The sequence below is a fragment of the Dasypus novemcinctus genome, chromosome 8 (assembly GCF_030445035.2).
Source record: "Dasypus novemcinctus isolate mDasNov1 chromosome 8, mDasNov1.1.hap2, whole genome shotgun sequence".
In the NCBI taxonomy this organism is placed as follows: Eukaryota; Metazoa; Chordata; class Mammalia; order Cingulata; family Dasypodidae; genus Dasypus; species Dasypus novemcinctus.
In genome coordinates this window covers 33,790,879-33,862,967 of record NC_080680.1, presented here as the reverse complement: position 1 = coordinate 33,862,967, position 72,089 = coordinate 33,790,879, and the positions used below count along the sequence as shown (strand labels likewise).

Sequence of the window (72,089 nt, the reverse complement as noted above, 5' to 3'; positions counted from 1 at the left end):
GGAAAGGCAAGTTTCCAGCATGAGGAGAAGAGTCTAGAAAGGAATGATGGTAAATTCTTCCCCTGAGGTAAGGAAAGATTTAAAAGTAGGGGGCAAAGAAATAGACAAACCTAAGAATCAAGTGGATAAAAGGAAGAGGAACAGAACAAGACTATGAAGAGGAGAAATTAAAAGAGAGTGGAGGAGTCATGTGAGTTAAAGGGAGTCTCTTTTGATGTGGAATTTCTTCACTCTTCCTTCCTCTTCCTGTGTTTCTCAAAGTTGAGTGTTGTAGTGAGTGGAATGGTGGCCCCAAAAGATTTTTACCCCAGAACCAGTGAGTGTGACAGTATTTGGAAAAGGGGTCTTTGTAGCTGAAATTGACTTAAGGATCTTGAGGTGAGGTCATCCTGGATTACCAAGTGGGTCCTAAATCCAGTGACAAGTGTTCTCAATGAGACAGAAAAGGAGAAGACAGATGCACAGAGAGGAAGGCATGTGAAGATGGAGCAGAGGTGAGAGTGGTGCTGTCACAAGGAATGCCCCGGTCTCGGAAGCTGGAGGAGGCAAGTGGAGGGAGCCTGGCCCTGCAACACCTTGATTTCCAACTTCTGGCCCCTAGAGCTGTGAGTGAATAAATTTCTGTTGTTTGGAGACACCTGGTTTGTGGTAATTTGTTACGACAGCCCTACGAAGGTAATACAAGTGTATAGCAAAATCAACTGGTGGGGCGTCAAAAACACAGATTGCTGGAGCTCAGTCCCAGAGTATCTGATTCAGTAGGTCTGATTCTGGGGCAGAGTTTGCAGTTCCCAGGAGCTGCTGGTGCTGCTGATCTGGGAACCACACTCTTCTAGACCTGTGGTTTTCAACACTGGTTTTACATTTGAATCACCTGGGATGCCTTAAAACAATAACATCAACAACAAAACCCCAGCAATTCTGATTTTTAATTGGTTCTAGTGGGGAATGGCGGTCACATTTTTAAAAAACTCTTCAGGTAATTACAATTTACAGCTGTCAATGAATTACTACGTTAGACCTACCGTATACTTTAAAATTCTTCCCAAATAATGTGCAATACGGAAAAGGACATTTCTGTTAGAATATTAAACCAATGGCATTGAATACTTAATAAAAAGTTAGCAATAAATATCGCTTTATTTTTAAGAGTTAAGAATGACAATCAATTTTATAATGATTTTCTTGTAAAGATTTAAGAGGATCTTGCATTTATAGTTTGTAGTTATAGGTCATTCTCAGAGGATGCTGGTCAAAAGATGTGATTCTATTTGTGGCCAGCATATTCTACTGACAAATGGTTTGGTACAATTCTCCTCTGCAATAAGTTCTGAGTAATATCCCTCAAATGATGTTATGTGGGACTCAGTGGTGTTACAAATACACATTTTATAGAGTGGGACTTAGAGCTAAAGCACCTGAGGTACAAAAGACTTTATTGTGAGGCAGAAGCAGCCCATACAGGGTGTATTAATTTGCTAAGGGCTGCCAAGGTAATATACTAGAAATGGGTTGGCTTTTACAACGGGGGTTTATTAACTTACATGCTTGAATTTCCAAGGTTGAGAAAAATGTCCAAATCATGGTATCAGGTAAAGCCTTCTCCCCGAAGACAGACTCCTGGCACATGTCAGGGCCCAGGGGCAACCTCTGCTGTCTCTCCCCTAGCCTCCTGCTCTCGTTGCTTTCAGCTTCTGGCTTCCTCCAGCTTTCTCTCTGCTCCTGAAGCTTTCTCTCTCCCAGGTTCCATTGATTTCAGCTTCTGGCTTTTGGGACTTTCTCTCTCAGCTTTTGGAGGTTTCTCTCTGTCTCTGTGGCCCCCTCTCTCCGTATTCATTCCATTTGTAAAGGACTCCAGTAAGAGGACTAAGACCCATCCTGGGACACACTCTACAAATGATCTAGTCAAAAGGAAATTCTCACCTACAATAGGCTTACAGCTGCAGGAATAGATTAGCTTAAGAATGCAATTTTCTGGGCTCCCTAAAAGACTCAAACTACCACACAGGGGTTAGAGACAAAGTTTTTGCATAGCAGACTTGGAATGGAATCCTAGCACTGCCAATATTACCCGTCTACACTGTGACAAGTTACTTACACCTTGAAAGCATTCATTTCATCTTTAAAATGGGTCCTCATGCTTAAAAGATATTTCTTAGTTTTCATTTTATAATATATTCTACTGATTTTCTACTAGAGAAGTTGAGGTTTTATCACTCTTGTACCTTATCACCACCAGTGTTCCCCCATTATGCTAGTAGAGTTATATCATGCTTTTTTTGTGAAATCAATACTGTTCATATTATTATTATTATTAAAGATTTATTATTTATTTATTTCTCTCTGCCTTCCTCCCCAGTTGTCTGCTCTCTGTGTCCATTCACTGTGTGGTCTTCTGTGACCACTTCTATCCTTATCAGCGGCACTGGGAATCTGTGTTTCTTTTTGTTGCGTCATCTTGCTGTGTCAGCTCTCCATGTATTTGGTGCCATCCTTGGGCAGGCTGCACTTTTTTTCGTGCTGGGCGGCTCTCCTTACGGCGTGCACTCCTTGCACATGAGGCTCCCCTACGTGAGGGACACTCCTGTGTGGCATGACACTCCTTGCATGCATCAGCACTGCACATGGGCCAGTTCCACACATGTCAAGGAGGCCTGGGTTTTGAACCATAGACCTCCCATGTGGTAGGCAGATGCCCTATCCATTGGACCAAATCCGCTTCCCTCATATTATTTTGATTACATAAATATCATTCAAAGCATTATATATATGTTGTCATGTAATGTGTCACATAAAAGTGTATCATAAAGTATAATGTGGTTACATTTACTTTCTTTTTAAATTTTCTGTTTTTCCTGGAGTTAATTATTATTATTTTAAAGAATTTATTATTTATTTATTTATTTCTCTCCCTCCCTCCCCCCCGCCCCCCCCGCCTTGGTTGTCTGTTCTCTGTGTCTATTCGCTGCTGTCTTCTTTGTCCGCTTCTGTTGTCGTCAGTGGCACCGTGTGTGCGGTGCTATTCCTGGGCAGGCTGCACTTTCTTTCACGCTGGGCGGCTCTCCTTACGGGGCGCACTCCTTGCACGTGGGGCTTCCCTATGCGGGGGACACTCCTGCATGGGACAGCACTCCTTGTGCGCATCAGCACTGCGCATGGGCCAGATCCACACAGGTCAAGGAAGCCCGGGGTTTTAACCATGGGCCTCCCATGTGGTAGACGGACGCACTAACCACTGGGCCAAGTCCGCTTCCCTTATTTTTTCATATACTTGATTTTCTTTGTGCCTTTCATTAATTCTTCCCCAAACACTCTGACAGAATTGTAAATGTCTTTTTAGAATAGCTGTACACTTCAGATAATCTATCAGCCCCCCCCCCCCCCCCCCCCGTCAAAATCTAAATCAGAGGATCTCTAGGCTGTTGCACAGCTGCCATCCAGGAACCACAATGCTCTCGATGTATATATATATACAGGGGGAGGGGGGGCTTTCTATTCTAAAAATGTCTTCATTTTATCTTTTGATTGACATTGTAAGTGGGAAAGAATTCTAAGTTGGAAATAAGTTTTCCTCAGAATATTGATGACATTTTCCTCCCCCTTTCTCACTTTTTACTCTTCAGAAGTCTGATGACATTCATTTCCTGAATCTTTGTATGTGACTTCTTTTTTCTATTTAAACTTTTAGCATTTTCTCTTTATCCCTGTGGTGCTGGAATTTTATGATGATTTGCCTTGGTATTTTTGGATACGTAAGGGACTTTCAAACAATAGATTTATTTTTTGCCATTCTGGGAAATTGTCTTCTGTTATATCTTTGATAAGTTCCTCTTCACTATTTTTTCTGTTCTCTTTTTCTGGAATTCCTATTATGCAGATGATGAAACTCCTTAGTAGATCCTATAATATTCTTGTCTTTTCTCTACTCCTTTCTATCATTTTAGAAAAACTTACGGGAGTTTTTTAAAATGTGAAAGTCCTTGCCTTCTTTGAAACTTTTCTTTTTAATTTGATTATGATATTTTAAATTTCCATGAGCTTTTCTTGTCTCTTGAAAGTTTTTTTTTTAATAGTGTCTTGTTCTGTTTTTATGAACATTGTACCTTCTCTTACTTTTTTGAAGTTGTTTATTAGTGTTTTAAAAAGCCATTTTGGCTAATGTTCCCTGTATTGTCGGTGTTTCCTATGAATGTCTTTGTTCTGTTTTTTCTGCCCCACTGAGATGACTCCCTTGTCTGTCTACTTATTGTTTCTTCTTTTTGTCTGCTCCTTGTGTCCATTCATTGTCTGCTCATTGTGTCCGCTCTTCTTCTTAAGGAGGCACCGGGACCTCCCATGTGGAGGTGTGCACCCAACTACTTGAGCCCCATCTTTTGAGGCATGCCAGTGATTTTCCTATTGTCACTAAGCTGAATACCACCTCTTCCACACTTGGTTCTGTACTGCTGGGGCTAGGAGCCCACAAACTACATTTACCAGACTTCTTTGCCAACTGGCTTCCTCTTGTGGCTCTGTCAATAAGAAGCATTTGTGAGAGATCAGAAGTGGGAGGAAATGATAAACTTTGACTTCCACAGCAGTGGACAATTGCTGGACATTGCTGTTGCTTGCACTGTGGCTGTGGGTGTTGGCAGCTGCAGACTCCAGGGGTTCATTCAGCAAGAGAGGCACCTCTTTGACATTTCCACTTCTCCTATGTCTGGGGAGATTTTCTCTGCCCTGGACTGCATCCTTTTAAAGAGAACTAGGGAAAGTGAAATGGTCATTGATTTACTGTTTATGAAGGTTACATCCAAATACATCTCTTCTTCAAGGAAATCAACTTGAGAGACAGTAAATAGGAAATCAATTCTCCTTACCAATTCTAGACTCTGCTGATAGAATTTATATAAACCTTGCTCTATTTATCCTTCTTGAGCAAGATGGATAAATTACACTAATATGTTTTTTTTTGTTGTTGTTGTTGTTGTTTTGCCTGAATTTCTGGAGAGAGGAGCTAAGAGAACTTGTTGGGTTTGAAACAGATTGGTAGCATCTGAAGAAAATTGGTTTATAAAACAGTGTTCTGCTTGGCCAGGACTTATGCTTCAGGTAAATGTCACATCTGAATTGGAAATATAAATTTGTGGCCATTAATTTCTCAGTATTTGAAAACACATCCAGTCTTACTTTTCTAGTCATATTAGAGTATACCTTTCAAAGGCCATGGAATCATACTTCAATTATATTTGCCACCCAGTTCCTTTCTGCTTCTGATTGCAAACTGTTGCCCAGGTAACACGGATGTATGTGTAGGTTTGTGCATGTGTGCAAAACATGATTAGTTCTAATCAATGTGGCCATATGGCTCACCAGAGTTTTTCCATATTAATTACCTCTATAAGCCAATAAAGACATGAGAGTAGATGCAGAAAAATTAGAGCCAGGCCTCATTTTAAAAAAATACAACACAGATTCACCCCTTATTTGGTTAACCAAGGCAAGTTGGAAAATGGTTAAAGAGGCACAGGAGTGCAGTCATTTAAAAGAGATTCCCAATTCATGCCATGAGGACAAAGTAACTGGGACAAGAACTACATTTTGTTTTCTTGCTGTATGTCTCTGACAGGCATATTATTTAACAAACCGTCAGTTAGTTACTCTGGAGTAAGAACTGCATTCACTGGACTTGGGGGATGAACACAAACTTCTTTGTGTGTGTCTGTGTTTGAATAGAATCTATGTATAGCAAATCTAGTGTGATGCAGGTCTTGACAGTTTGGTGTGCAGAAAAAAATTTTAACTTGTGAATCAGACTTTAGTTCTAGTTATAGGTGAAAAAAAAAAACTAATACTTTCACATGAATAACCTCCTCAGAGACTTAGCTACAAGATTGTTCTGAAAGATTTCAGATTTCTGAAAGAAAAAAAATCACACTGAATTCCCAATAGTTGAGGATTGCCTAAATAAAAGATAGTACATTTACATAATGGAATTTATACAGCCATTTAAAATATTTCTATAGAGTCATGTTAACTGAAATGAGAAGATGGTTTTCATATATAGACTTACTTCATACAATGAATATTCATTTAACGATTTTTTGTTACTATGACTAGCACATACCACTTTTCAGATGGCTCCTTTTAAAAATAATTTAAAACTTTTTTACCCAAGATATACTAAATAAAATAGGTGATAAGAAAAATAGGTTTAGGCTAATGTGTACTCACCACAACACAATAGTTTCTAATCACAATATGTAATGTGAAACAGATTTGAACTGGACGTCATGTTTGGTGATTCCAAAATGCTTTGCTTTGTGTATGTTTATTAATCAAGAGGGATGATGATATGGCATCTCTGTGTACCCTTACCACATGCTACTAAAGACTGTCAGATTTAGTCTTTATTGTGCCCTAATGGTGATTTTCAGTGCTATCACTTTATTTCTAAATCAATTTGAGTGCAAAATAATAGCCATGAATCCCTGAAAATTTGAAAAATTGATAAAGAAAATGGTGCAGAGAGAATGCACCTTTCAAAGGAATGTCTTGTTCACATCTTTCCCCAACTATCACCCACTATCAACATTCTTCTTCCTCCTTTTTTTGACTACATGACATATTTATTATATTTCATTTACTGAACAAACCATATTCATATACTTTTAAATATTATCTATTGCTTATATAAGTTTGCTTTCCTTTTTCAGATGAACAATATGAAAGTTGTTTGGGTAGGGATGAAAAACCTCATAACTTTTCTCTTTAAAATTAATGGACTGTTTCCCTAACTCATTCTATGAGGCCAACATCACCCTCATACCAAACCAAAAAAAGATACCACAAAAAAAGAAATCTACAGGCAAATATCCCTTATGAATATAGATGCAAAAAACCTTAACAAAGTACTAGTGAAAGGAATCCAACAGCACATCAAAAGAATTATAAACCATCATCAAGTCCCAGTTATGCAAGGATGGTTCAACATAAGAAAATCAATAAATGTAAAATACCAAATTAACAGAATAAAGGAAAAAAAAACACTTGATCATCTCAATTGATTTGAAAAAATCCAGCACCACTTCTTGATAAAAATCATACAGAAAACTAGGGATAGAAAGAAAGCTCCCCAATATAATAAAGGGCATATATGAAAACTGTGAGAACAGCTAACATCTTACTCAATGGCGAGAAACTGAAAGCTCTCTCTAAGATCAGGAACAAGATCAGGGTGCCCACTGTTATTCATCATTGTACTGGAAGTTCTAGCTAGAGGAATTAGGCAAGAGGCATCCAAATTGAAAAGGAAGAAGTAGAATGTTTCCTAACTGAAGATGACATGATCCTATATGCAGAAAATAAAAAAAGCCACAGGAATGCTGCTGGAACTAATAAACAATTTCAACAAAGTGGTGGGATACAATTTCAACATGCAAAAATCAGTAGTGTTTCTATATACTAGCAATGAACAACCTGAAGAAGAAATCAAGAAAAAAATTCCATTTTCAGAGGCAACTAAAAGAATCAAATCAAATATCTAGGAATAAATCTCACTAAGGATGTAAGGGCTTGCACACAGGAAACTACAAAACATTGCTTAAAGAAGACCTAAATAAATGGAAAATTAAATATCATTAAGATTTAAACTCTACCCCAAACAATTTACAGATTCAATGTAATCTCAAAACAAAACAAAAGAAAACAGTGACCTTCTTTGTAGAAATGGAAAAGCCGATCATCAAGTTTATATGGAAGGGTAAAGGATCCTGAAAGCCAAAACCATCTTGAAAAAGAAGAATCAAGTTGGAGGACTTCATACTTCCTCATCCTAGACCTTATTACAAAGTCACAGTAATCAAAACAGCATGGTACTTTATATATCCAGAATATATAAAGTAATATAGATAAAGAATATACTAAAAAATCCTACAACTCAACAATGAAAAGACAAACAACCCAGTGAAAGAATGGATGAAAGACTTGAATAGACCTTTCTCCAATGAAGATATGCAAATGGCGAAAAAGCACATGAAAATATGCTCAACATCATTAGCCATTAGGGAAGTGTAAGTCAAAACCATAAGATACCATTTCACATCCACTAGGATGGGTACTGTTAAAAAATGGAGGAAGTGGATGTGGCTCAGGCAAATGAGCTCCCACCTACCACATGGGAGATTCTGGGTTCGGTTCTTGGTATCTCCTAAAGAAGATGAGCAAGTCAGTGAGCTGATGCAATGGGCTGGTGTGGCGAGCTGATGCAACAAGATGATGCAACAAAGAGACACAAGGAGGAAAACACAATGAGAGACAAACAGGGAGCAGAGGTGGCTCAAGCGATTAGGCCTCTTCACCCACATAGGAGGCCTGGGGTTTGGTCCCTGGTGCCTCCTAAAAAAAAAAGGAAGATGAGCACAAACAATAGACACATCAAGAGCAAAGCAACAAGGGGGTGGGGAGAAATTAAAAAAAAAAAAAGATTACAAGTGTGGGAGATGATTTAGAGACAAAGGAACACTCATTCATTGTTCATGGGAATGTAAAATGGTGCAGGGGCTGTTGGAGACAGTTTGGTGGTTCCTCAGAATGCTCAGTATAAAAAGACCATATGACTTGGCAATCCCACTTCTAGTCATATAGCCAAAAGAATTGAAAGCATGGACTGAACAGATACCTGCATACTGACATTCATAGCAGTATCAATTACAATTGTCAAAAGATGGAAACAAACCAAATGTCCATAAACCAATGAATGGATAAAAGAAATGTGGTATATATGTACAACGGAATATTATTAAGCCCTAAAAGGAATGAAGTTCTGATAAATGTGGCACCTTGGATGAACCTTGAACATGTCATGTTCAGTGAAATAAGTCAGACACAAAAAGACAAAAGGACAAATATTGTGTGATCTCTCTGATATGAAATAATTAGAATAAGTAAATTCAGAGAGTTAAAAAACTAGAATACAGGTTACCAGAGGCCAGGGTGGGGATGAGGGATGGGGAGTCGGCAGTTAATGCTTAAATTTACAGAGTTTCTGTTTGGGTTGATTGAAAAGTTCTGGTAATGGGTGGGTGATAGTAGCACAACATTGTAGCACAACATAATGAACCGCACTGAATTATATATGTGAATGTGGTTAAAAGGGGAAATTTTAGGTTGTATATATGTTATTAGAATAAAAACGTAAAAACAACAAAAACACAGGGCATACAACACAATGAAACCTATTGATTACATGCTAGATATAGTTAATAGTACAATTATAAAAATGTTCTTGACAAATGTACCACATTAATGCAAGGTGGTATATGGAATCTGTGTATTTTCTGCAGGATTTTTCTGTAAACCTATAACTTCTCCAAAAAAAAAAAGGATGTCTATTAACAGATGAGTGGATAAATTAGATGTGGTATATCCACACAATGGAATATTATTTAGCTCTAAAAAGGAATGAAGTTCTGATATATGCTACAACAAGGATGAACTCAGAAAATGTTATGCTGAGTGAAATAAACCAGATGTAAAAGGAAAAAATGATTCCACTTTATGGAATTTCTAGAATAAGCAAATTCACAGGGACAGAAAATGGAGTAGAAGTTATCTGGGCTGGGACAGAGGGAATGGGAGTTTTGGCTTACTGGCATAGAGTTTCTGTTTGGGGTGATGAAAAAATTTTGATAAAAGAAAATGGATGGGGAAGTGACTATGGCTCAATCAGTTGGGTTTCTGTCTACCATGTAGGAGACCCTGGGTTTGTGTCCTGGGGCCTCCTTGTGAAGGCAGGCTCACCTGCACGCCGCCGCAGAGAGCCAACCCAGAGTGCCACCCAGCCTGCAAGATGATGCAACAAAAAGGAGACAAGTAAAAACACAGAAGAGGGAAACGGACTTGGCCCAGTGGTTAGGGCGTCCGTCTACCACATGGGAGGCCCGCGGTTCAAACCCCGGGCCTCCTTGACCCGTGTGGAGCCGGCCCATGCGCAGTGCTGATGCGTGCAAGGAGTGCCCTGTCACCCCCGCGTAGGGGAGCCCCACACGCAAGGAGCGCGCCCCGTAAGGAGAGCTGCCCAGCGTGAAAGAAAGTGCAGCCTGCCCAGGAATGGCATCGCCTACACTTCCCGTGCTGCTGACGACAACAGAAGTGGACAAAGAAACAAGACGCAGCAAATAGACACAGAGAACAGACAACCGGGGGAGGGGGGGGGGTAGTTAAATTTAAAAAAAACAAAAAACAAAACAAACAACACAGAAGAGGGTGCAGCGAATGGACACAGAGCAAACAACAAAGCAAGGTGCAAGGAGGGGATAAATAAAATAAATACAGACACACAGAAGAACGCACAGCGAATGGACACAGAGAGCAGATATCAAGCAAGGTGCAAGGGGGGAGGGGATAAAAATAAAAAAAGATAATGGATGGTGTTGATATAGAACCACCCTGTAATTAGTACCACTGAATTTTTAAAAATTAGTGGAAAAAATTAGCGGAAATATTTTTAGTTACCGTTTCTCATTTAGCAAGGTTTTCTGGAATTAAATAATGTTGCTAACCAAGGGATAGGTCAATTATTAAATGAAATAAAGTAGGTTGCCACCTGCAGGTATCAAAATGTAGGAATAGTAGATATATAAATAGATCATGAATTGAAAAGTTATATCCAAAATTGTTGGCACTGGTTTATGTTTGTTGGAATGATGGGTAATTTAAATTTTCTTTTTGTTTTTTTCCCCCCTTTTTCTTTCTTTTATTTGCTTCAGTGACAAGATAATATTTTAAGATATACTAACATTTTTCCTCTGTAGGTTTTGTATCTCATGGATCTTTTCCCAGTCCATTGCAGTCCATTTTTGACTTATATTTTAGAAGCCAAGGACTGGCAAAGGCAAATGGTTTGGAAGATATGAGCAGTTAGAGCCTATTTCTCCTGCATGAAGACTGGATTATTGTTTGCTTGGATTTGGGAGGGGCAGAAAGGAATAGAGGGGAAGGGACAAGGTGGCAGGTCTGGAGGGAGGAAGGAAGTCTTCCAGTCCATTTGGGGATTTGAAAGCAGGAAAGGACATCCTGCTGAGGCACTACAACTCACAGGCAAACAGAGAAAGCAAAATAGCCCTGACAACAGATCAGTGAAAAGTTCTGGGTCATAATAGTTCATTGTGGATCAATATTGTTTATTTGATGGTGATAATAAAATACAGAATGCACTTTATTATCTCCAAATAGCAGTAATGACAACCAATATTACAGTTCACAGACATAACTTCCCTGGAATTTGCCTGGTTTCTGAAAGTGTTTATTGTTGCTTTCAAACCACTGTACAAATAAACAAAAGTAACAGTTTTGAAAGCTTAGAGAGTCATGAGGCTTCATTTCTATTAAAACCTAATCTGGACAAAATATACTAATCTAGTTTCACATGAGGTTGAAATAAGACTTCATTTCTAACCTGCCAAAGAGCCTAATTTAAAAAATAGCACTGCACGAATAAAGTATCTCTTTATTCCTTCTAGTAATGAATTCTGTCTTGCTATTTTACATCTATTTTTTTAAAATTACAACTCAGAAGTGAAAAAATGTGCAAATATGCCTCACCTTATTGCTTGTTTTTTTTTTTTAACTTCCAGTTCTCCCGGCGTTTGTTCTGCTAATCCAGTCCTTAACCCTTTGCGCCCCGCCTGCTGCCCCGGCCCTTCCACCCAGAGCGCTCTTTCCAAGGTCATCTCTAACCAGCTCGCTGCCACACCAGTGCATCACTTCTCTGTCCGTTTCTAACTGGATCTCCCATCGAAACCTGACACTGCTAATACTTTATCCTTTCTTCAAGTCATGTATGACATGCCACCATCTCCTATGAAGGGATTCCTCATCCCTCCAACATACTATAATGTTTCCCTCATAGGAACTTCCATTTAGTCCTGTGACCTTGAGCCTACTAGAGCTTATGTATTTTAATCATCATTTGCATAATTATTATTTCATTATTTTTAAAATCCTATCCATCTTTCTAGACTGTAAGATCTCCAAGGGAAATGTATTCTAGTTTTCCTTTTTTTTCCCCTTAAGGCCTTAGTATAGTGTCTTTTACATACAGATATAGGACCTCTTTTTGGTAGAATTTGGAATTATTTTATGTGATGTGTAAAAGTAGTATCATGAAGAAGTTCTAGAACCAATGTGGAAATGATGGGAAGAGATGTTTCTGGTTTCTGTATTTCTCCAAGCCTTTGATTCCTTCTCTGTTAAAATGGGGATGATAATGGTACAAATCTCGAAGTTGTCATGTGTATTAAATGAGCTCACGCTTACTTAGCACAAAGTCTGTCATGTAGCAAGTGATCAGCCAGTGGGAGTAGTTATTATTTCATTACCAAGCTCTATAGTAAGAACTTTCTAATAGAGTTCTCTAAAGATGGAAAAGGTGGCCACACAGCACTTCCTTTTCTTACTGGGGTGTTTGTTCAGCCTTTCATTCAACTTATATTTATGGAGCCTTACCAAGTGCAGGTCTGTGTAAGAGACTGGAAATCCAATATTTAGGAAACAATGCCAGCTATGACTCCTGCCTTCATAGTACCAGAGCCTAGAGTGGGAGATGGATATTTACCCAGCAGTGACTCAAGGAGAGGTAAGTGACCCTGTGAAAGCCTGATTTAGGGAGCCTGGAAAGGGGTCAAGGAAGGGGATCAAGGAAGGCTTCACTGAAATTCCAATGTGGGCTGGCCAGTCACTGGGAGGAGGTACTTCAGGGTATGGGTTGACCAGGGCTGGGATGACAGTGAGCTGAGGATGAATCATTAGGCTCAAAAAGACTCCATAATGAAGATAAATAGTATTTTAATGCAATCTTAAAAAAAAAAATCAGAATTATTGTAAAAATATCCTTATGAACAAATATCACAATTTTAAACACAGACTGTGCCATGCCTGTCTGAGCCATATTGGAGCCTGAGGTCGAAAGGAAAATCAAATACTGATCCATAGGCACAGCTCTGAGAATGACTTTAAAGTCTCTCCCTAACTCAAGCTATTCTGGAAAATGATGTACGCTCACATGGAAACTTCTAATTCTAAACAGCAGAGGGCAGTGATAGATAAGTAAACTATATGAGGCTTTTGCTTTTATTCAAGTCTCCAGATTCCCTTAAAGGTCTTTGCACTGCAAAGATGATGGGCTGTGGAAACTTTATACAACTCCAGTGTTGGAGAACCAGTGAATTCTACATTATATTAAGCTTTTAAAAATGATTATATCACTGCAGATTTGATTTGAAATGCCATACAGCCAAATCCAGAATTTACAAGCCTTGTGGTCCAGAGCGTTTTGTAACTTTTTTGACCAATTTTTGGAAGCAGCAGTTAATGTTTGCCTATTTTTCTCTTCATTCTTACCTTTCCTTCTTTCAATTTTAGAATTAGAGCTTTGAAGGGAAAGTTGGAGTGAGAAGGAAAGACTTACTCATTTTCCATATGAGGAAACTAATGTAAGAGAGGTTGGTTTAGCTATTAATTCTTTTGTTCATTCATTCTTTCATTAATTGAAGGCTTTCATAAGTGTTTATTATCTTCCAAGTGAACAAGTATCATGGTCACCTCATGGATGCCAACATTAAAATACATCACAGTGCTCATCTTTGATAAACAACTGCTTTAGAGAAGGAAACATGGCAGGAATAGATGAACAAGTACGGTAAGTGCATGTAAGGGATTGTATGCCAAGGGCCCTGGGAACTTGGTTGAGGAGAAACTACCATGTCTTCCTCTGACCAGTTTACAATTATGACTACTTTTAGGGTCCATGTTATGAGATTAAGTGCTTTGTTTTGTTTTTGAATTAATTTATTAAAGTATATCACTCATACATAAACATACATAAAAAAATAAGTGTAATAGTTGTGAACTTACAGAACAACATATATAACATCATACAGGACTCTCAAAACTCACCCTACCACCAATAACTTGCATTGTTGTTAAACCTTTTAAACTAATGATTAAAGAGCATTGTCAAAATATTACTATTAACCGAAGTATTTTCCCCCAACCCACCGTATTGGTATTATCTTTATATCTTTTATATATGAAGATACATAAACAATTAAGTGTATAGTAACTTGTGAAGCAAACTTGTGAACTTGTGAAGCAAACATGAATAACATCATGCAGGGTCCCATACATCAACCCTCTACCAACACCTTGCATTTATGTTAGACATTTGTTACAAATTATGAAAGAATATTGTCAAAATATTACTACTAATTGTAGTCTGCGGCGGCTTGCTCGGTTGGTGGCGGTGGGGTCTGGCTGCAGACGAGGGGTCGGTCCAGCTTTGGACGAGGGGTCGGTCCGGCAGCAGACGAGGGGTCGGTCTCACAGGGGTTGCGCGGTTCGGCTGACGGGGTCGCCCGGCGAAGCCGGCGACGAAGGGGTCGCCCGGAGAAGCAGGCGACGAACTGGGGACAAGGGAGGCCAGGCCCTTGTCGGGGGCTCTCAGGACTGGAGGGCGCACGGCAGAAGAACTACCGTGGAGACGAGGTAAACACGCAGGTCCAATTTTATTGAGGAAGTGGCTACAGTTTTATAGGGGCTGGGGAAGGCTGATTGGTCGAAGCTTATGCCATGTTCTGATTGGTTGCCGCAAGCAGTTACTGGGGAGAAAGGTCAGTGGGAGGTACTGGAAGGGGGAGGGGTGGTGATTAGGGATTGGCTGTTGCTGTTGCTGGGGGAAGTGGCAGGGTTTAGGGATTGGTGGCTGCTGTTGCTGGGGTAGAGGGCAGACTTGAGTTTCCCGCCTTGTGCCTGGCTGTTGCTGCTGTGGGGGGGGGGGGGGAAGGGCAGACTGGAATTTTCCGCCCTGCGCCTGCGCAGGGAGAAAGAAGAAGAAGGATGTTGCCTCATAAGGCATCGTGTGGCGCTATCCGGGAGGAGGGGCGGCCGCGGAAGCATGGCTGCCGAGAAGGGGAGACCCGAGGGCACTCTGCGCCCACGCCGAGCTCCCTTCAGGGGTGGCGGTGAGTCCGACCAGCCACCCTATTATGGGGGCAGCGGCTTGGAATTAGGCCTACCGCGGCTGCTCCCCTGCCAGGCCAGCAAACCACACTTCAGCCCGAGGGGTGGCCGCAGTAGTCCTTATCTTATATTTGGTGTGTTTTTTCCCCAAACTACCCTATTATTATTTTTTAAATATATATTTCTATGACAGAAGTTGTAAACTTATAAAACAGTCATGCACATGTGCAGAATTCCCAAACAACACCCCTCTATCAACACACCACACTGTGGTGGAACATTTGTTACAGGTAGGACAATATCATCTGATTGTTACCAGGTTCATAGTGTACATTTGGCCCACATTTTCCATACTGCCTCATTACCAACATAGTACACCTTTGCTGTCATTTAATTCCCTGAGAATTTGTTCAATTTTTTCCATTCTTTTGTTCATCTGTTCTTTTGTTTGTTCACTTTTGGAGGCCATGTCTTTGAGCTTCCCAATCCTTTCTTCTGCTTCCTCAAATCTGCTTTTCTATACCTCCTGTGTATTTTTTATTTCATTTATTGCACTTTCATCATTGGCACAGATGCAAGAATATTATATTACTGCTACTCCAATTGTATTTTTCCCATGCTTTTCCACATTCCCACCACCCTGCAGTAGTGATGTATATTTGCTCTAGCTCACAAAGGACATTCTTGCATCTGTATCATCAATCACAATTCTCATCCACCTCTTGGTTTACTGTGCTGTTCAGTTCCTAGATTATTCTCTAGCACTCTGGCAATTGTCATTTACATAACTAAACTACCATTTTCAGCCACATCCCCATTTATAAACTAGCTGTTACTTACTATGTGTTACCATCCACTCTATACATTTCTACACTTTTACAGCAAAGCTAATCAAAACTTCTGCATTTAAACAGGAGTAGTCCATCTCAGTCCTCCTTTTATCTCCTTTAAGAATCTACCACCTACCACCAGATCTTGAAGATATTTTCCAAAAATTTCTTCTAGAAGTTTTATGGTTCTTGCTTTTATTTTTAGGTTTTGATCCATTTTGAGTTAATTTTTGGATAAGGTGTGAGATAGGGGTCCTCTTTCCTTCTTTTGGCTATGGATGTCCAATTCTTTCAGCACCATTTGTTGAATGGATTGTTCTGCCCAAGCTGTGTGGGTTTGACAGGCTAGTCAAAAATGATTTGACCACAGATGTGAGGGTCTGTTTCTCAACCATAAATTTGGTTCCATTGGTCATGTGACTGTCTTTATGGCATGCTGGTTTTACCACAGTAGCTAGATAATATGATTTAAAGTCTGGAGATGAAGGTTTGCTTTTCCTTTTTATGTTGTTTCTGGCTATTCAAGACCCCTTACCCTTTCAAATAAATTTGATAATCATGTTTTCAATTTAAAAAAAAAAATGCTGGTTGGAATTTTTATTGGGATTGCATTGAATCTGTATGTCAATTTGAGCAGAATTGACGTCTTAGTGATATTTAGTTCTTCCAGTTATTAAGGCCTTTTTTGATTTCTTTTAACATCAAGTTGCAGTTTTCTGAATACAAGCACTTTATATCATTGGCTAAATTTATTCCTGACTATATGAGTTTTAACTGTCATAATTTATTTTCACCACTCAATGATACTTTTAGTTATTTTATTGATATAATCTTCATTTCTGGACTCTTGTCCAGGCCTCTATCTCCTGTATTTTCTTTTCAGACTCTAGCACACCCTTTCGTATTTCCTGAAAATCTGGTCTCTTGCTTAGAAATTCTCTCAGTTTCTGTTTATCCATGAATATTCTAATCTTGCCCTCATTTTTGAAAGACAGTCTTGCTGGATATAAGATTCTTGGCTGGAAGTTTTTCTCTTGTAGTATCTTAAATATATCAGACAACTGTCTTCTTGCCTCCATGGTTTCTGGTAAGAGATCAGCACTTAATCTTATTGGGTACCCTTTATATGTTTTGTATTGCTTTCCTTTTGCTGTTCTCAGAATTTTCTCTTTGTCTTTGGCATTTCACATTCTGATGAGTATGTGTCTCAGAGTTGTTCTATAGGGATATTTTTGGATGGGAGTACATTGTGTTTCTTGGACAGGGATATCTATGTTCTTCAATAGGGGTGGAAAATTTTCTAGCATTATTTCTTCAAATATTCCTTCTGACCCTTTTCCCTTCTCTTCTCCTTCTGGGACACCCATGATAAGTATGTTTGCACACCTTTGCTGTCATTTAATTCCCTGAGACCTTGTTCAATTTTTTCCCATTCTTTTCTTCATCTATTCTTTCATATGTTCACGTTCAGAAGTCATTTCTTCAAGCTCACCAATCCTTTCTTCTGCCTCCTCAAATCTATTACACAATTCCAGTGTTTTTGTAAATTTCATTTATTGTACCTTTCATTCCCATAAGATCTGCTATTTTTCTATGTATGCTTTCAAATTCTTTTATGTGCTCATCCAATGTTTTCCTAATATCCTTAATCTCTTTAGCCATCTCATTGAATTTATTAAGATTTGTTTGAGTATCTGTGATTAGTTGTTTCAATTCCTTTATGCCATCTGAAGGCTTATCTTGTTCCTTTAACTGGGGCACAGCTTCCTGTTTCTTGGTGTGGATTTTAATTTTTTTTTGGTGTCTTGGCATCTGGATTATTAGAGTATTTATTCTGGGTGCAATTTCTCTTTAGTTTAGGGCTTCTTGCCCTTTCTCTCTTGCTGGTTGTGCAGTAGGAGCCAGGGATGCAGTTGGTGCTATAAGCTGTGGAGGCTCAAGCTGCCCTCACTGTCCCAGGGACCAATGAAGCTTCTCCCAACTTTCTCTTTTGCCAGGGGTAGGGACAGAGTCACAGCTGTATGGAATAATCCAAGTTGTGCAGACCTAGACTGTAGTTGCCCAGAGAGACTGATGAAGCTTCATGCCCCTTTCTCCCCTGTCTGGGGCAAGGATGGAGCTGCAGGCGTGGGCAGCAATCTGTGCAGTGTGGGTCCAAGATGACTGCAGTTGCCCTGGTAGACTTCTGATTTTACAGTCTGTGCCAGTCAAATGTACCTGCAAGTACCTGGATAGGTTGGTGCAGGGTCTGCCAGCTCCTGCCTGCCAGAGGTGGGGCTGAAGCCTAATCTAGGACTGCAAGCCAATCTGGGTGAAAGAAACCACTTCCTACCTACACTGTGATTGTCAGTCCTGGCTTCCCCTCAGGTGGGGGTGGGGGTGGGGAGGGGATTAAAAATGGCGGCCACCAGCCTCTCTCCAACCTGGACAGCTGTTCCCAGGGTTATACCTTAACCAGCTGAGTCTACCAATCAGTAGCTGAAATTGGCATCCAACTGTAGCCTCCTCCCGTGTTTTTGGGAAATGGAGCTTCCAATTTCAGCCACAAAGCAGTTCCTGGAGTGGCTCATGCCGCCAGAGTAGGATAATCACGGTCTCTGTGGCTTGGCCAGTAATTTACCAAAGAGACTGGCACAGGTCCTCACAGCCCCTTCTCTGGTGGAGGTGGCACTGGGGCCTAGGCTAGAGCTGCAATGTGATCTCTATGGAAAGAAGCCAGTCCCCACCAGCACTGGGATTCTCAGTCCACCCCGCTTCCCCTTGTGCCAGGCGCAGAGTTAAGATGGCAGGTCCCGGCCTCTTTCTGACTTGAACAGGCTCAAACTTTGCTCTTCTCAGGATTATACTTTAATGAAATTACTCATTGGTATCTGAAGCTGGTGCTCAACATCTCTTCCTCCCCTGTTTTTGGGAAGTGGAACTTTCAATTCTAGCTGTGGAATAGCTCCTAAGGCGGTTTGTGCCTCCAGTGGAGGATGGGCACTGGTCTCAATGGCATGGAGTGCTCTAGTTACGAGTCTTCTCTGCAGATGGGCAGTCTCCTCCTTCCAATCCTTTACGGATGTTGCAGGATGCTCTTCTGGCCTTCTGGAACCCCCAAATAGGTACTTCACTAGCTCCAGAGAGCTCCAGGTGTTTACTAACTTCCGTGTAGCAGGAGCTGACTCGAGGAGCTCCTTACTCCACTACCATCTTGCTGGTTGTCTAAGTGCTTTGTTTTTATCTGATTTTGTTCAGTGGGGATGTTCAGCATATTTGCTTATTGATGACCCTCTGAGAATCAGGACCCTCTGAGAATCAGGATAGTATATCAGACCCTAGAGAAATCATAAAGGCAAGTAGTTAATAAACTGTGCTCTAGGAAACCCTGGGGCAGTGTTTCTCTAAATGTGGTCTGCATCACTTGCATCCAGTGTCTTGGAATACTTGTTAAAAATTCTAATTTCCTTCCTTGAGACTGACAGAATCAGGTTAGTGGGGGAAGGGCGTTAGGAACCTGCCCTTACAGAAGTGTTCCAAATGATTCTTATGCATTCTGAAGAGCCCTAGGACACTCCCCCTCATCTAGCCCAGATCACAGAGCACCTCTTCTTAAGTGCAAGCTCCATGAAGTCTGAGTTTTATTGTCTACTGTATTCACTGCCCTATCGTAGTACTTTGAACAATGCCTGATGCACAATAAATATTTGTTGATTTAATAAATGAATATATTATCTTAATTGGATCTCTATGTAAGAGATCTTTTTTCCCCCTAAGAGGTCATTTTGAGTAAAAGTTTCCACTGCTAAAAAAACAAATCCCTTGTGCTCCTGAATGTGATGGAGTTCGACTCAGATGTGACCTCTCTACACATGCCTCTTCTGTCACTTTTACTGAATCTGTGGTTGGCACTGGGGTTTGTGTAAGCTCAGGAGACTTGAATCCCTGGACTGTCCATGTACCAGCTGGGCCCTGAGCCTCAGCAGAGTTGCAACACCTACTCTCCAGTTCGTTGGACTTAACCAGGTCAGCTGATGGGGAGGTGAGAATGGTCAACCACCACACCAGGGAACCAAGAGTGTCTACAACTCCAAGTAGGAGAATCTCATCCATCAGCCATGTGGGATCTAAGCCCCCTCCCAATTTAGAGGTGGAGTGGACATTGCCATCCCAGGGTCCACAGGATGGAGAAATATAATATGGATTGGAGTGACTTTGCTGGTGTTCTACTATAGAACTGTTGTGACTCCAGTAATAGAAGAAATAGGAGACGGTGGCCACAGGAGTTACTGAGGGCAGGGAGAGGCAGGAAGAGGTGTGATATGGGGCATTTTAGGGACTTGGAGGTGTCCTGAACGATATTGCAGGGCCAGATGCAGGACATTGTATATCCTGCCATAACCCACTGGATGGACTGGGGGAGAGTGTGGTCTACAATGTGAACTATGGTCCATGTGGTGTGGCAGTGCTCCAGGCTGTATTCACCAAATGCAATGAATATGACTGATGAAAGGGGATGCTGATGTGGGAGGAATGGGGGGTGGGGGTGGGGGGTGGGAGTGGGGTATATGGAAACCGCTTATGTTTTTTAATGTAATGTTTTGGGTGATCTGTTTATCTTTTCTAAAAAAAGACATTTAAAAATAACCCCAATTTAGATTATACTCTTTCCTTATGAAAGGAAAGTAAAGGTAGCTGAAACCCCTGAGATTTCTGAGCCCCTTTTAGATAATTACCTTTGATAATTAAATTTGCAAGGCCATTTTCATTCTAATAACAGTCTCTAAAGCACAAGCACTGTACTTACATTAAGCCCAGTAGAAACTGTGACTTTTCCAAATGTCATGTGTCAAAAACCAGTAAGTTTGATCTCCAGTCCAGTTATCCTGACTCATGGGTCAGAGCTCTTACTGCTGGATGTCTGATGCTGTTGGTTCAGGCTGAGACACAGAGGTAATGCTACTTGCTCCTAGAGGTTGCACTGTCAGCTTGGACCCTTACTTTCAGTTTTTATCTGGGGCGAGCCCTTGCTTTCTTGACCAAAGTGTCCAATTCTACACTGAAAGCTAGTCTTTCATTCATTCATTTACCTGTTCATCCATGAATAAGTACTGATTGCTTCCATCTAAAAATGCATTTATCATTCATTCAGTTTTACCGATACAACTGGGGAGTCTTCATCTATTTATGAGAAGAATCTACCTGTTGTTTTATAATGCGACTGCCAGGTTTGGGTGAATGCTTGTGTGGGTGTATTGCTGAAAGTCACATTCCATCCCTCGTTAGTGAAGGGTCACCTCTGCGGCCTTAACATCCTGGCATTTCCAGTCTGTGTCCCTTGTGTGGTCAGAGAGAGCCCTCCAACAAGGAGAGGCTTTAGGAAGCTGAGGTTGTACTTGGGAATAGTCTGTAGGGGACTTCTGGATTGGTTGAGGGGATGTGAGCAGGGCTTTGAGATGATATATGTATGTATATGCTTGATATCTTCTGGTTAGGGATCAAAGCAGTAACCACTTTGGGACAAAGAAGACAAAAAGAGAGTTAGCTTTACATATTGAATTCTTATGAATCAGGCTGACATTCTAATAAGTTTTCTCAATGTTGTAAAACATTTTTCTTAAAATATTTCAAAGATAATAAAAAGTGCAAAGCCAGATAACTTTAAACTCTTAAAACTGAGCACCACCATTGATCTTCACATTCTTATTCCAGGAGCATCCTATTATACATGACAGGAGTATACAATAATGCAATACTCTGTCTTTTGTTCTCTTTGGGATTTTGCAGGAGTAGACTACAATTTTTATAGTGGGTTTTGCTCAGGGAACACGCTATGCATCAAAACATTACTGTTGAAGGTGAGTTTGGCCCTTACCTGTCTAATACTGTCCAGAGACTAGAGTGTGTGTAAAATTAAGATGAATTTATTATTTCCTAGTAAACACTAGGCACCTCATTCTTATCTCTGATTCTTTTGGTTCCTATGTCTCTGAAAACAACTCTTAATAACTCCAGATGCAGGTTGGCAAAATAAATGTATTCGTGTTTGCATAGTCTGAAATTTCACTATTACCTGTGCTGCAGTGTTTTGCTGCATGTCAGTGTTTAGTTGGAGTTTCTGAAACATCTGAAAAGACTAAGCCAGATAAGCATTAAATATGGTCTTATTCTCTACATTAAAAAACTAATTTTCAGAGCAGCAATTTGTATGAAGAAAATAATCAGATTATTTCCTTTATCTCTAAGTGTTTCCCAGATGGAGCAGCCTGCATAATAGTATATTGTACAGCCTGAGTTGGGTGTACATCAAAACCATTAGCTTACTTGAAAAGCCCCACTAGGAAGATGAGAACCAGAGTCAAGGTGCAATTTACTCTTTGAAGATGAATTCCAACAAGGTAAAGCCAAATATGTGGGAAAAAATATTCTTTTAAAAAGTATTTATCAGCTCTATTTAATAGTCTTGCTATTAACACTTCTGTTAGACAGCCTAGAGCAGGGAATTAGTGATGGAATAAGTGATTAATTAGGAGATTATGCTGGGAAGAGAATATTTTTTTCTCAGCTGTCCCTGTGTGACTCATGGCATCCTGCCTATTATTAGAAGATTAATAATTACTACTTGTATTAATTAAGACTCTGTGAGTTGTAAGTGACAGAATCTGAACAGGAAGTCTGAAACTGGATGCAGGGTTAAGTAAAACAAGGAACTTCAACATTGTCACAATTCTCTTGGTTCTTCCCTTCTGTTTCTCTTTGTATCACCTTCATTCTTATTCTTGTGTATAGACTGGCTTCCTCCATGTAGCAGGAGATATGACCACTGTTTACATCTTTAATTTCAATCAATGGAGAGAGTTTGCCCTAATGTTCATGGACTCAAGTAGTTATCAGATACTCACAACACACAGTTCCCCCTGAACTGGGTGAAAACGTTCATTGATTCAGCGTGGTTCCTTCACTGAGTGCCTACCTCATTTCAGGCAGTCTTTGCCAGGGGCTTGACGTATACGCTCTTTAGTTATGGACATGGTGTGTTGAATTGTGTAGCCCAGTTTGGACATGTTCTTGGTCTTGTTCATATTCTGGTGGGTGTGGACCCATTGTAAATAAGATCTCTTCAAGATGTCACTTCAGTTAAAGTGTGGTCCAACTGAACCAGTTTGGGCTTTAATCCAGATTACCGGAGTACATTATAAGCAAAGTGGAAATCAGATGGAGGAAGAAACCGGGAGAGGCTGCCATATGCGTTGATATGTAACAGAAGAGCCAGGGACCAAGGGTTGCAGGCAGCCAGCCTCAGAATGCACAGTCTTTGGGCAAAAAGTATTGTCTTGCTGATCCCTCAATATTGGACTTCTTCTAGCTTCAAAACCCTGAGCCGATTAATTCCCATTGTTTAAACCAATCCATTGTTTGGCATTTGCTTTAGCAGCTGGGAAATTAAAACAATGGGACTCTTTCAGAGGTCAATATTATCATCCCCTCTTCCCCTCCCCCCCCCCCCCCCCCCCCATTTCAGGCATAGAGATGCTAAATCACCCAAAGTCACACTGCTGATAAGTGCTGGAACTTGGATTTGAATCTCAGGTCCATCTCTGTTCTTTCCTTTGTTCCATGTTGCTTCACTAAAAGGAAAGTTATTATTATTATTATTATTTTAGTTACCTGACATTTATATTACGGCTGGGTCACAAACATGCCCTTTTGCCTGTTAGATCTCTTATGATTTCATCACATTAATTCTATTCCCAAGCAGTGGAAAGGAATTCATCTAAACATAATTTTCAACTTTTACAACTGGTAAAATGATCAAATAGTACTTAGATGAATTTTACTTACATGGATTAACTAGTCACACAAGCCTCAGTAACCACTGATATCATGAGGCTGTGCTTTTTTAAGTGAAAGTCTGGTACCCATTTATTTCCTTCAGAAGCTCATTCAGCCTGACAATGTTGAACTTCACCTCAGATCTGAAAATAGCAATGGTTAAGACATTCCCCCACCCTTTTGTGTTCTGAGAAGCAGCTTATTGCAAAGAACTGTCCTTCCCCATAACACTTAGACAAGACTTCTTGTGTGCTCTTCACTCATTCTAATGACTCCCATCAAACTCATGAAGATTCCCTGTTTACCAGTGATAAGGCCAAATGCCGACCTTTTCCCTCTGCCTGCACCTGCTGCCAGGCTTCACACCCTCCAGCTTCCACTGCTCATCTCCTGAATGATTAGCTGCACTGTTTGTCCGCCTGAAATGATCAAGACACAGAGATAAATATTTCCTAGTCAGTTGACTGAGACTTCTCCTAACTACCATAGTAATCTCAACTGTAAGTCACCCCACCTTTCACTTGACTGTCTCCCTATAAAAGTATAAGACAAAACCTTTGGATTTGGGATACTCTCCCTATTGCAACTGCCTGAACAAAACTAATTTACTTGTATTTTCAGTTTTTGTCTTTGATAAGCCAAACCAGTTTTGATAAATAAGCTTACATCTCTCCTGGTCCGTAAGGGAGAAAAGGTTCTTGTGTGTGTGTATGTGTGTGTTTTTATGTGTGTGTGTCTGTGTGCCAGGAACATAGGAAGTCATCCCAAATGTGAATTGCACACTTCAAATTTTAAAAAAGATAAGTCCTGTGCTCAGTATCCTGGTGCTACCATTCAGAGGCATGCTGAATCTTCTTAGAAGAAGGAAGTCTCACCAGTTGTCATTTCCACTGGAGTCATGCTTAGTTTAGTTACGGTGTGCCCAAACTGAATGAGACTAGGCTTTAATCCAATATGACTGAAGACCTATAAACAAAGGAAATAGGACATGGAAGAGAAGCCACAGGGGAGATGGGGTGGGGAACTTGTGGGGAGTGGTTGGCAGAAGCTGGAAGGCAACAGAACCTGGAAGAGAAAGAAGATGCCACCAAGTGCATTGCCATGTGATAGAAAAGCCAAGGGCCAAGGATCACCAGCAGCCAGCGCCCAAATGCTACAGCCTTTGGGGAGAAAGCATTGCCTTGCTGACACCTCGGTTTTTGCCTTGCTGACACCTCAGTTTTGGACTTCTTCTAGCCTCAAAACAATGAGTCAATAAATTCTTATTGTTTAACAAGAAATAAAAAGATTAATTCTTAGACCAAGATAATTTCATGTTTGGGTCCATCTTGATTTTCTTTCATTTTTGGAGTCTTATGCAATTAATGTGCTCCATGTGTTCCTCCCTCCACTGTTTAGCTGAAAACTGAATATAAGTAGAGCACCAGGAGGCACAGTCTCCATTACCTATAAATTCAAAGAAACAAAAGTCCAACAAAAATGTGTAATTGCTTGCAATCAAATCTTAAATGGAGTTTGTCAAAGAACATGAAAAAGAACCCATTTTATAACCCACAGCCAAGTTTCTTCAAACCTTTTCACCTCTCCCCTATCCAGCTTTTAATCAACCAAAAACTTTTCAGTTGACTTCAGATATTCTCTTCCTTCACCCCCAAGTCCCCAAGGATACAGTGGAGGCAAGGAGTTAATTAATGTGTGTGTATGTGTATACACATGTATATGTATGTATATATCTACATATATATTTTTTAATAGTATTCCCCCCTCTCATCCTGTAAGGAAAGTTCTGCCTTTGCCTGTTTAGTTTCTGGGCTTTTCTAATGAAGAATTAAGGTAAGAACTGATAAAACCAGGATAGGACTGAGGTTTACTCATGGAAGAAAAAAATAATTGTGATTAAAGGAAAGTGGATATGCGTATGTTTGTAAAACAATAGAAAATCGTAACTTCTATGTGACTCAGTTTTCTCCACACAGAACTTTGCATATAGTAAATTCCCAGAAACTATCTGGAATAGAGTAATAGCTTCCAGCCTTTTATTTTTTTAAGTAAAAAGAAATCTTTTTAAAGTAAAAGAAGTCTTAAAAGAAACTTTAATAAAACTGAAGTTTTGATGAGAGCCCTGAATATCTGTGTACTCTGCCTCTCTGCTTTGAAGACTGTTTGAATACTAGTTAGAAGTCTTAGCTTAGCAAGATTCGTTCTTTTTTTTAATGAAGAAACTAATTATCATTGATTTTTTCCTTATTATATAAGCAATAAATGTTTATTGGGGGGGAAATTAGAATTCAGAAAAATCCCGTAGTCTCATTATGATTAACAACAGCACTGTTAACATTTTCCTGTAGACTCACTGATTTTAAATATGTAATGTTTTAATATGGTAATGCCATGGATTTTAGTTTCTTGTTCATAGAAAGAATCACACCAAGTCATTAAAGGCTCAAGAGCATTCTCCTGTACTGTCATAAGCATATTAAGCTTTGTGATCTCTAGGTTATGAAAAAATTGACTTTTCTTTGAGATTTTTTTCCCCTCTGCTTTTGAGTTTCCTCTTATCTATCACATCAAAGGTAACGATCTTTCCCTCCATTTCTGACACCTGAGTAATTTCTCTGGCTCTGGTGGATTTGGTTCACAAATGCCCAAGCAAATGAATATTCTAAATGCGCTAATTAAATTGTGCCACATTTAGCTCTCCGCATCAGAAAGTGCAGTGCTGGGCTCCAACTCAGGGCATCCAGTAGCAGCAGGGACAAAATGCCAGGTTCAAAACTGCAGCATGGGACCTTCAGAGTTCCCCACAATTTTATAAGGTGCTGTGGCTTAGAAGGAATTTTTTTTTTTTCCTTAACCTATGAATTCCATTCAGTCAATCTATTACGTCAGCCTAGGACATTAATAAAATGGGACTGCAACTGGGGTTGGAGATTGACTGTGAAATTAATTTATCCTTGTTCCACATGACTCCCATTTGCACAGATAACTGAGAATTACACTCTTTTCCCAAGGTGAGAGGAGTTCTGGGTTGGGGGAGATAAGAGCATTAATGAAAGAAGAAAGGGCATGGATTTCTTAAGAAACACTCTCCCCAGTTCTACCTCAGGCAATTAGACAGAGTCCCGCGTCTGCAATGGCAGAGCCAAGCTTCCAACTGCTTACTTGGCTTTAAAATGTGCAAAGCATGTTCAGCTTTTTGTTTTAAACTCTTGACCCCTGATCATTATCAGGTAAGAACCATATCAATTACCATAAGTGTAATTGCATTGCTTTTAATAGTATCTAGAAAATCATGTGTATTACTAGTGGAGCTCTTTATCTCTGTTGAAGAACAATTGCTCCTAAAAATTTATTATACTGTAAAAGTAGATGATTTTTGTTTCATTTTGTGCAAAATATATCCCAGCATTGAAGTACCTTTTAAGAATTGTTTTTGGAAGAAATACTTTAAGTTCCTTCCACAAGTTCTTTTAGTGCTGAAGTAATTTTGCATTATAGAAATGCAAATGTTTCTTCCTACAGGATTAATGTGCTTATTTCTTGACTGATGATCAGCCTCTTTATCTGGCAGGAGTGTGATAAACCCAGTTTGACTACTTAAATGTCTTGTTTTACAAAGCTTTATAGTTCCTCTGCTATTTCATTTTGCCTGTGGGCCATAACAGCTTAAAATAATTATTTTAATATCTGGAATGGATAAGAGTAGTCTAAAGAGAAATATGGCTGTTGTTTGCATTGTATCTCCATTTAGAAGGTAATGGCTGTAATAAGATTGAACTTGCATATAAATTAATCACATTGCCTGCTTCATCTTTCCAATGAAATTCTATCCTTTGAACAATGTATAAAAGAATACAGAAAATTTGTGGGTTGTGCTTGCTTTTATGTCTTTGGTTGTAATATATTTGTTGATTAAACTGATAGTATCTATCTTTATTGAGGACCACCATGGCTAGGCAATATTTTTTAAGTTTTGTTTATAAATTGGGTCACTGATTGTTCTATAACTTAGAAGGCAAACTGCTGGAGTGCACTTCTTTCTGGATATATATATAAATATTTTGATAAGAAGATCAATTTCCTTAAGTAAAGAAACATGTATGCTTTTCTTATTTTCAGATTTTTGTTTTGTTTTTGGCTCCTTTCCCCCTCAACAATTTGTTTTCTCTAAATGTCATCCTAAATGAATGTATTTGGGGGCATTTTCTTGATATTTTGTTCCATGAGAAATAATAATCATAAAAATAACCATAAATCATCATGGTTAACTTGATTTCAAGTTTGAGTATTGAGTATAACCTACTTCATAACAGCTATGCTGAGAATAAATATCTTCAAGTTCTGAATTTTTATTTCAAATTTTGGGCAAATCTCTACGTCAGTTGCCCTGGTTAGGTAACAAGCTGTGCTTGAGTCATCTCATGGCTAACTAAGCAAACCTGAGTGAAAAGCAAGTTATAAAATGAACACGTTTGTTCCAAACAGGGAGTAGAAATGATTTCTTCTATATTTAAAAAAAGAATAATTATGGGTACCCAGCCACTGCCTGTGACATGAGTAAGTGATATAGTAGGATGTGAACAACACTGCTGTTCTCAGACCCGAGCAAGTGGGGCTCTGCCTGGGCCTCAGAGGGCCCCTGAATTCACAATGTTTTTGTCAACATTTTCTAAGTGCTCTATAATTGCTAGAATGTTGGTGATAGCAGCCGTCTCTAAATAGAGAGCTGGGTCTTCATATCAGTAAAAAGCCTACTGTACTACGAATAACAAATGACAGCAGTATCTAGGTTGTGAAGAATTCTGTCATGCTTGTAACTTGGACATTATATCATAGTGAAGAGTGTAATAATGAAGTTATTATTTGGTGAAAGATTATTTTGAAAGAGCCAAGATCAGACAAAATGATACTATTTATCAAGCCATTGAGATAGTTCTGGAAGAGATGATGAGGACAGCAGCACAAGGGATGGACATAATAGATGTTTTCTACAATCCTAATTGATATTTAAAAATTGAGGATGTTAAAATTATTCATTAACATGGAACTGATTAAAAATTATGTTAATCTGGTCAGTGGAATATAATTGAATTATTACAAGTTATGTAGATCTATATTTGACTTGGAAAGTTATTTACCTTATTTTTGTTACCTTGAAAGAAGCAAAAAAAGATCATGTTGCTTCTCAGCCTTTTGACTAAGATCAAGGGGTAGTATCTGTTCTAATCCGTTTAATATCTGATATGTCCTCTATCTAAGGACAGCGTATTAAATTGATTTTTGCAACAGGGAGGTGGAAAAGGGGTTTGCCCCATCTACTCCAAGCATCAACCTGGCATTGCCGTACTTCCAGAAATGGTGCACCCTTCTCCAAGCACACTCTTCTGATAAAAGAGACTTCACTAAGTTGCTCTGATGCTTTCTCACTCTGAACATGTGCTTTGCTTCTGCTTAGGTGACTGCTTATAGGCCTTTTAAGTATAGGCAAAGCTGTTGTATGATTCTTTTTTTCCCTTTTAACTTTATTTCACCTTCAAACAACAAAAACAACAAAAACAAAATAAAAAAAACCCAGATTGTATGGTATTATATGATTTTGTGGTGAATAACTGTGCCTTATATCTGCATTTACATACAGGAAACATTTCTCAAAGCACATATCCCAAAATACTAATAGTGCTCGATTCTGAGTGGTAAGAGTAAAGGTGTTTGTTTGTTTTTTTAACAAACCCCCCAGCATCATTAATACAAAACAAACTGCTCTGTACAACCAACATGATCCATCACCTAGCTTAGTATATAATAAGGCCACAGCATATTTAATATGCAAATGAATATGGCTTTGTGTCCTCATCCTAACATATGGAAAGTACATTTTTCTCCAATGCTTCTCTTCACTGATATTTCCTGGGACCCCGTATGTTTGCTTATGAAGCCCAAAGGTCTCAGCTGAGGACAAAAATCAGTCAACAAATGTTTGGGCCTTGGAAGAGCCCTGTTTCTTTCCTGCTCTTTCTGCTGTTGCTGTGACACAGTGTGACCTCGGAGATGAGGTCATCCAGGGTCCTGAACAAGACCCTGTCCTTGGCAGGAATTGTCAAGGTGGCTGAGGCCTCTCTCTCCTACCTCTGGGTCTGCAGTCATTTCTCAGGATGCTAGATCAAGAGCTGCTCTGGCATCAACTTCTATCCAGGATCACCCCTTTACTTCAACTGGCTCCAGAGGCAAGCATAGCTATCTTCCTTAATTGGCTGAAATCGCAATCCATTATAGACTCTCTGGTCCAGACTGAGGAAACATAATGGTCCACAGCACAGTTTTCAAACAACAGTGTTTTTCCTTGAACCTTAGATAATCCAGTGTGATTGTGAGTATGTCTTTTGCATGGGAGTGGAGTGGAAAACCTTGCATATATTAATAATAATAATTTCTCGATTTCTCTTCCCTTTTCAAGGGCATAAGTCAGTTTTACAAACCTCTGGTTTACATGACTAAACCTGATGGTGATTATCTCGGTAAGTACTGTTTGCACTCAGATGCAAGGTGCCTTATATTTTTCTCCCACATCAAAGAATGGATAATTGCTTACATTGATGTAACTAAAGGATATATTCTGGTAGTTTTTCCAAGCATTGGTTAGCCCCAAATGTCTTCCAAAACGTCCAGTGGCTCCCAAAATGGTGGTTCCCCTTTTAAAACAGGAATTCTTAACGAGGGGTCCACGAGATTGAATTGAAATTCAAAAGACATTGTTCTTGTGGGGACATGTTGGTATGGATGTGATATATTTATTAAATAATACACAGTATAGTGTGGACTTAGTAGGGGTCCGTGGTTTTCACCTGACTGGCAAAGGGGTCTGTGGTACAAAAAAGGTTAAAAAGTCCTGTTTTAAAATAATAAAAAACAGGACTTCAAGCTGGCTGATGTTTATTACAGCAATAAAGAAGATGCAATTTTATGAGTTCCCTTATTCAAGAGGAATATTGATTTCATTTCAAGTAAAAGAAAGTCAGTAGTACTCATTATTAAAAGAAAATGTGTTTAAATTTCCCAAGTACTGTGTTTGGATTTTATTCATATCATTACATTTCTTATGAAAGACCTAAGCTAAAGTCTTGGAATTAGCTGTCTTTAAAAATTTCATTTGTTTTTTTTATGAAAGGAATGCAAGCATATAAGTTAAAATCTCAAAAGATGGTAAAAATCTTATAAAATCTCCCCCAAAGACCTTTGTTTTATATTTTAAGATTTAAAATTTTCAGATCCTTATATTATTTCTACCCTTACCTGTCCCCACTGAACCTTGCTGGCCAACTTTCCAAAAGCATTCACCTTTAAATAATTTTTAAAGCTATATCTTATGTATTTGTTACCATATTTCCAAATAATATATGTATACTTTTATCTTTTTTACTCTCCAATTTTAGACATTTAGGAACTTTCTATGATGAAAGATGAATTTTTATCTCTTTTAGCTTCTTCTTTCCACCCATCATTCCATATATTTGGTAAAACCGAGATTCAAATGAGCCAAGTGATTACCTTTCTCCTGTTACAACCTTTTGTTTTTCCTGGGATAATAATTGTCTCTCTATTTTTTCATTTGCTTATATTTTTTGAACCCCTGGCTTAGTTTTTCCTTGCCCTTAAATAGCATTATAAAATACCTTATTTCAATTTTCCTCATAGTCAAATCTGTAGGATAGTATTTCAGTTTCATCTTTTCCCAGGAGACATCTTTCTTGAAGCTCTCTGCCCTTCTGCTCTAATCTGGACTTGCTTTCTTGGTCTAATTCTCAACTATCATCTTTACATTTTTACTCACCATCTTTCTGGAAATTCTCTTCCTGTGTTGGTTTCCCCATATTATGAAATCACTTGTTTTCTTTTTCTGATATTTCCCTTCTTTTACTGAACATATCCTCCTGTAGCTTCCTTAGAAAAGTTTCAAGGGAGGGAATAGTTTTGGAAAGGTTGGGCATCTGATAAATTTTTATTCTACCTCATTTAATTAATACTTAGCCTCAATATAGACTTTTAGATAGAAACTAATGTTGTCCTCAGAATTGCTCCATAGTTGTCTAGCTTCCAAAGCTCCTGCTGAGATATGCAATGCATACTGATTTTTCATCCTTTGTGACTTTTTCCCTGCCCTCTGGAAATTTTTAGGGTCTTTTCTGAAATTTCATAAACACATGCCTTGGTATTGATCTTTTTCATCTATTGTGCTGGACATGTGGTGGACCCTTTCAGCTAAATCTTAGTTCTGGGAAATTTTCTTTTATTCTTTTTGCAACTTTACTATGTGGATATTTTGGACCTCCTGCATTTATGTTCTAATTTTCCTAATTTTTGCTTTTACTTTCTAGAAGAGTTCCTTGACTTTACCTTCCTACCATTTTACTGAAATTTTTACTTACCACATCTTAAATGATTAAGTCCTTTCCTTTTCTCTTTTTTGTCAATGCAATTCCTTTTCTTTTTCCCTCTGATGATATATTTCTTTTTATTTTAAAATCGCCCTCCCCCCCATTTCCTTCATTGCTTGTTTTTTCCCCTAATTTGCTATTTGTTTTTCCTCTGCCTTTCATGTTGGAGACATTCCACATTTGCTTTAATAATCCTTGACTGTCCATTCACATTTAATAGTGATGTCTAAAAAGCAGATTGAAAGCCCTGTGCATGAGTACTTTTGACTGATGTGTCTCCCTCTAGGACAATCAGATGCTCAGCCAGCTTTTTGGTTGGAAACCCTCAAATGTCAGTCTCTGTAGGTCTTTATTTTGGGCTGGTTCAATTTTGCTAGGAAAATACTCTCCAATTTACTGATTTAAGGATAAAAACTGGAGTGCTAGAATTCTGGGAACAGTCAGGGAAAGAGGGCTTGGAGAAGTGTCTCTGTTAATTTTGGATCTCAGTTCAGCACCTGTTTTGTGCCTGGTGTCCCCGCTTCTGTAGCATCTCATTTATTTCTCCCCAGGATATCTTGCCCATCTCCTATAGGGATTGGGAGGGGTATTTACCAATTAATGGGAGATGGGGACCTGGAATCTATTTGCCTTTTATACAGACTTCTAAATAATTTCCTTCTTTTCAGGTCTCTGCCTTACCCCGGCCTTCTGCTCTACTGGCTAGCTCTAATTTATGAGATTTTCTTGTATTATGTTGGTTTGTTCTCAGCTGAATGGTTGTCTCTGGTCCTCCATCATTTTCCATCTTACTACATTGTAATTCTGGGTTATATCTGTCTTCTGGTTTTACCAAAATGGAGATTGTGCATCTTTTTCTTATCACTTCAATGTTTTGGGGGTTTTAATTTTGGAGCATGGAATGAAAATGTTCGCCACTGTTAAAACTCTAGTGTATATAAATTATTAACCTCTTAAATAGTTATTCTTTGCATTAGATGTGTAAAGAGAAATATTATTCATATATTTTCCAGTTATTTATCTTAACTGGAAAAGCTAGCTGGTGCTTCTCTTTAATTATAGGATGTGTGTCTTTAGTTGACAATGGAGAAGCATAAGGATGCTAAAAGACACTTTGGCCAGAGAAGTTATGGTTATATGAACATAGAAAATTTATTCCTGAGAGAGTTTTTAATATAATAACATAACGTAAATGGACACTTATACTAGTAACTAAAAATTAGAATGAATAAATATTAGGGTCTGCGACTGTAGAACAGAATGACTTAGTTCTACAATCTGTTAAAAGAAAAGTCCAGAAACTCTCACCTAGTCAAACCTCCCTTTACTCTCCCCACAAAATCAGGGAGAGCTTCCTTTTCTGCTGTTCTCATCCAGTTCTCAGGAAGCAGTTTGTTCTGTGTGTGACCTTTCTTTTTTTAAAATCTTTGCAGGGCTTTCTGTTGCAGTTAGATTTCACTAGACTCGACACAGGTTATCATATGTGAGTGAATATGGAGACTATGAAATACTGCATTTAAAAATTTTCTGGAAATAAACTCAATTTCAGCTTGGAGTCCTAACCTCTACAATTTAACCTCAGTCAAGTTTGGGGCCCTCTAAGTTCTGCAATCCAAGTTCTGCTTCCTTTGGTCATCTCTATTCTACACACAGTGGTTATCAGTGAGAACATCATTGTCTCAGACCACAGTCTCTTCAGATCTGGTGTTCCCAGTTCTTTTGGGTTATGCTGGGTGTACCATGAGATTTGATGAGCCCATGCACAGATAATTGCCATTATCATGTCCCATAATATCCTTTCTTGGCAGTCCTGTCACTTCCCCCATGGGCATTGCCAAGGAGCTGTCTGTAAGTCACCTGCTCTCTAGAGTTGCAGACCTCTTTCTCCTCTTCCTTTCAAGAAAAGTGGCTCTTCTTATTGTTGGGACAGAGTGTGATAGGATGGCACTCCATCTCTCTTCCAGTTTCTCTCAGTGGCATGTCCTTAGCCCTCATCTCTCAGAATCTTTTCTCCTATTTGGTCTTGGGTCTTTTGAGAATAAAAGTCAGGAAAGGAATTGTTTGTAGGTAACTTTTCAATTCTTGTTTGCCCGCCAACCTCTTTTACAGAAAGGATGGGTTGATTTCTACCATCTTGAGTGAGATAAGGGAAGGGAGAAAATATATGAGAAACATAATTAGTGACAGTATTCTGCCAAATTTTTCCAGTCAAATCTACATGTGTATTTCGAAGACCATGCATTCAGAAAAGAAGAAACCCTAAAAACTTATTTTTCATGTGAGGAAGCCAAGGGCCTGAGAGGTCAAGGACCTGATGAACACCATGTGGACAATCTTTTCCATGCATTTGGTTACAGTTTCTATTGAAGCCAAACAAATACTGAATTGGTCTCACTCAGGCCTTTGGACTAAACCCCCAGGACAGCTTGAAATTTTTTGAATTTGACTTTCTGTGTTGTTAGGTAATATTTGGAACCAAACCTTGTTTTATACAGGGCCTAGAACATTATGGACTTTCAGTGACTATGAAATAATAGAACGTTTGGGTTTTCTTATGCCAGGGGAATGAGAAAGGCAAATGGACATAGCCCTGGTTTTAATAGCATCTTTGCCCGACCCTAGGAGTGTACAGCTTATTTGCTATTGAAAATAAAGAATGCAGGTTCACTATCAACTCCTCTCATGGGGTAGTTGAAAGGCAGTGCGGTGGATTGAATTCTGTACCTCAAATCTTACGTGTTCTTGGTTTTAATGCATATTTTTGTTGATGTGAATCCACTGTAAATTTAATATCTTGAAGATGCTATTTTAGTTAAGGTGTGGCCCAACTGAATAAGGTTGGGCCTTACTCTGGATTACTGTAATGCTTTATAAACTGAAGAAATTCAGGTAAGTAGAGAGAAATTCACAGGTAGGGGTAGGAAGCCAGAAGTCAATGGCACCTGGAAGAAAAAGGAAAGGAGAGTGCCATGTGACAGCCAAGGAACCCAGGGATTGCTGGCCACCAGAGCACTACTGACCCTGGAAGAAAGCAAGTCTTCTAACCTCTGGAACTGTTAGCCAATAATTCCTGTTGTTAAGCCAACCCATTGTGTGGTATTTGTCATAGCAGCCTGGGAAACTAAGAGAGGGAACATCATGCACTAGGGCACCTGACCTTGAGTAAGTTGAATTCTAGCTCTACCACTTATTAGAAGTGTTATTGACAAATCACTTTCAACCTCTCTGGTCTTAAGTACCCTTATCTGTAAAATGAGTTTAATGATACCCATGTCTGCCTGCTTCCAAGAGTTATTATGAAAATTATGTGAAATAATGTCATTAATTAACTAATTTACCGAACAAATAATAATTTCACACCTATTACGTTCTGGAGCATTCTAGGCATAGCTGGTGTGGGACTGAGCAGACTGTCTCTAATCTTATAAAGCCAGGAATCACACAAATGAATCTATAACTACAAATTCTGATAAGTGTTCTGACTGGAAAGTAAGTGCTATGGAAAAGTAGAATGGTGGTAAGGCTCCTGGAGCAAGTGACATTTAAACTGAGATATGAGAGTGACCAGGAGGTTGTGAGGCATAGGATGGTGGGAAGAACATTCTAGACAAGGGGAATGATAGGGGTAAAGACCGCACCCTAGGCTGGTGCATAGGGAGAGTGGCATAAGATGAAGGAGGAACAGTGGGAAGGCACCAGATCATGCAGGTCTTACATGTAAGAGTTCTTTGTAAGCTTGTTAAGAATTAGATACTAAATAAGAGCCAGTGACCACCAAGTGAGGCTTAAGAAATCAGGGTGTAGGTGTTAAGGAGGGCTTTGGGTAGTTATTACCATTGCTCTACTGAGCTCCAAATGTGGGATATGGAGCCAATGGCATACCTTTGAATCCTGGCTTTGATATTTCTTTGCTGTGTGACCCCAGACAGCTACTTAACATCTGTGTTTCTGTTTCCTTATCTGTAAAATAAGGAAATAATGACTTTTACTCAGAGGAACGGTGTGAGTTAAGAGTCAATATACGAGCCTAGGGCATTGGAAATACGCAGTACAAGGTTAACTATTAATAGTATTTCTTCAATATTTGGAGCCATATTGAGGTTGAAAATGGTCTGACTTTCAGATAAATGGTGCCAGGTTTGTTTGAAAATAAATCTTCCATAGCATTCTGTGGTGTAGGAAGAAGGGCTGGATTTGTGTGGGATTAACCTCTAAATTTTCAGATTCCTCATTTGTAATTTGGGAGATATCTTCCTCTGCCTCACTATGCTCATCATTCTTCCCCTCTGCTTCATTTTCCAGTAACCTACATTTAACATGTAGAGATGGGTCTCATTGTGAATATGTGAAGGTTCTGTCTGTGTAATTTGGTGGTTTACAAAGCAGCCGCTGAGAGCATTTGCTTTCCCTGGTCGAGTCTGGAAGAACTGTAATAAAGAAGAGACCCAGAACCGTCCTTCTCTCGTTGTTACACTGACAAAGACTTTTATATTTCTTGCTGGAAAGCCCTGTTACATTATCCTGCCTTTGTTTCACATTATATTCTCACTTTCTTCAATAACCCAGGTCCTTTCTGTATTTTCTGCCTTATGTTTAGATTCTGCCTGGTTGCATGATTTCACTTTCCCCTGTGATAAAACCTAACACTCATACAGAATTGGAAATGAGAATTGTGATTGTTTCCTTATTAACTGCATTATTGCCTTCTCCTAAGTCCTGTGTTAATTGGTAGCATCTCCATGCAGCCTGCTTCCTTAGTATGTGTTAGATTACAGCAAGTTGGTGTCTGGGATATCAAATGGGACCCATCTGTGGGGATATTATATCACAGCAGGGAATAATTTAAATCTCTAAAAATGAATTTTTATGCACTGTGAGGGAAGGAAATCCAAGAGAAAAAAAAAGGTAGAGAAATAATGTTTTACAAAATGCTCTACCTTATGTTGCCTCATCCAATCCACACCCTTCTGAGAAGTAGCAGGTATGAACTCTATTTTAGAGAAAAGGAGACAGAGGGCCTCACTGGCAGGGATTCACTCACCCAGAGTCACACAGCCAGCAGCCGGGAGAGTTGAATTGAACCTGGTCTTTCGACTCCTAAAGTAATGCCTGTGCCAAAACCCAGCAATTGTGGTTTATCAACAAGGAGCTAGACTCTTCGGTTCCTGTTGTTAATTATCTTCCCCCTGGCTTTCATTTCAGTGATGTTGCCTGTGTACTCAGAATAGAAATAAGTAAGGATTGTGGGAAGGGTGCATCCAGTCCAGGGGTCCCTGGTCCTAGTGTGTGCCAGTCCCAGTGATTCAGAGGTATGCAAAACGAGCAGGTCTAGATTAACAGGGAGTAAAATTTAAAAAAAGAGAAAAGAAAAATAGATTAACAGGGAGTATGTGCCGGATACATTGGACTCCAGGGAAAGAAGCAAAACTACAAATCAATCAAGCAGAGCTCTTGCTATACCTGTGGCAATCAAAACATTTTAGACCATGCCTCTTGAACAAACTGATTAGTGATAGTTATACTACACAGGACCATGGCTGCATTACATCTTCAATCTGATTGGAGAGGTAGGGAAAAATTGGAAAACCTCATATCCTCCTGCTTTTGCAGCAGTGCCTGGAATTGTTACTCCCCGAGGTAAGTTACCACTCATCAACAACAGAGAGAGCTCTAGGTGCAACCAGAGCTATAGGAGGAAAGACATGTGGGAGCATGCGTCTGCTCAGTAAAGATATTTTAAGATTCATGGAGGATTGTATGTTAGAACTGAAATAAGCTTTTCATAGGTCACACGGAAATGAGTGGCAAGACAAGGCCTAGAACCTAGGATTATTCCTCCCACATTGATGTTCTTTCCACTGCAGGAGATGCTTAAGAACCTGTTCTCAAGGTTGACTTGCATAATGGAAACATCTGGGGAGCTTGAAAAATGCAGATGCCTGTGTCCCACCACCAGAGGTTCTGATCTAACTAGAGTGGAGTGGGGCCTGGGGTGTGAGGATATTTCAAGGCACCCTGGGTGATTCTGAGTATGCAGCCAAGTTTGAGAACCTTAAACCAGTGGTACTAAACTACTGGCACATGTTAAACTCACCATGGGAGCTTTAGAAAAGTTTATAAGCCAGAAGCCCCACCAGAGCATAATTAAATCAGAATGTTTGGGGTTGGGGAGATCAAAAACAAATGGAGATGTTGCTCAAATGTGGCCACTCTCTAAGCCAAACTCAGCATGTAAATGCATTACCTTCCCCCCAGCATGGGACATGACTCCCAGGGATGAGCCTCCCTGGTGCGGAGGGATTACTACCAAGCACCAGCTGATGATGTAACTAGAAAAAGACTTGAATAAAAGGGTCATCTCAGACCAGCAGAATATCTAAGCCTACATGTAATATCAGGTGTTAAAAACTGCTTTTTGACCTTGAATAAAAGGGGGAAATGGAAAGGGCAAATGAGTTTATATGGCTATGAGTCTCCAAAAAAGAGTTGAGAGGTCATTAGAGGGGTTGCGCTTACTCACGCCTCAGCAGGGTCCCAGAGACAGCCAAAGTAGATACAACCCCAGGTACTGGTTCTCTTGAGGGCTACGGAGACCCACAGGTTCTATGGTCATGGCAGATGGCTCTGGAATTCAGTGCCATGTCAGTTGGCCCTACTTTGGAGTTTGTGTTCCTGAGTGTGATGGAGTTGGACTCAGAGGTCTACACATGCCTCTTCTGTCACTTTTGCCAAACCTGTGGTTGGTGCTGGGGTTGGTGTATACTCAGGGGACCTGAATCTCTGGACTGTCCATGTGACAGCCAGGCCCTGAGCCTCAGCAGACTTGCAACTCCTACCCTCTGGTTTAGTGGACTTACCCTGGCCAGTGAACAGGGAGGTGAAGAAGGTCAACCACCACACCAGGGAGTCAAGAATGCCTACAACTGCAAGCAGGAGAATTGCACCCATCATCCATGTGGAATCTAAGCCCCCTCTCGATATAGATGTGGAGTGGACATAACCATCCCAGGGTCCACAGGATGGAGGAATAGAGTATAGATTAGAGTGGACTTACTGATATTCTACTATGGAACTATTGTGATTAGTAAATTGGAGCATTGATGTGGAGAAAGTAGCCATGGTAGCACTGAGGGTAGGGAGAGGGAAGAAGAGATATGATGTGGGGGCATTTTCAAGAGTTGGGGTTGTCCTGGGTGGTACTGCAAAGACAGATGCTGGACTTTGTGTGTCCTGCTATGGCCCACTGGGTGGATTGGGGAAGAGTGTAAACTACAGTGTAAACCATTATCCATGCGGTGCAGCAGTGCTCCAAAATGTATTCACCAAATGCAATTAATGTGCCATGATGATGAAAGAGGTTGTTGATGTGGGAGGAGTGGGGTGAGGGGGGTGGGGGATATAAGGGGACCTCTTATATTTTTGAATGTAACATTTAAAAAAATAAATAGAGAAAACAAAACAAAACAAAATCAAATGGAGGAGGGATGTGAAATTAAGAGGACTATCTTTTGTTGTGACATGGCTCTTTTCATTTTCTCTTTTGATCAGTAAAGCTTCACTCTCAAAGATATGCCTTCTTCACCACACTATAACTGCCATGGCTAGATGTTGTGGGCTTTCGAAAAGGAGCTGGATTTGTTGATTTCAGCTGTAAACAATCTTATTCCTGACTTTCATTTCAGTGAGGTTATTACTTGTGTAGAGCTGTTAGAAATTAATAAGGAGGGAAGGTAGAGCTTCTCAAGCTCAAGGACCCTCTTGGAAGCTGGTGTGAGTGAATCACCACTCATGAGGATTCAATTAGAATCTAGACACCCCACCCCTGCCCTCAAATATTTTTATATAATTGGCCAAGTGTGGGATCCTAGGTTTTAGTATTTTAAAAAACTTCCCTAAGTGCAGCCTGGAGTGGGAAAAGCATTGAGGGTTACTGGGTGCTAGGTACCTCACCTGCACCCATGCTGAGTGATGATGCCCTGTGCCATTCTTCCAGCATGGAAAGATGTGCTTGAGCCTGAGATCAGACAGAAGTTATTCAGTGTTCTATTCAGCAGGTGGCCATATTGTCATTCTGCTCTTTACTCCGGGGCTTCTTCAGTTAATTCAGTTAGGAAATAACATGCTCTCTGCTTTTTTTCCCCCTTCTTTCAGGAATCCAAAGTTAGGGAAGACAGCAAGTTTTATGCTGATTAGCCGGTCAGGGTTTTGGACAATAGTTGTAAGGATGACTCTAGGAGTTCAATGTCTGTTCACACTGGGCCCCCCGGGCCTTTGATCATCCCTCATTTTGGGTTTTGAACAGAAATGATCATGCTGTAGCCAAGTTAGAAACCTACATGCTTGTAGTAGAGCGAGGGTAGAGGGAAGGATCAGGAAGGATCTTAAGGTTAGGAAGCTCTAGCTCTATGTTCTGATTTTCACTCTTTGTTGGAAAGTTGACATCATCCTGCCCCACTGCCAGCCTTTCAAACTGGTTTTTCTAACTTTTCTAAAGGTGGCTGAAATGTGCAGCTGTTCAGGTCAGTCCTCATCTCTTTGGGTCTGGAAAAAATGGAAATGTGATCTTGTGGTGCTTTAGAATCTCATTTGGAAGGTATTTTGGAAAAACAAAAGCCAAACAGAGAGGGAGAAAAATCCCATGGAAACTTCCTCTGTTTTTTTAAAATTTTTAATCTGCTTAGTAATAAGAAATGTAAATAGAGATGGGGAGCTGGTGAGCCTATGCCCAATCACTCTTTCAGTCCTTTAGGTCTCTTCTTTTGTGGATTCTACTCTTCCCTTCAGCCCAGTTACACATTGTTTTCTTTATTCTCTCTTTGCCAAGCACTTTGTTACCTCTTTTATGCATTGTCATATTTATAGCACTTCTTTCTCCCCTTTAGACTGTTAAGCCCTCTCAGGTAAGAACCCTGCCCATTCATTTCTTTAACTTTGCCCCTAATGTTGCTCTTCCACATAGTTGATCCTGACCACATTAAAAAAAATGATTGAAAGTGTTCTTTGACTCTCTTTCTCCCTTCTTCTTGATTTGGATGTTTAAAGCATCTTTCCTAGGTTCTCAGAGTTAAAGTTTAAATGGAAAGTTCTTTGTTGATGGTGGTTTGTTGGGACAGTGGAAGATGCTCAAGCAGGTGCTTTCTCTGGGATATTTTCTGAGTGGTCAGCAGATCTGGGGAAGTGAGGAGAGAACTGTAGAGCCAAGTCCTATCACTTTCCTGACCTCAGTGACCTGTAAGAAATCTAAAATGCAGGTTCTAAGTTGGGGGCACTGACTGAAGAAAGGCAAAGAAATAAAAGCCCTCACAGATTCATGAACAGCTATAGAACGCTCAATGCTTGGCACAAGGCAGACATGCATTAGATATTTGTTAGAAGAACTTTTCTGAAGAGACTTAAATCTTTGGTCAGTCCATGTGCCAGTTGGGTCCTGAATCTCAGCAGAGATGCATCACCTGCCCTCCAGTTCATTGGACTCACCTAGAACAACTAACAAGGTGATGATGATGGAGAACACACATCCCAAGGAACAGAGAGAGTCTGCAACTGCAGGCAAGAGAGTTCCACCCATCTGCCCCATGAGATCTAAGCCCCCTCTCAATAAGAGGTGGAGTGGGCATCATCATCCCAGAATCCTCAGGAATGGGGAATGAACAATAGACTAAAGTGGGCTTATTATTATACTATAGACTTATTGTTATTCTAGCAATGGAAGAACTTTTATCATTGGTGTGGAGGCAGTGGCCACTGGAGGTTCTGAGGGGAAGGAGAGGGAAAGATATGTATAATATGTGGGCATTTTCAGGGCATTGGAATTGTCCTGCATGACATTGCAATGACAGATACAGGCCATTATGTATTTTGTCACAACTTACAGAATGGTGTGGGACAGAGTGTAAACCATAATGTAAACTTTAATCCATGGTTAGTGGCAATATGTGTTCATCAACTATAACAAGTGTACCATACCAATGAAGGATGTTGTTAATGTGGGAAAGTGTGGGAGGGGTAGGAGTGGGGCATATGGGAATCCCCTATATATATTTTTCCCCTATATTTTTAATGTAACTTTTAGGTAATCTAAAGTATCTTTAAAATAAAGAATAAAGGACTTCTCCACAAATCCTAAAATCTTTGATTTTTACATAGTTAATATATAGTTGCTTCATCTTCTCACATTCTGGAAAGAAAATGAATATTCAATATACCAAAAAGCACATTGCTGCTAAAAGTAAAATTATTTTAAATTTATTTAGATTATTTATATTTTATAGAGATGTCTCATGAAGTCAAATAAAAATCCAAACTGACAGATAAGAAAAAAAAAAAGAACTTGTCTGACAGAACAAGGGAAGGCACCAATTCACAAACTCCTCAAGTAGCTTCTATATATGGCTTGGCTTCCTTTCCATTGCTTTCTAGAATGACGGAGATACTATTAAGTTGAGGTGATTCATTAGACATTGGTAGAACAGTTTTATTGGGATGACTATTACCATGTACTTAACTTCTCAGATCCCCATAGCATTTTATTGCTGATTATTGTTCCACTAATCCATTCAACAGTGATGGACTTGTATTCAGTTTTAGCAAGGGCCAATCTATTCAGTTAGCTACATGTTCAATGAACCCTTGTTTAAAATCCCCACAGAGACACTCCCAGAATATATTAGGACCTTTAATTACATGGTGGTAATAGAAAGTACACAGATTTTCCTTTGATATTTTCACTAGACAAGTATTATTGACATCTGTGATTACCATTGTGTAGAAAACTTACTAGTGAGGGTATAATTAAGATAGGTTCAAGGAACCAGCTTCCAGGAAATTATCATGTTCTTTGGAAGAGAAATAACATATGATTGACAGGTATATGGGACTTTCATGTTTATATATATGCCCAAAGGAAAACCAATTATTTAAACAGAGTGCTATTTTTGTTTTGATCTCCTTGAAGGAGAACTATAAATTCTTCTGATCTAAGATAGACTCATATATAGAGAAGTAACACAAATCTCTATGAAACATAGTTGTAAATGTCTTTTTATTGTTGCAAATGTTAGATATAACATTCTATGAGATTAGAATTTTTGATCCTACAAAGACTTAATGAGATATTTTCAGATATTTTTTACCACCAGCAGCAGCAGCAGCAACTATATTTTGGGGAAAGGGACAAGAGGGATGAGAGCTTATATGGAATCCTGTTACATAAGAGGCAAAAAAGAATTATTCTAGTTGAATTCTGGGTTTGTTCCTCCCAAATACCCACTTTGTAACTCCATTGTCCCCATACCCCGTTTAGGTAGAAGCACCTCTTGGAACTCTTGAGTTCAGCACAGTTTGAAAACGATTGTTTTTTGAGTAGAGAATAGAGATTATTCCTCTGGAGGAAAAACAGACCCCTTTTCCTGCCTGAAAAGAGACCTGGGTAAACCTGCAGTCATCTACTCTGCTCCTTAACTCTATTCAATAACAGTGGTGAGAGCTGACAGAGTAGTCCAGGTTTATTATTAATTTTATTTAAACATTTCCAAAATTTACAGATACTCTATACCAACCAAACAACAACTTCTCCTCTCTGCCCCCCATCCCTTGGTAACCACAAATCTACTTTCTGTCTCCATGAATTTGCTATTTCTATATATTTCATATAAGTAAAATCATACACTGATTGTACTTATGTGCCTTGTTTATTTCATTCAGCATAATGTTTTCAAGGTTATAGTGTGTCTCAGTACATCATTCCTCCATGCAACCAAATTATATTCCACTGTGTTATGTACCACATTTTGTTTATCCATTCATCTGTTAATGGACATTTGGTTTGTTTCTACCTTTTAGCTATTGTGAATAATGCTGCTATAAATATTGGTGTAAAAGTAAATATTGGAGTCCCAGATTTCAATTTCTTTGGGCTTTTATTTATGAGTGGAATTGCTTAGTTATATGGTAAGTCTATATTTAACTCTTTGAGAAATCATCATACTGCTTTCTACAGGGGCTGTACCATTTTACTTTCCCACCCACAATGCAAGAGAGTTCTAATTTCTCCATGTGCTCGCTATCCTTCTTTTCTTCTTTTTAAATAATAGCTATCCTAATGAATGGATATGATATCTCATTGTGGCGTTGATTTGTGTTTCCTTAACAGCTAATGATATTGAGCATCCTTTTACGTGCTTATTGGCCATTTGTATATTGTCTCTGGAGAAATGTCTATTCAAGAGCTTTGCTTATTTTTACATTGGGTTATTTGTGTGTTTTTTTGTTAAGTTGTAGGAGTTGTTTTTTTTTAAATGTATTCTGGATATTAATCCTTTATCAAATATATGATTTGCAACTATTTTCTCCCATTCTGTAGGTTATCTTTTCACTTTATTGGTAATATCCTTTGATGCAGAAAAGTTTTTAACTTTGATTAAGTTGAATTTACCTTCTGTATCTTTTGTTGCTAGTGCTTTTTGTAGTCACATCTAAGAATCCATTACTGAATCCGAGGTCATGAAAATTTGCTCCTATGTTATCTTCTAAGAGTTTTATGGTTTTAGTTCTTATACTGATGTTCCCAATTTTAAAGCATTTTCATTTGTTTAACCTTTAGCTTTTATGATAAGGATGATCCTCAGGAAATGTATTTCTGGTTCTTGTGAAAATCCCAGTAGTCAACAGTTGCCAGTCTAAATGTGTTGGTATCAGAACCTGTCCTCCTGAAATGCAAGAACATTCCAACACATCCATAATATAAAACACACTCTAGTAACCACACTCTCATGAAGCATCTTTACAAGGTTTTATTTTTAGAAGAAAGGGGTTAATTCCAGCATCTAACAAAGGTGTTTCACCTGTAGGAGTTAATCAACAACCAATTGTGGTATAAACAAAAAATAATTTATTTAATATCCTGATTTTAAGATTCTGAGGCAGGCATCATATAAAATTCTCTTTTATAGCATGACTTGACAGGCAGTCACAGTTTGGAGGAAAGGGCACTGAATAAGAAATCTTGCCCTCTGGGCTACTGTCTTGCCTTGCCACAAATGAGTGGGTGTGACATCGAAGCCCAGGGAGGATAAATTCTTTGTCGTGTCCTTATCTATAAAACGAGGAGGTTCAGACTGATGCTCCCACGAACCTCCTTGATCAATGCTTTTGTCCATTGTGCTACTGCCTGTAAACACACGGGTGAACTCGACTGGGGATACCAACCTGTGATTTGTGCCCCTACCCTCATTCTGATCCCTAGACTCCTTTTCCAGGCCACCAGCCGGAAGTGTGCCTTGCAAAGTTCCCTCTTGTGAAATCTTGCCTCATTCAAAAGTTGATTTCTGTGTTCTGGTTTGTGGTCCCCAGCAGAGCTTGGCATTTATCGGCCTACTTTATAAGCTCGGTGATTAACAACTGTGTTCCCGTTGAACAGCTCACAGCTGGATTCTGCTCTTCAGAATGGCTTATTGGCTCCTTTTGCATGTTAGGAATCTATATTTTTTATGGCATCATTTATATGCTCAAAATATACATTATGATAATAAATAAAATGAAACACATGTGGCACTTTTTAACACCATAATTATCTTTTTGTAAATAGCTAGTTAGAATGGAGTGTTTTCATCCATACAACCTTATCTTAGATATAAATCACTTTTTAATCGTTAAATCCTCCTGTACTTATTGTACTCAGAATCTCCTGTAGCATGCCTGCTTTTCTTCCCGAGATCACATCTCTCTATTCTTATTTCATTCCTCTGTTCATAAACTCTTAAAAGGCACATAGGCCCATTTGCAGGCTCTCAACTGAGAGGTTTTATCGTGAGTGGCATGAATCTAGCTGTGAAGGTCCCCTTCAGGGATTGAACAATTTTTAGTGTCCATAAAAATTACCACAGATTTTTGTTAAAAATATAGATTGGAGAGTCATACTCCCTAGGGATTCTGATTTGCTAGATCTGGGTATGTCCCAGGAATCTGCATTTCTATCAGTGCCCCACCCCCACCATCCTGGCCAGGTGATTCTGATGCAAGAGGACGCCTCTCCAGGCACCTCTGAAGGGTGTCAGATCATGGCTCTTTGAGTGGGAATGTGGTGCTGTGAAGTGGGGGACCACATTCAGCTCTTTTTGCTTCCTCTGTCCTGGGGCCAAAGGTTGCTCTCATGGTTCTCGTAGGCCAGGTATTTTTGTAGCCTTCATGGAGTAGGTATCATTTTTTTTCCTGAAAATACTCCTTTATTTCCTAGGTGGTTTCTACGTATATTAAAATTTGACAGCCACTTCTTGAAGGGAAAAATCACAATTAGGTTCAAGCCTTCATAAAATCTCATAACCAATGTGTATAATGAACGATATGTTGATTTGAGTGTTTGGATTTAGGAAAGCAATGTCCCAATCAAAGAAGTGATACAAGAAGAAGAAGAAAAAAGAAATAGATGAGATATTGAGGTGGAAAGTGTGTGCACATAATATTCGGTATATAGGATAGCCCAGATTTAACAAATGCTTCTAAAGGATTCATGTATTGAATGGTCACTTCATTCTCTGAAAACGGATTTCCTTGCAGGGGAAGATCCTCATTGGACTTCTCTGGAATGATGCTTCTTACCTCTAATGAACCCAAAGTCAACATTCTAGAAAGTGGTTATCCAATAATGGTTCCCAGGCCAGTGATAGCAGAGTCTCCTGAAAGTGTGAGTTAAAAATGAAGATTTCTGGGAAGTGGATGTGCTCAAGTGACAGAGCTTCTGTTTACCATATAGGAGAACCTGGGTTTGAGCCTTGGGGCTTCCTGGTGAAAAAGTAGAAGAGAAAGTGTGCCCATGCGACAAGCCAGTGCCAGCACAAGTGCCTGCCTGGTGAGCCGGTGCCCATGCGAGTGCCCGTGTGAGTGCCTGCATGGTGAGCCAGTGCCCTGTGCAAGTGAGTCACGCAGGGAGATGATGACGCATCAAAAGAGAGACAAGGGGAGAGTCAATGTGAAGCGCAGCAGAGACCAGGAACTGAGGTGGGGCAATTGACAGGGAACCTCTCTCCCCATCAGAGGTTTCCAGGGTTGAATCCCAGTGAATCCCAGAGGAGAGAAAAGGAGAAGAGAAAGCACCACAGGCAGCAAAAACAGCAGGAGGGGAAGGGGGGAAAATAAATAAATAAATGTTTTTTAAAAATGCAGATTTTGGGTGCCTCCCTGAACAGATAATCAGGGTAAAGCTTGGGAATCATACCTGCATTTTATAAAGCTTTTGAGCTGATTCTTATGCACACTGAAGTCTGAGGCTACAGCTTTAAGATGTTGCTACAAGGCAGTACCCTGTATTTACTTTTAAAAAAATTGAAGAATAGTGAGAAAGAAGTCCCAAATCAGAAATAAATCAGGAAGCTAAGGCACATGGGCATGGGGAATACACCTGATTAGAGTTAGCAGGCCTCTGGCTCCAGCCAGCTCAGCCCCCATCTGGCTGCGAGAACCTGGGCAAGTCTCTGATTATGGAGTCGGCCCAAATAGCTGATAATTCTTAAAATTAGGAAGCAGTCTCTGTCTTGAAAAATATTGCTTGAGATTCTCTGTTTAGAAACAGGGCAGCCCTGTGTCATGAACTGTTCTTAATTAATTTGACCATTAAGAAGATTTTTGTCCTTTTGTTAAAATTCCATAAAATCCCCGATATAGCCACTCATCCCACAGTTTTATGCCAGGTGGTATTTTATATTGAAAACATCCTTAGGCCAAATTCAGTCAAACATTCTCATCTTTATTTGCAAGGAGACACCAAAATAGTCACACTACCTGTTCTTGTAAGCACAGAGAAGTCCCTATTCTCTGAATTTTGGCTTTCCTATAAGCATCTTAAATGAAAGGTTCTCTGTGAAGCTGATGGGACACTATTCTGACCACTAGAAACTTTCTCTTCAGCTCAGATGACAGGGTTCTCTGTGAAGTGAGAGGGATACAGGAACCAGTAAAGTGGAAGATGGTTACTGGGCTTGCTGATTTTATTCTCTCCGTTCAAGAAAGGTTGGTGGGGAGTGGATGTGGCTCAAGCTGTTGAGTGCCTGCTTCCCACATGGGAGGTCCTGGGTTCGATCCCTGATGCCTCCTAAAAATGAAAAGAAAACAACAAGCAAACAAAGAAAATAACCAACTCGGAGGACCTGATGTGGCTCAGTGGCTGACTGCTGGCTTCCACTCACATATAGGGTCCTGGCTCAGGTATGTAAAAAAAAAAAAAAAAGTTAACGGGCCAGAAGCAGAAATCAGTGTAGAACAGTGGGGAAATGGAGAAGAGGGACAAATCCCAAACTTATGCTCTGGAAGGATTGAGAGGCAGACCACTGGCATAGATGGAACTGATAAATGCAGGTTAAAAAGAAAAAGAATGAAGGGTGGGGAATAACTACAGATACAAGAGAAAGTAGAAATAAAATTAGGAACTATACTATATACTAATAATTTTTTTAAAAAAAGAAAGGTTGGTGAGATCCTTTTAATTTTTCTAGTCCATGCCCTGTATTCCATTTACTTCATCAGAAAAAAAAACAATACTTTATGCTAATAAACAAACTCTCTGGTGTTGATTTTGATAAACATATTTAAAGTTCTTACTAAAAAATCCTCAGGAGTCTGGAATTCATGATAAATGCATTTCAAAATGCTAAGATGTAGATTACTTACATCTTGTAAAGTCAACTATCACTCAGCCAGTGTTGGTATATGATCAGCTTCTTTTTATCTAATATGAATTGACCTCAAGTTTAGAAGCACTTTAACAATCCATGTAAAGTGTTGACCTAATCACTTGTGAAATAGTCCTGGAAGTTCCAACTAAGTTTTGGGTCTTTAATATATGTTTTACATATACTAAAATCTGAAAGCATCTTGTTGGGGGAAACCAGAGTTCCATTTCACATCTCCAGCGCTGCCTGTCTCCACAAGGGGGCAGCACTTCCCCCAGTGGGGAATCACTGTTAAATCCAGACTCTCAAGGTCTCCCCCAGTCTTTTGCGTTGCCAAGAAAGGGATTAAGATATCTGTCACTCGAATGGGCAGGTGCAAAATTGGTTTTGAAACTTTTTATTAGTAGGAGCAGGAGAGAGCATCTGTCCTAAGAGTGGAAAGACCAGGAGCCATGGGGGTGGGGGATGAGGGTGCGAGTGAGCTGGTGAGTTGCAGAGAGGGGAGGGGAGAGATGAACTATTAAGAGGAAGAGACTGCTCAGTTCCCTGGTCTGGCAAAGTGAATGTGAAATCTCTGTTGTCAGGATGGCTGAAAGGACTTTGAAGAATAGGAAAGTTTAATATGGATTTTTATACTGTTTATTGTGTGATACAGTAATGGACTTCTTTCCTGCTGAGAGTCTTAGATGTTTTGATGATTTTGGATGGGAGAAATAAAAATTCAGCAAAGGTATGATATTAACATCAGAGGTGGCAATGGGAACAAGAGTTTCCTGGGAATTCATACAAATATTAGTAAAGGCAGTGGATCTTCCACAGTATGGGGACTAGGGATTTGAGAAAATCTTTTTTACATATGAAATTGCAGAGTTACCCCACTCAAGCTAATCTAGTGATTTATTTTTGGAGTACCTATTATTTCATTAGCTAGGTGCTGGTAAATCATCTAAAGGAAAACAAAACAGTGCCTGCTCTCCAATAACTTATTTCCTTAGTAGGGAGACAAAATATTTTTATCTAAATGTTTGACGTGTCAGTGACGATGGTCTTTGCATCAGCGGCGCTGTCCAGTTCAGACAGCTTGGGCAGGGATGGACGTAGCGTAGTGTGCAGTGTTGGCTGCACACACTCAAATCACTTAGGGAGTTAAAATTTAAGGCTCTTAAGCCACACGCAGGCACCTATGTTCCTCACCCAACATTATTGGCGACCTCCATATTTCTCTTTCCTCCTGTTCCAGATGAAAATCGAAGAAACTTTTCCCTTATTATTTCTTTTCCCCAGGGATGCACAGTACCTAAAATGTTACATTCTCTAGTTGACCTTCCGTGCTTGCATAGCAAGGCAGTGGGAGATCACTCTACAAATCCCAGCATCACAAGAAGTTGTCTTTAAGATCTTTGGGGCCCAGGTGGTCCACATATTTCCTATAACCAGCATATCTGATACAACAGCTTTCCAGCCCAATAAAATAACGTCAGCTTCTTGGAACACGTTGCATGAGATTTGGAGAATAAGCAGACAACCATTCCTCTACCCTTTCTTTGTCTGTGCTTAGGGACCATCTATAACCCTGTTGACGAATGACCCCTGTTATTTTCTTTTCTTCTTTTTTGCTCTCATTGCTGTTTTTGTCTCCTCTAATCAAATGAGTCACTCCTGGAATGTTTGGTTAGTTTTATGGTTGTGGCACTTCAGAAAAAGGGAGGGAAGCTCACCTGCCCTGCTCTGTGGCTAAGCCTTGCTGGGAAAGCTCCCAACATCTGTGTCTGTAATAAAAGGCCTACAAAAGCAAAATAAATCATTTTTCCACCTTTGTTTCTCTTGCACATTAAAGGCTGATCTACAGTCAAGATCCTGGCCCCGAATTGGGTTGCAGCATCTGATCTGAGGGCACAAAGCGAGATCAATATCTGCCACCATAAAAAGTCAATGGAACATAAATTAGGAAGTGAGTATTTTCTTACTCTGGCCCCAGGCACTGACTGGTTGGGTGCAAGTCATACTGTTGGTCAATGAAAAAAGAAAGCAATTTTACTTAACAGTAGGGTAGATGATACTAGGATTATATGATGGGTTATTTCTAGTTCTCTTAATTGCTCCCCAAATAATGAATTGAAGCATGATAATCCTCTCTAAAATTATTCTAAATTTTACTCCCAGAAAATTTCTAATCGTGGTTAGAGAAATATGTGAAACTAATCTAAGCATCAGTAGTTATTTTTGAACACGGAAAGTGATCTTGGTCAGCCCTAAGACAAAGTCTCATGTAGTAACTACGGGAATCTTTCAGAGTTGTAATTAATTTGGCTGCTGATGAGCAAATGCCCCCTGTATCCCCTCTATGCTTTGACATGAGTCTCAAACTTTTATCATTTCCAAAATTCAACAATTCAAGAAATCCACAAAGTGTAAAAAAGAAAACAAATCTCACCTACCTCTCTATCACCCAACAATGATCACTGATTACATTTTAGCTTATTTATTTCCAGCCCTTTTTTCCTTTGTGCTCTCCCACATGCACATTGCAGAAGAGGAAACAGCAATAGGTAGTCTGTGATCTTTATGGAAAGCGAATAGCATTTCCCTTCCCTACCAATTTTGAATGGATTGAGAATTAGCAACAAAAGTTTAATGTAAATGGAGGTCAAAATATCATATTATAGATAAAATCTAGAGTGGAGGGTGGCAGGCAGGAGGACTTCCTAATAATGACTCATTTTGAGGCAGACTTCCTTCTCAAGCCACGGACATTGCTGGACCAGAGGCCTCTTCGCATGAGGACAGGCTCTTTTAAATTACCAGCACTGAAAGTGAGAGAAGAACCTGGATTCTCGGTTGAGAGTTTGCTCCCTAGAGAAATGAAGGAGGATGGGTTGCCTGTTTTATTTTCAAACTTATTAGTCACTTCTCCTTTCCCTGGAAGGATTTGGGGTAGCAGTGAGACAGGCCAGCGGTGTAAGGCTATGTAAGGCCTTCTTCATCTGGAAGAGCTGGGGCAGGGTGAGCTAAGCACTCTATCTTAAAATCTGATTTTTTTTGTGTGATAGACCATGCCCATCTCCACATGTTGTTCTGCTGTGTGTCCCTTTGATTGAATGGAATACAAGACTGAAATACTAGTGTAAGTAAACAGCAGCAGAGAGGAGGGTTATTTTAAAGAAGTAGAAGAGTCAACAGAAATCCAGGAAAACCCCAACTATTTTATCTTACAAAAGGGAACCCCAGGGAAACGGACTTGGCCCAGTGGTTAGGGCCACCACATGGGAAGTCCGCGGTTCAAACCCCGGACCTCCTTGACCCGTGTGGAGCTGGCCCATGCGCAGTGCTGATGCATGCAAGGAGTGCCCTGCCACGCAGGGGTGTCCCCTGCATAGGGGAGCCCCACGCGCAAGGAGTGCGCCCCGTAAGGAGAGCCACCCAGCACAAAGGAAAGTGCAGCCTGCCCAGGAATGGTGCTGCACACAGGAGAGCTGACACAACAAGATGATGCAACAAAAAGAGACACAGATTCCTGTGCCGCTGACAACAACAGAAGTGGACAAAGAACAAGTTGCGCAAATAGACACAGAGAACAGACAACCGGGGTTGGGGAAGAGGGGAGAGAAATAAATAAATAAATAAATCTTTAAAAAAAAAAAAAAAGGGAACCCCAGGACTGGCTACTCTCTAGAATCTTATAATGACATATGAGAGAATAGCTCACTTAATTACCTCATCACACCCCTTACTCCAAATTTTTGATTGTGAAATCGCTATTTTTAGTTTACCTTTTACTTACTTCTGTAGTTTCCAATATTAAAATTAAATGACAACTGCTGGCTCAGCTATATCTCCAATCTGCCAACCTCACACCCCCTCTATTTGAAGATGAGCCTATTAACGCCCCTTCCTTTTCTTCAACTATCATTAAGGGAGATAACTTCCATATTTTTTTGGTAACCACAGTGAAAGTCTTCCATGCAGTGTCTACAGGTTGATTCTAAAATCTGAACACTAATATGCAGCAATGTTTGCAGGCTTATGATATGTGAAATTTGTTAATTGCAGAGCAAAAGTGCTCTGACTAAAATTCCTTTTCTGTGTCAATATTACAAACCCTGTTCCACTCAGGGTCAGGAAGAGTCTTCTTTCTTACCTTCCACCAATGACTCCAAAGCATGTCTCATTTGAGTTACTTCACATATGGTCCATGACATCCTTGTGTGGATATTTTAAAATTAATTTTTCATTATAGAAATTGTAGATTTACAGAAAAACCATGCAGAAAATATAGAGTTCCCGTATATCCCTCTACACACAGGGTTTTCCCTATTATTAACAATTTACATTAGTGTGGTGCCTTTGTAACAATTGATGAAAGAATGTTATTACAATTATACTTATCATTATAAAGAATGTTATTATAATTATACTTGTTTTTATAATTAACTATAGTTCATAGTTTACATTAGGGCTCACTGGATTGTACAGTCCTTTGGCTTTAAAGATTTTTTTATTCTGTTAACATACATAATCTAAACTTTTTCCTTTTAACCACATACAAATATACAATTTACTGGTGTTAATTACATTCACAATATTGTGCTACCATCACCACAATCCGTTATCACTTTTCCATTACCTTAAACAGAAACTCTGTACCAATAAAGCATTAACTACTGATTCCTTACTTCATATACAATCCATAACCCCCTTGTATGAATTTTTGCTTTTCCTGGAGTTTTTATTTCAAATGGCCTATAAAACTTCAGTGCCATGAAACTCACCCTTGTAAGTATAAAATTCAATGAAATTTTGGTAAATTTATAGAGTTATGCAACAATCATCATACCCTGATTTAGAACATTTCTGTCATCCCACAAAGTTCCTTTGTGCTTGTCTCAGTCATTCCCAGCTCCCATTCCAAGCTTCAGGCCAGCACTAACCTATTTTCTGTATCTATAGATTTGCCTTTTCTGCACATTTCATATAAATGTAATAACATAATATATAGTCTTTTGTGCATGGTTTCTTTCATTTAGCATAATACTTTTTAAAGTTCATCCCTGTTGTAGCACATATCAATAATTCTTACCTTTCTATTATCGAGTAGCATTACGATGTGTGGGTATATCACATGTTGTTTATCCATTTACCAGTTGTTGGACATTTGAAGTGCTTCCGGTTTTGGTGCTAAAATGAGTAACACTGGAATGAACATTTGCATACAAGTCTTTGGGTAGGTACATTTTCATTTCTCTTGAGTAGGTACTCAGGAGTACAATTGTTGGGTCATATGGTCAATATATATTTAACTTTTTAAAGAAACTGCCAAACTCAATACCACTACTAAGTATATACCCAGAAGAACTGAGAGCAGTGACACAAACAGACATCTGCACTCTGATGTTCATAGTGGCATTATTCACAATTGCCAAAAGATGGAAATCACCCAGGTGTCCATTAACTGATGAATGGATAAACAAACTGTGATATATACACATGATGGAATATTATCCAGCTATAAGAAGAAATGAAGTGCTGAAGCATATGACAATGTTGATGAACCTGGAGGACATTACGTTTAGTGAAGCAAGCCAGGCACAAAAGGACAAATATTGTATGATTTCACTATTATGAACTAAATATAACAAACATACTGATGGAGTTAATAACTAATAGAATACAAGTCACCAGAATGTTGTTAGAGAATAGAAAGCTGAGGTTTAATCTGTGAATAACTGGTAAAAAGTTGTGTGTAAATGTTTGGGAATGAATAGAAATGGTGAAAATACATCATAGGATTTGTAATTAGTAGCGGTAATATATGGGTATGATAGTGGTTTTTCTTTTCTTTTTCTTTTTCTTTCTTTTTATCTTGGAGTAATGAGATGCTCTCGTGTTGACTGGAGTGATGAGTGCACAGCTTTGTGATTGTACCAAATGTTATTGATTGTATACTTTATATGGATTGTGTGGTTTATGAATAAAAGAAATAAGAAAAAAAAGAAAAAACAAACAAAAATAAATAATAGGTGGACTGGAGGAAAATACACCAAATGTAAGACATGGAATCATTAATAGTAATACTTTGACAATGCTCTTTCATAAATTGTTACAAATGTTTCACAACAATGCAAGGTATTTGTGTGTGTGGGTTGATGGATGGGATCTTTGCATGATGTTATGCATATTTGTTTCGTAGGTTCACAACTTTACCTATGCACTTATTGTTTATGTATGTTCATGTATGAATGATATACTTCAATAAATTGTTTTTAAAATGAAGAGAAAAAAAAAGCAAAAAAAAGGAACTCCATACCATTTTCCAAAATTCCTACTAGCAATGTACCAGAGCTGCAGTTTCTCCATTATCTACACTACACTTGGTATTGTAAATCTTTTGTTTTAAAGTCATCTTAATGCATCTGAAATTGTAGCTCATCGTGGTTTTAATTTGCATTTTGCTAATGACTTATGAGTTTGAGCTTCTTGTCATCTTACTTTTCCATTTGTATACCTTCTTAGATAAAATAGCTACTCAAATATTTTGTCCACACTGTGTAAACTCCTTGCTAGGATTCTCCGATATAAGTAGAGCTAGGAAGAATCTTTTTTAAAAAAATGCATACAGTACTTCCAGTTCAAACTTAACATTATAAGTATAGTGGTTGAATTCTGTCCTCCTAAAAGATAAGTTCAATTCATAACCACTTCCCGCCCCCCCAGCACCTACGAATGTCACCTTGTTTGGAATAAGGTCTTTGAAGATGTAAGTAAGTGGATTATGGTGGGCCCTAAATCCAATACCTGATGTCCTTATAAGAGAGAAGAGGACGCAAAGAGACACAAAGGCAAAGAAACTCCGAGGAGACACAGAGAAGAAGCCCATGTGATGAAGAAGGCAAAGATGTGGGAGGAATGCTGCTACCAGGCAAGGATTACCTGCAACCCCAGCAACTAGGAATAGACAAGGAAGGATTCTTTCCTGGAGACTTCTGAGGAAGCACAGCCCTGCCGATCCCTTGATTTCAGACTTCCACCCTCTAGACCTGTGACAGAATAAAATTCTGTTGTTTTAAGCCACTCAGTTGTGGTATTTTGTTAGGGCAGTCCTAGAAAAGTAATATATAGTTACTGTTTTTTTTTTTTAACTTTTTTTTTTGTATTGGTATATCTTTTTTATAACACTTTGTTTCTAATACCATTAATGCACTCATTTGTTTTATCTTATAAAGTGCATGAAATAACTTAAGAAAATACAATACCAATATTCCTACCAACAGTAAACACACTGAGTGAAGTTTCACATACATTTACAGTCTTTTTGTCCTTGAAATATATCACAGTAAGAGCAGTCGGTGTACTGTTGAAAGAATTCTTTCTCTGGGTGGTTATTGATTTTATATGGTTAGGTTCATTCCTTTCTGTTTGTATTCAATTTTAGGGTTTTTTTTTTCTTTTCGCTTAATTTTTTAAAGCTATAAACCATTTGCACTGTGTGCTGGTTATGAAGCTTCGGTCTCTCGGCCTTCTGTACCCTGCTTGCGACGCTGGGGCTGGGACACTGCAATGCACATTTCTGGTTTTCCAGCTGGTTCCCTGCTGGGATCTTCCAAAGGAGTTGCCGGAGAGAGCCCGAAAGGCCGGAGGGAGAGGAAGAACCCGTTATTTCCTGTTATGCCTTGTGGGACTTGCTGTCGGCTTTCTGTTTCTGTGAGAGTCACCCTCGCAGTGCTTTTTCCACCACCGCAGTCTAAGTTCTTTCCCATGGAAGCCGTCAAATCCCGTTTGCAGAGTTTCAGGTACTTGGAGAACCAGCCGCACTGTGCTTCCGCCCCCCGTTAGGCTGGTCCCCTCCTTCGAGGCCAGAGACGCCGCACCACCCGAGCAGTGACCCCCGCTCGGAGGCCTGGGGGTCGGCTCCGCAGGGCTCCTCCTCTGCGCTCCTAGCACTTAGTAACTACAGCCTCCCTGCGTCGTGCGCTCAGCCGCTGATTCCTGCACCTATTACCATTACGGTACGTGGTGTTCCTTTTTAAAAGATCTTTCCAGTTATCGAGTTAACTATTTTATACCTAGTTAACAACTACATTATAGTCCTGCTTTTCAAATAACTCATGTTCTTTTATCTCCTGGCTGGACCCTAAGATATAAATATGGTTCGAATGTAAAAGTTTAAAAAAAGTTCACTCACATAATTCAGTCTTCCATCTCTAGCCTTCCCATCCCATTCCCATGTGCTCCCTAGACATAATCCTTACATTTGTCAATGTAATCTTCCCTTAAACACACACACACACACATTCTTATTTCTTGTACAAAGAAGTACTGATAACATATATACTGTTCTGCATAATATATCTTGGAAATCATTCCATACCAGTTTTTAGAGATCTTTCACCATTGGGTAGAAAGATGGTAGTTTGTTCCTCCAGCTTATGAGTGATGGCTATTTGGACTGATACTAATATTTTATTTTTACACATAATCCTGTGCTGCATACGTTTGGGCATATACTGTTCTGTATTTGGGTTGGCGTGTTTTCAGGAGAGGATTCTAGACGCAGGATTGCCAAGTCGATAGTTAAATATTTATGTGATTATAATATTCTTATCAAATATTTCTGCATAGGATGGTCCCACTTTCCAGTCTTATCAGCAACGTATGAAAGTGCTTGTTTCTCTTCAATTTTGCAAGTTGAGTGCATTGTCAAGTTTTTTTTTTTGTCAATTTGATAGGTTGTAAAAGAGCATCTTCGTGTTGTTTTAATCTGTATTTCTTTTACTATACTGAAATTGAGATTGTGTTAGTATGTGTCAGAATCGTTTTCCTTTCTTTCGCTGTGAACTTTCTCTTTATCTCCTTTATCTGTTGGGTTTTTCTGCTGATCGTTTTCTTTTTGTTGAGTGCTTTATATATAAAGGTGATTAGGTCTTGTTTGTGTGATATATGTTGCAAATATTTTCTCCCAGTTTGCAATTTGTCTTTTGATTTGCTTATAGTGCTTTTTTGCTATGCAAATGTTTTTATTTTAGTATAGTCAATTTTTCAATCCTTTCTTGGACAGTTTTGCTATTTTGAACCATAGTCAAAAAGTCTCCTAGTGCTTGCAACCATATTTTTAATGTTGAAGAGCTATTTCATGATCTGTGATTGTTTGTTTGTTTGTTTTTTTTTCATGCTATTGTTTTGCCATTTCATGAAAGCCATAATGTCTTGAAATTCTCAGAGGATATAAATTAAAGACTTTAAAAGTTCTCTTCTGTTCACTGAATATCCATTTCATCTGGAATAATTTCTTTTCTTTTTTTTTTTATTTTTTTAAATTTTTATTTATTTTTATTTTTTTTTATTGACTTTGTAATAATATTACATTAAAAATATATATGTGAGGTCCCATTCAACCCCACCCCCCCACCCCCCCTCTCCCCCCCCAACAACACTCGTTCCCATCATCATGACACATCCATTGGATTTGGTAAGTACTTGTCTTGTCATCCTCTTTCATGATGCATATTTTTCTTGACAATCTAGTTAATGTTATGTTTAAGACAGAGAAAGAAGAGCTACTGGGAGGTTGTCTATATAAGGATTTCTCTTTGAGTTGAGTGGTCAGGGATTTAACTATTACACAATGAGGAGAGCTCCCCAATATCTGAATGAAGTGAACATTTTCTGGAGTGTCAGCAGCCCAACTCCCAACAGCTGTTCTAATTCTGACTAGGAGAAGACTTTTTTTTTTTTTTTTTTTTTTTTGCCTATAGATACATGCCGGGGCACCTAAGCTGTGGATGTAGTTTGTGGGTAAGTAGGCTACCACAGTATGTGCAGATGTTAAACTACTCCCCTGGTTTGTAGCCCCACATCTTACTTCCATACTTCATTGTACCATTAGTCTCTGAGTCCAGGGTTTCTCCAGAAGTTAATTTTTTCCTCCTTCCTTTACAATTTCCATGCATATTGTAGTCTAACTTCAACATCAGTCCTATATCTCCCCCCCCCTTTTTTTTTCACTTTATCTCTCATTAATTTGTTGAAATCTCTCATCAGTTCATGGCCTCCATCTTGTTTTTCTTTCTGTTATGGGCTTATATCTTTTTTTATTCCTTACTATCACTTGGGTATAAAAGAAGAAAAACACATTTTCAGGCCATTATATATATATTTTTTTAATTGATTTTGTAAAAATATTACATTAAAAAAACAATATGAGGTCCCATTCAACCCTACCACCCCCACCCCACCACTCCCCCCCCAGTAACACTCACTCCCATCATCATGATACATACATTGCATTTGGTAAGTACATCTCTGGGAATCTCTGCACCTCATGGTCAATGGTCCACATCATGGCCCATACTCTCCCACATTCCATCCAGTGGGCCCTGGGAGGATTTACAATGCCCGGTGATTGCAGGCCATTATATTTTAACCTGAAACCTATGAGTCCACATCTTGTAAGCCAGGTCACTCAAGTCTTACCTCACTGACCAGCTGATAGAAGGGACTCCTTTTGCATTAGGTCCAGTCCTGGTCAAATCACTCGATCCTCTATTGGTAGGATTTTAAATTATTTCTAATTTTCATTATTTTGGATACCTTGTGAAGAACATCTTTTATATACATTTTTCCTTAGGATAAATTCTTAGATACAGAATTGCTGGATCAAGAGCATGGGCTCTACTTTTTTAAAAATTTTTTATTATTTTTAAAATTTATTTTTTGTCTTTATTTATTTTTTAATGTTACATTAAAAAATATGAGGTCCCCATATACACCCCCCAACTCATTCCTCCCATAACAACAATCTCCTCCAACATCATGGGACATTCATTGCACTTGGTGAATACATCTCTGAGCACTGCTGTACCACATGGCCAATGGTCCACATTATAGTTTACACTCTCCCCCAGTCCACCCAGTGGGCCATGGGAGGACATACAACGTCCAGTAAGTGTCCCTGCAGTACCACCCAGGACAACTCCAAGTCCCGAAAATGCCCCCACATCACATCTCTTCTTCCCACTCCCCACCCTCAGCAGCAACCATGGCCACTTTCTCCATCTCAATGCTATATTTACTTCCATTACTAATCACAATAGTTCCAGAATAGAATATCAGTAAGTCCGCTCTAATTCATACTCTATTCCTCCATTTTGTGGACCCTGGGATGGTTATGTCCACTCCACCTCTGTATTGAGAGGGTGCTTAGATTTCACTTGGATGATGGATGCAATTCTCCTGTTTGCAGTTGTCGGCACTCTTGGCTCCCTGGTGTGGTGGTTGACCTTCTTCACCTCCTTGTTAGCTGGCTGGGGTAAGTCCAATAAACCAAACCGTTGGAGTTGCAAGTCTGTTGAGGCTCAGGGCCTGGCTGTCACATGGACAGTCCAGAGATTCAGGTCCCCTGAGTATACATTAAACCCCAGTGCCAACCACAGGTCTGGTAAAAGTGACAGGAGAGGCTTGTGAACAAAGATCACATCTGAGTCTAACTCCATCACACTCAGGAACACAGACTCCAAAGTAGGGCCAACTGACATGGCACTGAAGTCCATCTGCCATGACCATAGAACCTGTGGGTCTCTGTTGCCCTCAGAAAAACCAATACATGGGGTTGTATCTACTTTAGCTGTCTCTGGGTCTCTGCTAAGGTGTGCATAAGGGCGACCCCTCTGACGACCTCCTGGCTCTTTTTTGGAGCCTCATAGCCATATAAACTCATTTGTCCTTCCCATTTCCCCCTTTCATTCAAGGTCAAAAAGCATTTTTAACTCCTGGTATTATAAGTAGATTGAGATATTCTGCTGGTCCGAGTTGACCCTTTTATTCAAGATTGTTTTCTAGTTACATCATCACCTGGTACTTGGTAGTAATCCCTTGGCACCAGGGAGGCTCATCCCTGGGAGTCATGTCCCATGCTGAGGGGAAGGCAATGCATTTACATGCTGAGTTTGGCTTCAAGACTGGCCACATTTGAGCAACATGGAGGCTCCCAGGAGATAACTCTTAGGCACCCTGCAGCTCTAGGCCTAGTTCTTATTTCAGACACATAGGCTCACAAGCATAGTCATTAGCATCAGGGGCTCATTGTTGGACCATCCTTCCTTATTGGTCTTAGCCATTGCACTTGGGGGATTGTTGCTGTTCCATTAGGGAATGTGACAGAGCTCCCCTGGCCAGGAACTCAGCACTCCCCCAGCCATCATTCCCAACTGTAACCACTCTGAAAAAATCCAAACACTTTTATGCACCCCGCACATATGCCCTGGAGAACTCCCTCCCAACCATGCACGCCCCACCAATAACACCCCGCACCAGTATTCCTCCCCCACCACCATTGAACCCCTCTGTAGTCCAGAACCTCCATGAAAATGAAGCCCAATATATTGCCAGGTTCCGTTAATAGTAAAATGGAATATAATGACGGGTTTAAAGGTTAGATATAAAATAATACTAATTTAGAAAAATTAAAGTAAAAATAAATTGGGGTATCAAAAATTTAAAAATGAAAAAGCTTTGTTTTTGATGTTTTGCCTTCCATCACTGCAATAAGTGTTGCCCTGTATGCACATTGGCAAGGTAACTTCTTCCATCTCTTCCTCAGTGTCTATGCCCTTTCTTTTTCTTTTTTTTCCTAATTATTAAGCTTGTCTTCACAAAAGTTTTAGACCACAGTAATTCATATATACAATATACAGTACTCCCACGTATTCAGCATCAGACACTTTGTCCCTTCCCTAGCAATAATCTTTTTACATGTTCCTACTATATTTACTGCAACTGATGTACAGATATTGAGACAATAGCTTTCAAACAAGGTTACACTTGGGTTTACATTGTGGTTTATATTTTAGACTATACAATTTTCTAAATTTTTAGTTATCTTATGTTCTACATTATGATTTACATTTTAGCTTATAGGTCCCTATACATTTTTGGTGTGATTTAACATGTCCTATATCCATCCTTGCATAATCTTGTGGAGCACTTCCATTGCCCTACAGTTACACTGATTCCACCTATTCAATACTTCTTTCCCACTCCCCTCAGGGCCCACAGTGACAATCACTCTTCATTGCTTGAAGGGCCATGTTCAGAGATAGTTGCAACAATGTTGAGGGCTTGACCTGCTCGACTGCCTTAATGCACTGGGAGCCACCAATTTCTCTTGAGAGATACAATTCCCTCTATTTGAGAACATCAGTCCTCCCCAGGATGTGGTATACTTACACTCTAATTGTATGGGTCTCCATCCAATGATATAACCCACTATGACAAAATGAGCACTCACACACTCCCTAGAAGCCTGTCCTGTGTCAGGTTCTTCCCTTTAAGCATCTTAAACAGGTAGCCTTCCTTATTATATTTTTGAAAAAGTTTTCTCAACATTGTACTCTCAACCACATACCTGACAAACTCCTATGTTCATATGTTCCCCCACCCTCCTCCCAATTTCTTGGGCCATATTACCCATCCTCCCCTCCCTAGCCCACCTCAAGCCCACAAAGCCCCACCCAAATTTATCCCTATGCCCCCATTTTATCCCTTCCCTGTACAAATACTTACCTCCAGCTTATCATAGATTTCACCCTGGTAGGTGTCAGTTCGCAACCTTCTTCTACCTCCCAAATTCCTTTAAGCCTATCATCTGGTCTCTAGCTCTCTGAGGCAGCTTGGTCATGTAGTACTTGTCCTTCAATGCCTGGGTTGCTTCACACAACATAAGGTTCTTAAGATTCATCCATGTTATCACATGTGTTTGTAGTGTATTCGTTTTTAAAGCTGAGTAGAATTCCATTGTATGTATATACCACATTTTATTTATCCATTCATCTGTTGATGGGCATTTGGGTTGATTCCAACTTTTGGCAATAGTGAACAATGCTGCTGTGAACATTAGTGTGCATATATCGGTTTGCGTCCTTGTTTTCAGTTCTACTGGGTAAATACCCAGCAGTGGAATTGCTGGGTCATATGGCAAATCTAGAGCTAGTTATTTGAGAAATCGCCAAACTGTCCTCCAGAATGGCTGGATCCTTCTGCATTCCCACCAGCAGTGGATGAGTGTTCCCATTTCTCCACATCCTCTCCAGCATTTGTAGTCTTCTGTTTTTTTCATAGCTGCCAATCTTAAGGGGGTAAAATGGTATCTCATTGTAGTTTTGATTTGCATTTCCCTGGTAGCTAGAGATTTGGAGCATTTTTTCATGTGCTTTTTAGCCATTTGTATTTCTTCTTTGGAGAAGTGTCTGTTTAAATCTTTTTCCCATTATTAAATGGGTTGTTTGTCTTTTTATTTTTAAGATATAGGATTTCTTTATATATGCAGGTTATAAGTCTCCTATCAGATATATGGTTACTAAATATTTTTTCCCATTGTGTAGGTTCTCTTTTCACTTTCATAACAAACTCCTTTGAGGTGCAGAAGGCTTTAATTTTGAGGAAGTCTCATTTATCTATTTGTTCTTTTGTTGCTCGTGCTTTTGGTGTGAAGTTCATGAAGCCATTTCCTATTACAAGGTCCTGTAAATGGTTCTCAACATTGCTTTCCAAAGTCTTTATGGTCTTAGCTCTTATATTTAGGTCTTTGATCCATCTTGAGTTGATTTTTATATGAGGTGTGAGTTGGTAATCCTCTTTCATTCTTTTACATATGGATATCCAATTCTCCAGGCACCATTTGTTGAAGAGGCCATTCTTCTCTCCCAGTTGAGAGGGTTTGGTGGTCTTATCGAATATCTTTTTATTTTTTAAGATTTATTTTATTCATTTCTCTCCTGTCCCCCCCACTCCCACCCCAGTTGTCTGTTCTCTGTGTCCATTTACTGTGTGTTCTTCTTTTTGTCCGCTTCTATTGTTGTCAGCAGCACGGGAATCTGTGTTTCTTTTTGTTGTGTCATCTTACTGTGTCAGCTCTCCGTGTGTGTGGTGCCATTCCTGGGCAGGCTGCACTTTCTTTCGCACTGGATGGCTCTCCTTATAGGGTGCACTCCTTGCCCGTGGGGCTCCCCTACATGGGGTACACCCCTGCGTGGCACGCATCAGCACTGCATGTGGGCCAGCTCCACACGGGTCAAGGAGGCCCAGGATTTGAACCACAGACCTCCCATGTGGTAGATGGATGCCCTATCCACTGGGCCAAGTCTGCTTCCTGTTATCGAATATTATGACTGTATATATGAGGATCTGTATCAGAACTCTCAATTTGGTTCCATTGTTCAGTGTGTCTATTCTTGTGCCGATACCATGCTGTTTTCACCTCTGTAGCTCTGTAGTATGTTTTGAAGTCAGGTAGTGTGATTCCTCCAATTTCATTTTTCTTTTTCAATATGTCTTTGGCTATTTGGGTCCTCTTTCTTTTCCAAATAAATTTCATAGCTAGTTTTTCTAGTTCATTAAAGAATGCTGGGAAGCGGACTTGGCCCAGTGGTTAGGGCATCTGTCTACCACATGGGAGATCTGCAGTTCAAACCCTGGGCCTCCTTGACCAATGTCTAGCTGGTCTATGTGCAATGCTGATGTGCGCAAGGAGTGCCCTGCCATGCAGGGGTGTCCCCCGCATAGGGGAGCCCCACATGCAAGGAGTGCACCCCATAAGGAGAGCTGCCCAGTGCAAAAGAAAGTGCAGTCTGCTTAAGAATGGCACCGCCCACACGGAGAGCTGACACAACAAGATGACGCAACAAAAAGAAACACAGAAGCGGACAAAGAAGACGCAGCAAATAGACACAGAGAACAGACAACTAGGGTGGTGGGGTGGTGGGGTGGAGGGGGGGAAGGGGAGAAAAATAAGTAAATAAATAAATCTTTAAAAAAAATAAGGAATGCTGTGTTGATTTTTATTGGGATTGCATCGAATGTAGATCAGTTTTGGTAGGATAGACATGTTAATAATATTTAGTCTTCTTATCCATGAACAATGAATAGTCTTCCATTTATTTAAGTCTTTGATTTCCTTGAACAGTGTTGTGTAGTTTTCTATGTATAAGTTTTTTACATGTTTAGTTAAATTTATTCCTAGGTGTTTGATTTTTTATTGACTATTGTAAATGGTATTTGTTTCTTGATTTCCTCTTCAGATTGCTCATTATTGATGTACAGAAATGCTACTGATTTTTGTGCTTCGATATTGTAACCTGCAACTGAACTGAATTCATTTATGAGTTCTAGAAGCTTTCTTGAGACTTCTCAGGGTTTTCTATGTATAGGATCATGTCATCTGCAAATAATGAAATTTTGACTTCTTCCTTTCCAATTTGATGCCTTTTATATCTGATTCTTGACTCAGTGCTCGAGCAAGTACTTCTAAGACAATGTTAAATAGAAGAGGTGATAGTGGACATCCTTGTCTTGTTCCTGATCTTAGAGGGAAAGATTTTAGGGTTTCACCATTGTAAATGATGTTGGCTGTGGGTTTTTCATATATACCCTTTATCATGTTCAGAAAATTTCCTTGTATTCTGATCTTTTGCAGTGTTTTTATCAAGAAAGGGTGCTGTATTTTGTCAAATGCTTTTTCTGCATCTATAGATATGATCATGTGATTTTTTTCCTTCAGTCTGTTTACATGGTTTATTACATTGATTGATTTTCTTGTGTTGAACCATCCTTGCATACCCAGAATGAATCACACTTGGTCATGGTGTATAATTCGTTTAATGTGTTGTTGAATATGGTTAGCAAGTATTTTATTGAGGATTTTTACATCTAGGTTCATTAGAGAAATTGGTCTGTAATTTTCCTTTCTTGTGATGTCTTTGTTTGGCTTTGGTACTAGGGTAATGTTGGCATCTTAGAATGAGTTAGGCAATGTTCCTTCTGTTTCGATTTTTTGGAAGAGTTTCAACAAGATTGGCATTAGTTCTTTACAGAATGTTTTGTAGAATTCACCCGTGAAGCCGTCTGGACCAGGGCTCTTCTTAGTTGGGAGGTTTTTAATGACTGACTCTATCTCTTTACTTGTGATTGGTTTGTTGAGATCATCAATTTCTTCTTTTGTCAATAGAAGCTGCTTATGTGTTTCTAGGAATTTGCCCATTTCCTCTAAATTGTTCCCTTGTTGGAATATAGTTTTTCAAAGTATCCTCTTATGATAGTCTTTATTTCTGTGGGATCAGTGGTGATATCTCCTTACTCATTTCTTATTTTGTTTGCATCTTCTCTCTTTTTTTCTTTGTTAGTCTAGCTAAGGGTTTGTCAATTTTATTGATCTTCTCAAAGAACCAGCTCTTGGTTTTATTTATCTTTTCAAGTGCTGCTTATTTTCTATTTCATTTAGTTCTGCTCTTATCTTTGTTATTTCATTCTTTGTTCTTCCTTTGGGGTTACTTTGTTGTTTTTTTACTAATTCCTCCAAGTGTGCAGTTAGTTCTTCAATTTTAGCTCTTCTTTTTTTTTTAAAGATTTATTTTTATTTATTTCTCTCCTCTTCCCCCCCCTCCGTTGTCTGTTCTCTGTGTCCATTTGCTGTGTGTTCTTCTTTGTCTGCTTCTGTTGTTGTCAGTGGTATGGGAATCCGTTTTCTTTTTGTTGAGTCATCTTGCTGTGTCAGCTCTCCGTGTGTGCGGTGTCATTCCTGGGCAGGCTGAACTTTGTTTCGCACTGGGCGGCTCTCCTTATGGGGCGCACTCCTTGCACATGGGGCTCCCATATGTGGGGGGGGAGCACCCCTGCATGGCCCAGCACTCCTTGCGTGCATCAGCACTGTGCATGGACCAGCTCGACATGGGTCAAGGAGGCCCGGGGTTTGAACCATGGACTTCCCATGTGGTAGATGGACACCCTATCCATTGGGCCAAGTCTGCTTCCCTCTTTCTTCTTTTTTGATGTATGAATTTATGGTTCAAATTTCCCTCTCAGTACTGCTTTTGCTGCATCCCATAAGTTTAGTATGTTGTGTTATCATTTTCATTAGTTTCAAATTAGTTATTAATTTCTTTTGAGATTTCCTCCTTGACCCACTGTTTTTCTAAGAGTGTGCTGTTTAATTTCCATATCTTGTTGCAAAATCTTGGCCTCTGGTCCTTGCAAATTTCCAGCTTCACTCCACTGTGGTCAGAGAAATTATTTTGTATGATTTTGATCTTTCTGAATTCATTGAGACTTTCTTTGTGGCCTAGCATATGGGTCTATCTTGGAGAATGATCCACGTGCACTTGAGAAGAACGTATATCCTGCTGTATTTGAATGTAATGTTCTGTATATGTCTATTAGGTCCAGCTCCTCTAATATACTATTCAAAGTTTTTGTTTCTTGATTGATTCTCTTTTTGAGATGTTCTGTCCAAAGTTGATAGTGGTGTATTAAAGTCCCCCACTATAATTGTAGAGGCATCTATTCTTTCACTTAGTTTTTCCAGTGTTTGCCTCATGTATTTGGAGGTGCCCTTGTTAGGAGCATAAATGTTTATGATTGTTCATTCTTCTTGAAAGATTATCCCTTTCACTAATATGTAATGTCCATCTTTGTCTCTCACAATTGTTTTGCATTTAAAGACTATTTTGTCTGATATTAATATAGCTACTCCTGCCCTTTTTTGGTTTTTGTTTGCTTGTAAGATTGTTTTCCAGTCATTCACTTTCAACCTCCTTGAATCCCTGGGTCTAAGATGAGTTTCTTGTATACAACATATAGATGGGTCATATTTCCTTATCCAATCTTCCATTCTGCATCTCTTAACAGGTGAATTTAATCCATTGACATTTTTTAAAAAGATTTATTTATTTATTTGTCTCCCCTCCCCCCGCACCCTGGTTGTCTGTTCTCTGTGTCTATTTGCTGTGTCTTCTTTGTCCGCTTCTGTTGTTGTCAGTGGCACGGAAATCTGTGTTTCTATTTGTTGCATCATCTTCTTGTGTCAGCTCTCCTTGTGTGCAGCACCATTCCTGGGTAAGCTTCACTTTCTTTTGCACTGGGCAGCTCTCCTTATGGGGTGCACTCCTTGCGCGTGGTGCTCCCCTATGCAGCAGATACCCCAGGGTGGCACAGCACTCCTTGTGCTCATCAGCACTGCACATAATCCATTGACATGTAATGTTATTACTTTCAATGAATTACTTATATTAGCCATATTTTTGTTGCATTCGTGTTTGTCTTATGTTGTTTGATTTTTTTTCTCTTTTTGTAGTTTTAATTGTTCTTACACTCTCCTTCAACTCTGTCTCTGCTGTTTGTTTCTTTCCTCCTGCAGAACTCCCTTTAATATTTCTTGAAGGGCAGGTTTTTTGTTGGTATACTCTCTTAGTTTCTGTTTATCTGTGAATATTTTGAACGCTCCATCATTTTTGAATGCTAGCTTTACTGGATAGAGTATTCTTTGTTGGAAATCCTTTTCTTTTGGTACCTTGACTATGTCATACCACTGCCTTCTTGCCTCCATGGTTTCAGATGAGATATCAGCACTTAGTCTTATGGAGCCTCCCTTGTATGTGATGGCTCTCTTTTCTCTTGCTGCTTTTAGTATTTTCTCTTTGTCTTATGCATTGGATAATTTGACAAGTATATGTCTTGGGGTAGGCCTTTTGGGATTTATACTGTTTGGGGTGCACTGTGCTTCTTGGACATGTATATCCCTCTCCCTCAATAGGTTTGGGAAGTTTTCAGCCATTATTTCCTCCAACACACCTTCTGTTTCCTTTCCCTTTTCTTCTCCTTCTGGGATGCCTATAATGCATATGTTTGTGCATTTTGCATTGTCATTCAGGTCCCTAAATCCCCGCTGGATTTTTTCTATCTCTTTATTGATTAATTCTACTATCTGTTTGATTTCAGATGTACTGTCTTCCACATCACTAATTCTTTCCTCTGCCTCTTCAAATCTGCTTTTATTTGCTGAGAGTGTATTTTTTATTTCTTGGATTGTGCTATTGATCCCTATAATCTCTGTGATCTTTTTGTGCATGATCACAATTTCTTCTGTATGCTCTCCAAGTGTTTTCTTAATATGCCTAATCTCTTCCTTCACTTCATTGAATTGGTCCATGATACATGTTTTTAGAGCTTCAATTACTCGTTCAGTTTTCTACTTCTCTTCCTGGCTTTTAGTTTGTTCATTGTATTGGGCCATGTTTTCCTGATTATTGGTATGGTCTGTAGTTTTTCATTGCTGTCTTGTTATCATTTTATCTTGTTGGGTTTATTTTGTTGGTTATCTTCTTATTCTAGCCTTGGGGTTTAATTAGTGGTTGTTTTTGTGTGCATGTTAAGTCTTTTCTTTGTCACTTTTTTCTTCTTATTCTATTTCCTTGTTGTTGGCTAAGGTCCCTCAAAGGAAAATATTAGGTCCAGAGAAAGCAAAAGGGGTAAGCAAAGAAAAATATAATAGTAGTATTGATAGTGAGTGTTAGCAGAAGAACCATATGAGATCTAGGAGAAGGTATGTAGAACTCATGGAAGCTGTGTACAGTTATAACCATAAAAAAGTGGAGTACCTATAATGAGCTATTTAACTGAATATGGGGAGGAATATACTATGATTTAAAAGGTCAGTGTGGTCAGGAGAGAGGGAAAAAGAAGAGAAGACAATAACATAAAAAGTGAATAAATGATAGAAAACGGATTAGAGGTATTAGAGATAAAAAGTTAGAAATATTGGGGGTTAAATAGGGAGAGGTGGAATGTAAGAGAGACAATAAATGATGGAGGAGAGAATGATGTAAAGGAAAGGGGTTAGCATTGGTAGCCAAAATCAGTACACACAGAAAAGAGAAAATTGGGGATGAGAAAGCACAGCAAATAAGAAATGTTGTCTGCAGCACTAATATAAAAAAAGAAAAAGGGGGGAAAAAGGAGAAAGAAAGAGAGAAGAAAAAAAAGCAGAGAGAGGGGAGAGAAAAGAAATAGGGGGAAAAAAAAAAGGGTGATGGGATGGATAAAGAGGAAGAAAAAACAAGAGAACAGACCAAGAGAAAAGACCATCAAGACCCCAGGCAAAAAATCCTCTCTGCAATTGAATAAGCTGCTTAGGAGTCTGACCTTCCCCCTTTCTCCCTTCCTCACTTCCTTCTCTCCCAAGGCAGCAGGAAGGCTGCATGAGGGCTCCTGTAGGAAATTCAAATGGGTCCCTGGTGAACCAACTCACCTTAGAAAATTATGACTCTTAATTTCTTGAGAGAACACCCCCCCCCTTGCAGGAACCCTAAATATGCTATTGGAAGCCGATAAAGCATGTCCTACTGTCCCTCTCCCTTAGGTGTGCTACAAGGGGGCTGGTTAATTTTTTGACTCCACCTTCTCCCAGACCAAGATTCCTGTCCCAGGGCGTTTAGGTAAATTGGGCCCTCTCACCAGATTTGCCTCTTCTCTATTCCTAGACCCTCCCCAAATCAGCTAATATCTTCCAAACTCAATAAAAAGGGGAGGGGTCCAGAAAATTGAACCTGTACTCCTTGGGCCCCTCTGCACCTCCCACCTAAACTCTCCCACTTCCGGAGTTAGTCTGCGTCCGGAGGGGTAGAGCAGTGCCGGATTTCCGGGAGTTCTGGGCTCGGGAAACGGTGGCCCAAGAGAATGTGGACTCGGGGTATTTAGCGTGGGCCGCGGGGGTTCAGGGGACACAGGCTTGGGGTTCACCCATTTGGGAGACACGGGGCTTGGAAACTCCACCCCATGACTGGCAGTTCTCAGTGAATGCCGTGGCTCTTAGCCCTAGGCGGGGAGGGGTTGACCTTCCCACGGCTTCCGCGTTCAGTGTTAGAAACCCACAGTTCTACCTTGAGCAAGCACCTGCAGTCTCTCCAGATGGATGTCCAGACAACTCCCACCCTGCAGGTTCCTGAAACAGCCTGCTCTGGTAGGACTCTGTCACCACACGGCTGGTCTTTTGTAAAGAGATGACGATGGTGTACTTACTCAGATGCCACCTTGCCCCATCTCCCAGCATGGACTCTTAAAGACTTTTTTTTTTTTTAAGGATGTCACAAAGTTTATTTCAGAGTTAATGATTATTTACAAAAAGAAAAGCAGAAGTTAAATAAACTAAGATGAATCTTAATAAACTTGAAAAAGAGCAACGAATTAAATGTAAGGGAAGTAGAAAAAAGAAAGCCCACTGAATATTTTTAAAATGATTAATGTTTCTTTAAAAAGGTACCATTTACCCACTGGGTGGACTGGGGGAGAGTGCAAACTACAATGTAAACCATTATTCGTGTGGTGCAGCAGTGCTCCAAAATGTATTCACCAAATGCAATGAATGTCCCACGATGATGAAAATTAAAAAATGAAAAATAAATAAAATAAAAAAGGTACCATGTAGTAACAGTTATTTTATCCTCCCACTTCACTCTCTTTCCGCAGTCCAGAAAAACGAAAGAGGGGGACCCTGAATTGAATGAGCTAAGTATGTGTCTTCTGGCTGAACAGGGGCTGCAAAATTGAATTTATTTTCTGATGCAAATAAGAAATGTACAACCTCACACACCTGAGCTTTGCAGTTCTCTTTCTTGTCTGTATAATTTAAACAAACTCATTTAAAATTAATTAGATTATACAGCCACAAATCAGTATTTCAAACCTTAATCTTCTGAGCCCCACCTGGCATTCTGTAGTACTCTGTATTTTGTTCTTTTTTTCCATTTCTTTTTTCTGCCTCTTAGTTTCTGCTCATAATTTTGTTCCTCCTCTCTATTCCTTTTTCTAAATGGTGTTTGACCCCACTCTGTTGCAACACCTGTTTTGTATGTGTTCTTTCTCTCCAAACTTTCTGATTGTCCCCCAACTCTCTGTGTTTCTTCCTCTGTTTTCCCCACTTCTGTTCCTCCTTTGTTTTCCCTGTTAAATTCCTCTTTCCCTGTTACAAGTCCTTTCCCTCAATTCTGGCCCCCTCAGCTTGCTAAATTCTCTCCCTGCTTTGAATCTCCATCTGCATTCTCTGTCATCCCCGCCTCTACTTTGTCTCAGCACCGCGGGTCACTCTGTTCTAGATGGCCCCCATTCGTTGACTTCCTCTACCTTCCTCAGGTCGAATGAATTCTCTTCTTTTACTGTCCCATCTCTGCGGCCGGTCAAGGTCCCCTTCTTTCTATTTCGCGACCCTTAATTTCTCTGGAGATCCCTTTTTCCCTTCTAGATTCTACATTTTCTTTTCTCCCTCACCTTCTTTCTTTGGTTAAGTCTTTGACTCTTATTCTCTCTTCAGGTCCACCGGCTCTATTCTGTATTTTGTCGTGTCCGTTTCTCCCCCGTTCTTCTTTTCTCCCTCACGTCCTTCCGCCTTTCTCATTTTCCTGGCGTCTCATTCTCTGCTCCTCCCCACCCCCGTGCCTTCACATTCACATATATGTCATAAACCTGTCCCTTAGTTGGGAAGAACGCTCTCCAGGGGCTTATCTGGAATATAAACACACGACGGCAGGCACAGCGATTTGTTC

The 72,089-nt window shown here is 39.6% G+C and overlaps 1 non-coding gene across 1 annotated transcript; it reads left to right on the top strand.

The window, feature by feature from the left end:
• The first annotated feature begins 28,816 nt into the window (after positions 1-28,816).
• On the top strand, positions 28,817-29,008 carry LOC111765563 (U2 spliceosomal RNA). Its single transcript, XR_002797866.2, has one exon. It is a non-coding gene; the product is annotated as a U2 spliceosomal RNA (small nuclear RNA).
• Positions 29,009-72,089: the final 43,081 nt, after the last annotated feature.